General features: G+C 42.8%; 1 protein-coding gene across 2 annotated transcripts; it reads right to left on the reverse strand.

Moving 5' to 3' along the window:
- Window positions 1-7226: 7226 nt before the first annotated feature.
- LOC134602423 (lateral signaling target protein 2 homolog) lies at window positions 7227-36650 on the reverse strand. Of its 2 annotated transcripts, XM_063447298.1 has the most exons (13): window positions 36551-36650; window positions 26020-26160; window positions 21527-21664; window positions 20515-20717; window positions 17107-17196; window positions 15758-15847; window positions 15237-15338; window positions 13105-13554; window positions 10703-10782; window positions 10498-10596; window positions 9196-9276; window positions 8463-8566; window positions 7227-8368 (listed from the first exon to the last, which is right to left on the reverse strand). In XM_063447298.1, the coding sequence occupies exons 1-13, from the start codon at window positions 36590-36592 to the stop codon at window positions 8225-8227; spliced, it is 1764 nt and encodes a 587-aa protein (XP_063303368.1). In that variant the 5' UTR covers window positions 36593-36650; the 3' UTR covers window positions 7227-8224. The 2 variants fall into 2 exon arrangements, with proteins under 2 accessions (XP_063303368.1, XP_063303369.1); XM_063447299.1 differs by lacking the exons at window positions 21527-21664; window positions 26020-26160; window positions 36551-36650 and adding an exon at window positions 21406-21485.
- Window positions 36651-72089: the final 35439 nt, after the last annotated feature.

Below are 72089 nucleotides of genomic sequence, written 5' to 3' on the forward strand. Positions count from 1 at the left end.
TTAGAGAACGGATAAACTTTTTGAGATCAATATAAAGTTCAAAATCATTGGCCCTTCTGTTTGGGGCGAATTTCAAACCTCTTGATAACAAAGTAATCTCCTCATCTGAAAGTGGAGTTGGAGTTAGATTAAAAATCCCCCTGCTCAGTTCTTTCTCATTTAGCAAACCCCCATTTAACCCCTTAAGGACCAAACTTTTGGAATAAAAGGGAATCATGACATGTCACACACGTCATGTGTCCTTAAGGGGTTAAAGAAGTTATTCCTAGTCCTCCGTCCGGATTCTCTTTACTGGGGAATCCTGGCACAGAGTTGCAAAACGGTTGGGGTGTTCCCAGGTCTCTGCCCTGGGCCGAAAATAGTTGGTTATGGTTTTTTCTTTGGGATCTCGGTTTCCCCTGAAAATTTACAATGGGATCATTATATTGGGATACAAAATTGTCTGAATTATCTCTGCCTCTAGATGTTGACATATGGGGTCTATTCACTTCCCTTCTCACAGGTGATAGACTATTGTTTCTATTTCTAACCCTTTGTGCCTCAGGTCTCCTCATTTCACCTCTCAAAGGTAATGGGCCCTTACGGTTCTTTGGGGATCTTCCATTATTCGATATCCTATGTGTATTTCCACCAAAATTGTTACGTGTCTCCCATAGGTCTGGAGACCTGGGGGGATCTTCCCTACTGGGCATTTTGTATGACTCATTCACAGGATATTGTCGGCCTCTTTGTGTATCTCTAGAGCGAGAATTAGTCCTAACCTTCCCCCTTGGGGATCCAGGTGCAGCTCTCCTATAAATGGAGGGGCGTCTTTTTCTACGGGTCAATCTGTTTTTTGTGCCAAAAGTATTAAGTGATTTGTCTTCCTTATCTATGCTATATTTTCTGTTCTTAGTGTCAGCAATTTTTTCATCCAATCTTTTTATATTATCATGTAAAGACTCTTCTCTCTCTTTATATTCCTTACTATTTACATCAATAGTGGGGTTAGAATCAAGAGTAGTTAATTCAGCCTCCAATTCATTCTGTATTTTTTTTTTTGAGTGTCTAATAATTAATTGGATCAACTGAAAAGAACAATTAGAGAGAATGGCATCCCACTCCTCTAAAAATAAATCATCCTCTAACCCAAAGGCAGGTGTTTTATTAATTCTAAGTCCTCGTGGTATGAGGCCTTCCTTTAAATAGTTCTCTAGATATGCTGCCTCCCACCGCTTGTTTGAAAGATTTATATAAGGAACACTAATAAGATGTGACATACTGGAGATCAATTAATGATGGTGATCGATTAACCAGTGATGTCCATTTTTCACTAATTATATAAAGTTATATATTGAGAAGAAAAAAAAATATCACCTTTCAATGATTTATAGGAGGTACTTAAGCACTTTATAATATTAAGCCTTTTTGACTTACAACATATTGAGGGATTATGATTATTGGGTAAATATATAAGGATCAATATTATTATTATCATTATTATTACTATTATTACTTAATGATATCATAACAGGATGGTTGAGGAGGATGATACTCTATATACATCAGAAGTGAATAATGGTTAATTGCATTGCACGTGTCTAATAATCTTTTCTTTAGCAGAATGGGGGTTTATTCTTCCCTAGTTCCAGGTGATCTTTGAATAGCTCGATCACGTTTGGTTGCTATGGAGACGTCACGTTTGGAACGCATGTGGAACGCTGAAGTAACCTTGACGTCACTTCCGGTTTCGGCTAAATAGCATTACCCGCGGTATTTGCTGGAAAAAAAAAAGCGAACTACGAAATTATTGAATGGAAAACAGCTGCCACAGTGAGATTACTCCTCCAACCAGGAACAGGAAGGATTTACACACCCACTGAATCCACCAATGGACTCTAGGGATTAGCCCTATTTAAGGACACAGGGAGGGGGGGTTTGTATAGGATATGTTTATTTATGTATTGTATATTGATACATGATAATTGTTTTTAATTGTGGTCCCTGAGGAAGTTCTTACAGAACGAAACACGTAAGACAATTTTATGTTATCTATATCCTATGCTGAATATGGTGACTACATCTCTTATTTAAATACATTTTTTTATTGCTGAACCCTGACCTGTGGATGTCTTTTTGGTGGAACAAGGATCCAGAGGTGACAAGCAATATCAGCTAGCCCCCCCCACTACTCCAGGGGAGGCACCCTAAGAGCGCTTTTACCATCTATATCTTGTGAGTGCAAAAGATTGTTGCGCATGAAATACTGTATCTTTAACAATATCACTGTTTTGTTTTATGTTTCTCCTGTAGATTTACATAGCCATATCCCGAATCTTTTTTGGTTTACAACTCCATTTTAAGGTGGGACTTTGAGACCACTTTTGGTACAACTCTGAGAACCAGCTTATCTTGATAAAAGGAGGTTTCCATGACAGGGCCTGAATCTCAAATCTGCCTAGCAGATGTCAAAACCAGCAAACGTAGTACTTTTTTTTTACAAAAGGGGGAGTAAAGAGATAAGTCCCAGGGAGCAATAAAGAAAGGAAGGGGAGGTTTGTTACAGCCTATAGGAACCTAATATTAAAGTATAAGTTGCCCAGTGCACTCCCATTAGGGCTCATACTTGTACCTGTAGCATGTTATAACTAAAGCCCTTATGTCTGGAGAAAACGGTTGACAAGGAAGGAGGGTTTATTTCAGCATTCTTGGTTGAAGATCATTTTCCAAAATCTTGTAAACAGGTTGATGACTTACGATGTTTCCATGATCTTAAAAAGGGTTTGCATTATGTATTTGGGATTCCTAGATCTACCCGAGACCCCACTCAACCTCCATGCCATTAGTGGACGAGACTTTGGGTCTGAATGCAATGCTGTGACCTGGATCAATAGATCAGATGGGGTTGGAAGTTCCCAAAACATCCATTATGCAATAGGGAACCAGGATCTTAGAGGCCATAAAGTTAAAATTACGATGCTCTATTCTCCTAATGTGCTGGAGCAAAAAAAACTGAACTTGATTGTTGTGAGCATTGGCCATCAAGTTTATCAGGGAGTAACCCCATAATCTCATTAGAGTGTAGAATACATGTCGGTTGAGTTGGTGTGTTTCTGCATTGTGACTCTGCTGAGGAAGTTTGAAACTTTGTTCTGCTTCCCTGCTAGATGGATTGCCAACAGACCTAGAATCCATCTCTGAGCCCACTTCATTAATTTCCTTCAACAGAAGCTGGCTGCGGATACCACGATGGTTGTTTATGTAAGATACTGCTGCCTGGTTGTCTGAGCGGTTTATGCCTATGTGCCAGACAGAACACTTGAAACTCCGGAGAGCTTTGGTAATAGCTCCAAATTCTAGGATATTGCAAGGGAGATTGGCTTCCTGATAAGTCAATCATGTTTCCTAGGCTGGGTGATGTAGATAATTAGGTCCCCAGTCTCTTAAACTTGGGTAACAATTTGCCACTTGGGTTCTGTAACGGACCGTTTCACTTACAAGAGGATAGAAACCGTTTAGGCGATAATCCCCTTTTCCATAGACCAGCAGCTACTGCAAGCACCAATCTCCCGAACTTCAAACTGTACGATTTCACCAACTCCCGAACTGGAAACACACGAACCCTGGAATCAGCCGAACAGGAAAAGCATACAATCTGCTTACACTCCTGGCAGTCAGCATACAATCCAATTCCCCCAAAAACGAGACAACACATCGGTTTGAGGGTCAAGCAGAATCTGAGGTGCTGGCACACCCAGCCTGGTTTTTATTGCAGTTGTTAAAAATACAGGTCCGCCCACAGGGAGGTATAAAACAACCACTCACACATCAGTTACATCCCACATGTTCCCTCCCCTTATCCTGAGAGGAAACTCAATTATACATACAGTTAAAACATACTTTCTGCCCAACTTTCATAACTCTAAAACCATACATCACATTCACATACAAATACATATCCACAATCAATCCATGCAGGGGAACAACATATTAAAAAATGGCATGAATCAGACCAGGGGTTCAAAAGTTAGTAAAGTATCTTTTAAAACCCCGGCCAGCATGGCTTTCCGGCTCAGACCGGTTTTACAGAGCCCTCTCTCCTGGAGACAATGGAAAAGTAATCCAATTACCTCCCAGGACAGAGACAGACTCCATTGAGCACATGGGGACAAAGACCGTAAAACACTTTAAAATACATAAAGTCACCTTTTACACATAACACACAGACATTTCAAATATCCCAGATAGCTGGGATCTGAGCGCACAAAACTACCGAATAGCGCGCAGATCCTATGGCATAGCTATCTGGGTTAACACATTCACATAAAGTCGGGTCCAAAGGCACGAGGCAGGCAAGCAGCCCCCTCCAAGGACACGTGGCGAGGTCGGTTTCGCCACAGGTTCCATCAACTGAAATCTGTTTAGGTTCATTGGCTGTAACCATCATAGAAGGTGATATCGGAGCGTGTCCGAATTAAGGCAATGTGACCAACCCTTACAGTTTAATTCAATCAGGAAGGAGCGTTTTAGTATTCACAAGTGCCGCTATGCTCATTGCACCAGATTTATTGTAGAGACTAGCATTCCCAGTACGCGCATGTATCTTCTTGCCAATATAATAGTTTCGGATCTGAACCTGGTAACACAGGTTTTCACTCAGAGGACTCTTTCCTGTGAAAGTGAGATTCTGTTGGTATAAAGTGTTGAAGGACACTCCTAGAAAATCTGTTTCGAGTTAAACTTCTCTTCTTGTGGTATATTAGCCATCCAAACTGTTGCGAATCCTTCAAAATCAGGTCTCTTTGACATAAGGCGGTCTAAAATTTCTGTCAAGTAGAACATCATCCAAATTGTGAAAAATAATTAATCCTTCCACAGCTCCCTTGTTAGATTCTTCTAAGACTTTACTCCTAATAGACTTGGAGGAAGTATCAGCTCCCCAATAACAGCCACAATGCCTTTTTATGCCAACTGAAAGTACCATTGTGTTTGAGAAGATCCTTACAATAGTCAAGGATGCTAAATATCTAGCATCATTAGATGCCATAAGTAGGTCTAATATTTTGACACCTTTCTCTAGATCCGCTTCCAGTTCCTGTACCCATATCTTCATAGCCCTGGAGACGACAGTCAAGTATATTTGCTGGATGCCGCTATTGCAGTTGCACCAGCTGCTGCATACATTTTAGGTTCTCTTAATGAGACAGAACTATCCTGTGGTAAAGCAGATTCTCTAGCAACTCTTGAAACTGGAGCATCGGTCCAGAGTTTAGACGCATCATCTACTAGTGGATAGTGCAAGTTTTCCTTGGAGAGATTTTATTTCCATTCAGTCAATAAGATTTCTTTAATGGCATGATGTAGTGGAAATGTTTCTCAGCTTTTGTTTGTGAAGATCAGAAGATGTCCGAGGCTTCTTCTTTGGTTAACTCTGGAATCTCCAAAGGTTTGCGGACCATATGAATTAATTTGTCCACCCTCTTCCCATCCATCAATACAGGAACTATTCAGCTTCACTGGAATTTATCTGATTAACTCAAATTCTGATTGTTCCAGAATAATCAGCCTCTGAAGATCCTGCTCTGTCTAGATAATTTCTTCACTTTCTTACTCTCATTCATGGCTCTGAAATGATTTGTGCAACTTACTTCCTTATGCAAGCCAAAATCTCAGAAGTAGAGTTTGATAGTGCCATCTGGAGGCAATCTGAATAATAATTTGCCCTTTTCTACCTTTCCATTATATACAGTAAATGAGGCAGATCTTTCTTCTTTTGTGGCGAGGAAAGCAAAGATTCATTACTAAAATAGAATAAGAAATAGATCCATTCATTATAAAGTTATAGTTCAATATACACCTAGAGGTAGAGTGATATTTATGGGACCTTGAAGAGGATTCTGAGTTACTAAAAATGTGAAGCACAAATGTGAATCAATATACATTCTGTAACTAGCTTAACCACAGTTAAGAATAGTGGTAAGTGGTAGTCCATCACCTGTGGCAGTGGAATCTAAAATTTTGCTGGCAATCCGATGCAGGTAGCAGCAAGGATATGGCATTTTAAAACTGGCGTCAAAAGTTTACATAATTTAAAACTTAATTGGACACCTAAGGAGTGAGAACAGCATTTTCACACTTCAAACATGGCCACCATGGCTCTCCTTGCCCAAAGTCATTGTGTCTTTATATAAGAGCAGTACTGTGCATGAATATGCCTTACAACTTGAAATCAACGTGTACAACCTAACATAGCAGAAGTACACAAAAAAAAAAAAACCACAGGATAAAACTACTGCCAAACCCAGGTATGAAGGAAAACATGGCTTGAAACACTGCACATTTACAGATATTTGCACTTGTGTACTGGGTGCTAGTTACACCCATGACACACGTGACTTGGGCAGCCCAGAACTATGCTGGAGTGCCGAATGTCAATTCTGTGCATATTGTACATCGTCCGCTTGGCCTCTGAGCCAGTGAAACAGTCCAATCAAGGTATTTTCTATGAGAAGCCTGTGATTGGACCGCTACACCTGCCATGGTGTACGATGCAGGACAGAGGTCTACTCTGGGAATGTCGGCATGTAAAACTTTTAGTTAGGGGACCTACCCCCAAAACCTTACTTTTAAAAAAGTACAGTAACCCTTTAATTCATAACCAAAGACAGGTGCCCAATTTCCCTTCTATATTCAGTACAGGGGCAGAGCAGAAAGGGGGAAATTACTGTCCTATTAACCTTTATGTTCTTACTTCCTTATAGATTGAAGTTAGTGATAAAATAATTTTCCTGACTTAATATGCATGGCTGAAGAGGTGTAGATTCTTTGAGTTTTAGTTAATCGTGATTACTTCCATTTCATGCAAATCAATTGAAGCTGCCTTTAAGTGATCTGCAAAGGAAGGCACTAGCCTACAGTTTTTCCATAGGCAAGTGTAGGACCTGGAAGCAGTACCAAGATCACGATAGATTTTAATATAGACCTGTATCATCACAACGTCAAGAAGAAGAAAGGAGGAAAAAAAAAATTATATATAAAAATCAGTCAATATCAAAGAATACACAAAAAAGGAAAACATTTTATTCTACTATACAAAAAAATAAAATTATATACAAAACAAAGTGAGTTGGAAAACAATGCACATGGAAATAAAATTCAGAAGTTAGAATTACAGGACACGTCATGCCACCAGATGTGAAGTAGATGCACGTGATTATAATCTAGTTTAGATACAAAGTATTAAAAAAAACTCATGGATATTTTCTATATATTCCCCTTCTGCAAAGATTACCAATTATGATTATTAGTCACTAAGGAAATATCTTCAGGTAGTTTCTATTTTAATATTAAAAGATATACAAGATAAAATGTAAACTCAAACCATGTTGTTATTTGAAATTTCACAAGTAAGCGTCTCAGAAATTAAGTCTGATTTTTGGCAACTATTACATGAATACCCAGAAAAAGAAAATGTTTAAAAAAAAAAAAAAAAAAATAACCCGCTGCCAATTTAATGTCAAATTATTTTGTCCCTGTGGTGGCGGGGTGGTGTAGTTGTCAATGTATATAAAATAAAAAAAAATAAAGTGTAAAATTTAATATTACGGTAACATATTGGTGAGAATATACTCTATGGCAAAAATATTGAATGTGCATTAATGACCAGAATATGTAAAATGTGTCCCAGAAAAACCAAAAGACCCATGTAAACATTTACATTTTGCCAGTCGAAAAGCAGCAATTAAATAAATTTGTCTCAAAGATACCCACCTTTGACTGAAAATGCAGTTTTTATAGCAGTACAAAGTTTAAAATGCCTGCATGTTAACACATCATCACATTCTTGGCTACAATTTAGTGCATAGGTCACCACCTCCCTCCACCCCAAAAAGAACATTTAAAAAAAAAAACAAAACATACAACTGGACATTAGCAGTTAAATTGTTAAAAAAATAAGTATGTTCAATTTCAAATAAACATTAGTAAGGATCAGGTGTATAAAACAATAAAATTCAAGTTTAGAGATGCAAGAATAACCAGTTTAAAAAATGATGCAGCATATTGAGGGCACCTATATTCAGATAAGGTAGAAACGGTTTAAAAGAAACGTTAAAAAAAAAAATATCCAAGTCTTTTTCCTGTAAAATCAACGGGAATTGCTTTTTTGGCAATTTTTGCTGGTTGTAGAGGTTTTAAGTGAGGCAGACACCAGTTCTGTCCCAGATTATCGCAGTACGTAAAAATATCAGTCCTGGAACCATGCCCCCTCTACATGTCTGCTTTGAAATCGACAGTGCACATGGAAGCAATGGGAGCACACTCGAACAGGCTGTGAGTTTGGTAGGTGTGGCAGAGAAGTAGTGTATGCAGAGCAGCGTGAACAAAAAATCTGCAGAAGATGGAAAAACAAGATATTAACAATTCAAGATTAGAGAGACTGCCCCACTTATAAAAATAAACACAAATAGATCTACACAACTTGCCTTTCCACAGCTGCGACAGTGATGTCTCCTCCGCAGCAGAGTGAAAGGCGCGCAGCACGTTGTACATTGGTTGCAGGCACTATCTGGGACCCACTCTGGAGAGGCTAAGAAAAAAAATTCAGTGTATCAATCAGGGGCAGACTGCACATCAAATCAAGCTACTTTCTAATGCTTTCATTTTTTTTTCCTCCTCAGAGAATTTGGATTAGGCCTCAATAACGAGATGGGCTACTAATTAAAATAAACTACTTCAGGTTTTTATGTAGGACAGCTACATTCAGTCTATTGAACAAGGCAAAACTCAGGATTTTTAAAACCTTATAGCTGAGAGGGGGAGGGAAAAAAAACACAAAAACCCACAACTATTTAGGGGCAGCCAGCATGGCTCGTAGCACATTCATGGCAGCCATTTTATGAAAAGCACCCATCATCCAGCTTCCTGCACCCCAGTCATGTTACATCTCCTGAAAACATGAACATGCAATGTATGCCTAGATTAAATGGGCACAGGGCTTTAAATGATAAGCTATTTGCAGCGCTTTTTCTACCTCTAGTAAGTTAAACTAGTGTTTCAATTACTTGCATGTTTCATACACCAAATAAATATATCTCCATGATAATCATCTTGCCAGAAGGCCCAGATTATGTTCAGTGTGCACCCTGCCACATATGAATCTAGGGCACAATGATTCATTTCTGGGACATTGTTTATGTTGACACAAATAAAACATACCAGGATCCACTCCTCTGTTGGGATGTTCCGGATTCTGACAAAGGGCACAGCTGGGTAAACGGAATGCATCTTCTGCAGTTTCTATGAAAAAATAAAAGATTTCTATATAATAAAGAATAATATACATTTATATTGGACTGTTATCCATTATCTAGCACTTCAAAATCTTGAATACCTCCCATTACCAAGAATAAATCGGTTTCCCAAAAGAACAGCCTTTATTGACAAATTACATCCAAATAGGAAATTCGGTCATATGCCAACACATCTGCTGCTATAATCCATCTAAGCTGGGAGAACCAGAGTTCTGCAAAACCCTCTTCAGCACATGTTTTCCCCATGAAAACCAGATTAACCCCCAGTCATACATCAATAACAAGAGAAAAAAATAGCTCAGCCACCTGAACTACATGGCAGATTATGCTACCCTACATGAATTTATTATTTAATTTTTTTAAATATGTATTTATTTTACACATCCTGATCAGTTACACATCTTTTGCAACATTGACAAAAGCAATTTTATCTTACTGTAAAACAATAATTGATCACTTTTTCAACTGAGCTCATGTAACTCCATTTGGACTATTCCATAAGTGTCACAGAGCGCAAAAATGTATATTTTGCATCTCTTGTTAAATTAGTGATCTACATTTTATTTTACAAATACTATTTTCTCTGGGTGCACACACTAATGCTCTATTCCCATATGTACAAAATCCAAAGCTTAACTCAGTCACTAGAAATACTCTTCATAGGACTGAGCATTCTAGGACTTCTCTACATAACTTAAACCAGGATCACAAGTCACCCTAAGTAGCACTAGTCTCCACTGCACATTCTATATTTTATATATGATGGCTCACCATATGCAGCACACTATACTTTGTACAAAGTGCTCAAATAAAATCCCACTAGGCAGATTACCAGTCTTTGACCCCTTTCCACTCCTGTATGGAAGTATGTGACTGTGAGGGTTATGGTAGGTGATACGATACCAAACTAGATGGATGATGAACCATGGTGGTGTGCATGATTGCATGTGCAAATGTGACTGGTTGGAAGGTGTATATGACCAAGTGGGTTGGTGAAGGAGTGGATATGAAGCAGGGGGAGGGGATGTGATAGGAGGATATAGGACAGTTGGCAGAAAATAGGACAATGGGTTTGTAGGGGAGTAACAGTTTATTGGTTAGTACTACATTCACCATTTACACCCACTGTCACTACTTAGATCTGGTAAGTCAGTTCTATATTCCGCTTGTTATTACGTAGGTTATCAAACAAAAACACAGAACTCACTTTCTTGATCCTCTTGTTTGGAGCGTACAGCGTCAAACACACTCTTGAGAATATTACGAAGGTCATTTGCAAAGTTGGTCTGTAATTGGTCAGCGACACCTGTCGGGAAGATTGTATAAGTCACACTGAAGCAGAACTTTCAAGGAGCTTGTTGGAAGGGGGGGGAGAGGGGAGCAGTGGGAGACATACAAACAGGATTTCTCACCTGAAATACAGACAAACAGACGATGCAGCATATCGCCATCACTGCGATAACGGGACCGTACATCATGATATCGTGATTTCCTGGGTTATCAAATCGGAACACAGCATAAATTTCACATACAAAATGAATCAAGTAATGACTAAGCTAGCAGAATTTTAAACGGGAACGGTTATTCCCATAATGAAATAGGCAAATGTCCAGATTCTGAACAAAAAGAAATCTAAAAAAAGGACTACTCCACACACAGCAAATATAAAATTACCATTTAGTAGATATCCCCCAATTAATACATGCATGCATCTTACGAGAGCTGCAGTTCTTATGAAATGCAGAATTTGCAAGCCCTCACTTCCCCTCCCCCAGAAGAGATGGTCAGTCTCTTCACAGGGAAATAAGCAATCATTGAGAAGCCACTGACTCCATGCACACAGTTCTGAGTTTTGTGAGCAGCCTGTAGAGCGCATGTGCCTCTTCAGTTAGTCAGTGGACACAACGGAATAAGGAAGCAAACCTCCCTGGCAGTTTGACAGCTAAGGAAGTGTTCCATAATTTTGTTATAAAAGCAGAGTGCTCTATAGCTGTGGAGTAGTCACCAGACCAGCAATGCGCATGGTTTTAAACACAGCTGTTTCCCCCCTCTGCAAATTAAGTCTGCAATCCAGTTCTAACTAGTCAATTCCAGGGCAAACATTGCAAATTAAAAAAAGGTTTAAAAGTTTCATCTTTTCTATATTTCTAAAAAAAAAATTTGTATGATTTCTGTGACAGAAGCGCCCATATCACGGCCTTTTGGAGAAGCCTGAAGGCCAGCCTCTAGCCAACAAACTATGGACCTGGTCCCAAGAGCCCCTGAAAGGGGCTTGTGATGGTAGCAATTGAAAAACCAACTATTCTTCATTGTTTTTTGATAACTCTGCAGTGCCCTCTGCTGACTGAACAGAAGGAAGTGCGTTCAATGCTGGTATGCAAATGAGGGCAACCAAATAAGTGTAAATACATGTATATAATGTATATATTGCTTTTTAGAAAATGTTGCTTGCATTATATAGTTCATGAATTATAATTATATTTAGTTCATGTATTAATATAATTCTAATTGCTTGTTCACCAATGTTCTATATATTGGAATTTTAAATGTCGGTCACCACGTGCTGAAGAACTAGTCACCAATGGCTAGTCCTTGTCCACAATAAAGAATGTATGTTAGTTACATTTGGTGTGTTCTGTGTTGATTTGTTCAAGGACCCTAGTAACAGTGTTCACATCCTGCTGGCTGGCTGCATTTAGCCCAGGACAAGTGAAAAAAAATTAAAAAAAGCTAGGCCTGAGGACAGCAGGTGCCTTTGTAAAGGCAGTAGGCAATCACATTACAGGTGAATACCTGCCTGTAAGGAGAGCTGCAGCCTGATCGGGTGGACATGCTCTGGAGAGACCCCAGTCAAGCTTCAGTGACTGGGGCCAAAGCGCTCTACAGTCCCAAACTATGGAAGCAGACTATGCTGAGGTACTCTGTAGGAGTACAGGAGATCAGTCACAATTTCTACATTTAAATTTACCTCACAAATACATATTTGCTAAAAAGGTTTACCCAAGTCTCATAACCACGTACAGCCCACTTTAGGTGTACCCTGGCGCCATTTCCCAGTAACAAGACAAACTGTTTTGCAATAGTTTGTCCTCTTACCTGCTCCCATTAGGCCCCGGCATCTAATAGTGGCAGCTAAACTTCCAGCTTCTACAAAGCTGCAGAAACCAGATGCGGTTGCTCCTTTATTGGCTGTTCGTGCAAGTGCTCTTCTTGCCAATGAATAGAAGTTGGCACAGAATTGAATTTAGCCGTTTTGTACTGAAGCGCTGCACATGCAGATTCCAAGCATCATGACCACTGTAAATCACTGAAGTGGTTATGGTACTTTGAGTAACACTTTAAATAAGTGACAGTCCTGCTTTAATTCCAAACACCAAAATGATGTATTCTGGTGAAGAATGGCACCAAATGCTTGTGTCAGACATCAAAGATGCTAGTTAAGGTGGTGAAGATTTTTGGAGAAACTTAACCAAAGAAAGCTGAAGTAGTTTAGGTGTTTACAGTAACCCTTAAATCCCGTTCTTTCTCCACAATATCCAGTTAATGTAAATAATCTTGTTAGTAAACTCAGTGAATGTATGCATATAGTTTGAAGGGTAGGAGTAAAAATCTGCAAAATGTACAGAGAAGGTTACATTTGGAATCTATAGAAGTCCGTGAAAATCCCACATGTATCTAATGGCCAATTGCAAGACTTTATAATGGAAAAAAAAAAAATCTAAATGTAAAGTGTAACTGTACAATAGATCAGGAAAGTTGTCACCTCACACATCCCACTCATTACATCTGTACTCTTATTCATAAGTTTGCTCACCGGGCATGTAGTCTGTGGCGTTCTGAGGTTCTCTTCATGACACACTGTACTATTGTAGTTGGCTTCAGGACACATGTTCGATTTTCAGAGGATGATTTATCCTGGTCACTGGGGTTGCATGTATCGGTGCTTATTTGTGTGTCGTCAAGTGGTGCTACCAACACAGAGCTGGCTTGCGGAATTCTGTCTGTAGAAGAGCATTTGTTCGTTTCACTTGCTAAAGCACCAGAACACTCTTGCAAAGATTCTTCCTTGCTTTCAGGTTGGGGCGAAAGATCTACAGAACAAAGTTTAGGTTCTGGTTGTTTCTTGCTTTGGCTTGGGATGTCCAACGCATCAGGAGATTCCGAGTGATTAGATAATTGTATGGAGGTGTCTTTAGAGGAAGAAGAGCACAGAGCTCTTTCTAGAGAAAAAAGTTCATCCTCTGTAAGGGTTAAAAGGAGTTCCCTAGAAAAGAAACAAAAGTTTCAAACTGGCACCTTGATGCCACAACTTATACATTATGTCCTACAGAAACAGAAGTCTACAAAAAGGTACATAGGAGTTATGACAAAGGGACATGGATCTTTTGTTGAACTTGCTGTGTGACACGGATAATGCTTTCCTAACACACACACACACACACACACCTTTAATTTACATATGACCAAGTACGCTTTTTTTTTTTACATAAACAGTTTATAGGAGGAGCACTTAGTCGTTAGTCAGGGTCCCTGCTCCAAGGGATCCAAAATATATCTAAAGCAACATTTCAACATGGAAGTAGGGCTTTATTAAGCCAACAAATGGCTTGATAAAGACATACATAGTGTCAAAATGTTGCCGGTTTATTTGGATGCCTGAATAAACCCAAATTGCACCCGAATTACCAAATGATGCAGTCTTATTGCTTTGGATAGGTTCTTACAGTTATGCCCCTGCACTGAGGAGAAACCTATAAGAGCCCTGTTGGAACCCTCTGGAATTCAGCACTTCTTGCTTCCCGTCTTTTGCTGTATAGTCCCAATTGTTGGAAAAGTATACACTGGGAGAGGCCAACCTTATTGGAGGCTTTGCAGAAAGGAATAGCAATGTAGTTCGAGAGTTGGTTATGGATTTTAATGCTGCCTTAACCCCTTAAGGACACATGACATGTGTGACATGTCATGATTCCCTTTTATTCCAGAACTTTGGTCCTTAAGGGGTTAAAGTAACACTATAGTCACCTAAATTAGTTTAGCTAAATAAATCAGTTTTAGTGTATAGATCATTCCCCTGCAATTTCACTGCTCAATTCACTGCCATTTAGGAGTTAAAGCACTTTGTTTCGGTTTATGCAGCCCTAGCCACACCTCCCCTGGCTATGATTGACAGAGACTGCATGAAAAAAAAAAAAACCTGGTTTCACTTTCAAACAGATTTAATTTACCTTAACCCCTTAAGGACACATGACGGAAATCTTCCGTCAGGATTCCCTTTTATTCCAAAAGGTGTGTCCTTAAGTGGTTAAATAATTGTATCTCAATCTCTAAATTGAACTTTAATCACATACAGGAGGCTCTTGCAGGGTCTAGCAAGCTATTAACATGGCAGGGGATAAGAAAATCTTAATTAAACAGAACTTGCAATTAAGAAAGCCTAAATAGGGCTCTCTTTACAGGAAGTGTTTATGGAAGGCTGTGCAAGTCACATGCAGGGAGGTGTGACTAGGGTTCATAAACAAAGGGATTTAACTCCTAAATGGCAGAGGATTGAGCAGTGAGGCATGTTCTATACACCAAAACTGCTCCATTAAGCTAAAGTTGTTCAGGTGACTATAGTGTCCCTTTAATATGGATGATTGGATGTAAAGCACACATTTTTAATATATATACACAAACAATATATAGTTTGTTTAGTATGCTAGGGGTATTTTCTAGACAAGTGTGTAGGTTAGTGGATAGAACGTACTTTGGTTGGGTGAGTGGTCTCCAAATCAGACATATTAAAGAGGGCTGTCTAATAAATCTAATCAACTGTTCTAGACACCAAGGTCAGTCATATACTTTTACTTACATTCATCTATAAGTGTAGACATTTTAAACATTTGTTTTCCTAAATACAGACCAAAAGGTATTGCTCACTAAATATCCAGTATAAGGGCAACTTACTTTATTTTTTTCAACAAGGTGTAAAATGGGCTGAACAACTCACACATCTCTTCTGGATGTTTCTGGAGACTCAAGGGACCATCTGGATAAATCAGCAGGCCACTGCGGGAATGAAGACACAGAGACTCCATTGATTTTACTATATTGCTGTGGGTTTTGAATAGCTTAGTAGATTTGCCAATGCAGTGCTAGATGGAGAGCAGAAAGACTACCTGTATGGCATAGAGTCTACGCCGAAGGAGTGATTGACAGGTAAAAAAAAAAAAAATGGAAAAACTGCTAGCACAATGTATAGATGGAATTTTAGGCTCTCTAAAAAAAAAAAAAAAAAAAAAAAAAAAAAGCAAAATGTAGTGGGCACTACAATTGCTCATCAGATCAAGGCAAACTGAACAAAACTGCAAAAAGCTTAACTGGAGTTGCCCCATTAGTGCAACAAATCAGTAATTAACCTATTTGTATCCAATTATAGATTGAGTGACAGAGAAAAGGAAGTGAATTAAGTAACGGATTTCACATACCTAATAATAGCCAAGCGTGGGATAGAAATCATTAGCTCAGGTTCATAGTCATCAATCATTTCCTGGGTTATGTATCCCTTTTGCAAAGCTCTGTAATAAAAAATAAAAACGCATAAAGATATAAAAACACATGCACTGCTTCATTTATCTTGCATATTGAGAGTGTTTCCATACAGATTATGGATTATATGCTTTCATTATAATGATCCAATTATCCTGGCAATTTCAATTTGCTTGGGCTGAATGATATAGGATAGAGATGGGGTTTTAGACGCCAGGCAAATGTGCAGTCAATGCTTTTTGTGCCACTTGTGCTGAACACAAGATGTGCGAATAGTTCTCTAATCAGTCTACAAATGCTTGAAAACAGATGATTCAAGGCTTACATACATCCCGAAATGAAATTGCCAAAAAAATAAAATAGATTCTTTTGTCTTTATTCTCAGCATAAATACAAGATTCTAGAGTCCAAACCAATGTTTTTTTTTTTTGTTTTTTTTTTTAACACCCCTTAAGGACCAAACTTCTGGAATAAAAGGCAATCATGACATGTCACACATGCCATGTGTCCTTAAGGGGGTAAAAGGCTCCATTGTTAAAGGGACACTATAGCCACCAGAGCACTTCATCTCATTAATTTATTTTATACCTACATGGATCCCAGGCTTACTTGGTCTCTGGAAAGTGTCTAAGTGTGCAGCTCCATACTCATTATGCTGCAGTAACCTGCTTCTCCATACTCCTTGGCAAATACTAACTGGACTATCACAACTATCACACGAAGCCAATGGGTTGAAAACTCGCACTAGACAGTCATTTGAGTTCTATGCTACTCTATGCTTTTGTAGTCTTCCCATGCAAAGTTTTGTTTAGCCTAAAAAAAATATTGTCGTAGCTTACCATACAAAGCCTGTTTGTTATAAAAAATGTTTTAAAAAAAATGTGTCATATCCTGAAATGCTCATGCACCCCCTTAGGTTTCACTTCAACCTATGGATAGGTCTATATAAGCTTGTTTGTTAATCTCTACACAAAAACAGAGATTAATGTCATGATTTCTGTATATCCATACAGATTTCAATAAATCACTGCAATGTGCAAAACAGAACAAAAAACTTTAAGAAGGCAAAGCTGGCTCTCAATAGAATTCCTTTCGATTCTAGTTTGATAATGCAAGCCTGAGCAAAGCTTTGCATTAGAGCAAATTCCCGTATTGTTGTTCAGCCATTACTAAAAAGGAGTGAGAAAACATAGGAAATAAAGTTTAATTTTTTTTTTTAAACTGGACGAAATCAAGTATTGCACCAGGAGTGCCCAGTTTCTAAATAGGTTAGGGATGTGGTGCTTACCTAGAAACGGTCTCACAGAAAAGCACAGCAACTTCTTGCTGCTCGTAGATTTCTTCAGGAGTCTTTACGTTTGACACCAGTGACATATAGCTGTGTAATGGTAAAAAAAAAGTCAAGATAGTCAATGCTGAACACATGTGCATGGCAGTTTTTAAGAAGTCTTCTCTGATGTTAAAAATTCAAGAAAAAAAAAAAAACCCACACAACATTAATGCCTCTTCATCATTTCAAAAAAGCCTTAAAGGGACACCCTAAGCATCAAAACATTAACTTAATGAAGCAGTTTTTGTGTATAGATCATGCCCTGCAGTCACACTGTTCAATCTTCTGCAATTTTGGAGGTAAAGGGTGACTGCAAGCACCATGCCCACTTCAGCCTGTATGTGCAACATTTTGCTATGAAATGCTGCACATACAGATTATCCCATGTACTGCCAGAGGAGTAATTACCTCCAGCAGCATCATTGCCCAGACCAGAATAAAGTTCAGGGCTAGCTAGTGTCAATTATGTTCAAAATTTGTGTTTTCTGTACCTGCTGGCACCAGACAACCAATGGCAGCACCGCCCCCCCACCACCTGTGTCCACACGGTCCTCCTTCTCACTCAGGCGAGTGTGACATCATTGTTGGAAGATCAGGCGGAGGGAGAATTTTAGATTTATTTTGGAGATGCGGACCACCCCCAAAATGGTGTAAAACACTGGTTCTTGGTTGAAGTAACCCTAGCACCCCCTTGCAGTTACATTTTTACAGCGCAGGGTTTACTTTCAAATGTATCTCCTGTACAGTTAAACTTTAATCACACAAGGGAACCTTCAGCACGCTCTAGTAATTAACCCCTTCAGGACGGAGTCAATAGTACACGTTCTGATCAAAACAAAACGTAAACAAAAACTGGAATTTGCGCTATATGTCTGTTCACCCGTAGTTCCCCTCTTTCATATTAAATGCACCCACACTTATTATATATCATTTTGTTCAGGAGAAACAGGGCTTTCATTTCATATAAAATATTTGTATATGAAACAATTTATTATGAATAAAATAAAAAAAAACGGAGAAATTTTAATTTTTTTTTAAAATTTGTAGTTCCGCCTCACATTTTAGCTGTAAATGTCATAATACTGTTAGGTTTTACGGCAACAAAATGCACATATTTGTAATCAGCGATGTCTCACGAGTACAACAGTATCCCCCATTAACAGGTTTTATGGTGTTTTGGAAAGTTACAGGGTCAAATATAGAACGTTCCATTTTCAAATTGAAATTTGCCAGATTAGTAATGTTACCTTTGAGACGGTGTGGTAGCCCAGGAATGAGAATTACCCCCATAATGGCATACCATTTGAAAAAGTAGACAACCCAAGGTATTGAACGTGGGGTAGGTTTAGTTTTTTTTTAGTAGCCACTTAGTCACAAACACTGGCCAAAGTTAGCGTTCATATTTGTTTTTGTGTGAAAAAAGCAAAAAACTAATATTTGGCCAGTGTTTGTGACTAAGTGGCTACTAAAAATTACTGGACATACCCCATTTGCAATACCTTGGGTTGTCTACTTTTGCAAATGGTATGCCATCATGGGGGTAATTCTTATTCCTGGGCTACCATACGGTCTCAAAGGCAACATAACTAATCTGGCAAATTTCAATGTCAAAAAAATGAAATGCAAGCCTTATATGTGACTCTCTAACTTTCCAAAACACCATAAAACCTGTACATGCGGGGTACTGTTATTCTCGGGAGATTTCACTAAACACAAATATTAGTGTTTTAAAACAGTAAAACATATTACAACAATAATATAGTCCATAAAAGTGCCGTTTGTTTGTAAAAAATGCAAAAAACGTCACTTTTACTTAAAATATCATCGTTGTAATACAATTTACCAGTTTTAAACACTAATATTTGAGTTCAGCGAAGTCTCCCGAGTAAAACAGTACCCCCTATGTACAGGTTTTATGGTGTCTTGGAGAGTTACAGGGTCTAATATAGTGCTTGCGAATTAAATTCTCTGCACTTTCTCCCTGTGTTGTCAGGCATGTCAATCAAATTTTAATTAATCAAATGACATAATTATGTTAAAAAATTACTTAAATACACACGTAGAATTTTAATATATATGCATTTATAGGTATATAAATTCTACGTGTATACTAATGTAATCTTTTATGTAATTATATGTATTTATCTATATATATATATATATATATATATATATATATATATATATATATATATATATATTTGCGGTTATTTGTATTTTATATATAGATATATATAGAATGTCATTCTAAGTGTATTCTGTTTCCAATATATATATATATATTAATAACAAAATACAGTTAGAATGAAATTACATATGAATATATAATTTATTTTATATTTTGTTTCAATATTTTATTTATTTATTTAATTATTTTATTTATTTATTATTGTAATTATGCGTATATATATAATATATATATGTAGATCTATTATATATATAATATATATACATATTATATATATGTAACGTCATTCTAAGTGTATTTTAATATTAATATGTATACTAATATTAATATTAAAATACATTACGTATGACGTTACATATATATAATATGTATATATATTATATATATATAATATATATACATATTATATATATATAAAAAGGCATTTAATTTATTTTATAACATTTTAATATTTTTTTTTTACACTACCTACCAGCAGGGGGACTCTCTAATATTTTAGACAGTCCCCCTGCTGGCAGATCCATAGCCAGCTATAGGGGGCCATGTGATCGCTCTTTGAGAGCTATCACATGGCCCCCGGGGGCCTCATTTGCCGGAGGGGGGCTGCCTGGGCTCTCAGACAGCCCCCCAGAAGAGGATCGCGGCGGAGGTGAGTACACCTCTGCTCCTGGGGCTGCAAGCCGTTACGGCGTTCTATGCCGCCGCAACGGCTTTAAAGCCCATTAAAGCCGGGACGGCATAGAACGCCGTAACGGCGTTAAGGGGTTAAAGCAGAAGATACATTCCAAACACACGGATTTGGAGGGAAGCGAACAATCTAAATTTTAGGCAGTGTTTAGGGAGACTGAGTCTCAGCCAGGGGAGGTGTGGCTAGTGCTGCATACGCAAAGTGGTCTAACTTCTAAATGGCACAGAATTGAGCAGTGAGACTACAGGGACATGAAAAAATAAATATATACACACACACACACACACACCAAAACCATTTAATTAAGCCAATGTTTTGGTGTGTAGAAAGTGTCTCTTTAACCCCTTAAGGACCAATCTTCTGGAATAAAAGGGAATCATGACAGGTCACATGTCATGTGTCCTTAAGGGGTTAAAAAGATAATGTATGCCTGACAAAAAAAAAAAAAAAACAGACTTTAGCAGTACAATAATATAGAAAAAGCACAGACCGTAACTCGAACTCTGCACACAGGTAGTCATATCGCAGGAGTGCCCTTTGTGCTTGCTCTGGGTATATGCTAGGATCCTCAAGGCTTTGTTCTCTCAATATGCTCCGCAAGTTCACAACACTGCGCAGCAGTTCTTGTGCTAAAGGACGTATTGTTTCTCCATCTGTTTCTTCTACCTCAACATATGTACCACCAACCATGAGCTAGAAAAGTATACAAAAATGTTAATCGATCGGAAATAAGTTAAACACACACAAACACAAACTTAAGAATGTTACAGTGGGGTTTTTTTTTTTTTTTTTTAAAGTGATTGGGACGGGGTGGGGGGGGGGGGGGGGGGGAGGGGGAGGAGAGAACTAATGGCTGCACTCGCATTAGGATTTTCCTATAGAAAAGCATTAACCACAGTTTTCCTGTGGGGATTCTGGTGACGCTGGAAGTCCTTCTGCAAAGCAGAGGACTTTCAGCGTCATTTAGATTACCAAAAGTTGTCTGAGCACAACCTGTCAACCTGACAGTCACTAGATGTGGAGTGAACTCTGCAGGGTAATTAATGTAGTTTCTCAGAAACTGCAATAATTACCACTGTAGGGTTAAGGGACATTGCACCCAGACCACTTAAATGAGCTGAAGTGGACTGGGTGCCTACAGTGTCCCTTTAAACACAGATCTGCACACACCAGTCAGGCACGCCATTTGCAAAGATATTACTACTGCAAGGGATTCTGGGTGGGCATATACAAATAAGTTCAACAAAGAATCCCTTTTTGCCTCATTATTGCATTATAAATATGGATTCCGTGGAGTTTGTTTGCTGTATACATGTATAAAATGGAATATGATGGGGGGAAAAAAAAGGGGGATTCTTTGAACCAATTTGCATGTGCTCACCCAGGCTCCCTTGCAGTAGTAACATCAATGGAAATGTGCGATTTCTGTGGGAAAAGCAAGCCTTATGGCTTGACTGGTGTGAGACAGAGTGTCCTCATTAAGTTTAAAGAGTGCATTATACCTCTGCTGCAAACAGGAGATGAGTGGTCATGTAACCAGGCATATTATCATCTGGGAATTTCCAATAGTAATCTCGCGGTCGCCGCTTTTTCGGTACAACTTGTTCCAACATTTGCTCAAAGAGAAGTAACATGCGATCCTATAACAGAAGAAAAAGAGGAGAAGAAAAATTATACACACATATACACACACACACACCCCATTGTACTTAAGGAAGAGGAAAACCGTTACAACCTGTTGCTTAAAATTGTGAAGTCACAGTATGAAGCAATTATATGTATGGTTAAAAATGTACTGACTAAGAACTCAAATATACAATCTTTACAATAAAGTATAAAAATAAACTGCCAAACACATACACACTAATTTATACTGAAATTTAAAAAAATAAATAAAAATAAAAAAATATTCCTATCAAGCATATAAACATTCTAAAATTTTATTGCGAAAAAGAAGAAATATAACAAAAAAGTAAAAAAAAAAAATAAACCACACACACTTTTTAACTAAACTATGTTTTGTGTGACTCAGTTTAGTTTACAGTAGGTGAATCGGAATGTCTCAACTTGACTCTTTACAGTTCACATTTTATGGGCTAAAAGCAGAATTGTTTCAATACCATACATTGTAACTCTTAAAGCGGCACTGTCATGCCGAACTTACCTTTCCTCAATCTCTTCCTCTTCTCCCCCTCTCTCAGGATCTGTTATTCTTTTCTTCCTGTCTTCTTTAGTTTTCTTTAAAATCATAAGACAAAGTAGGGACTCTTTGTCTTATGGAGGATTCCTCCGCTTGACCAGCTCAGACCAGCGGAGGAGCAAAGTGTGCTTCATTTCCGCTGGTCAGAGCAATTTTCCCATGATCCCTAGCTTTCCTCCCTGTTCCCACAATGCTTCCTGTCAGTATTGCTTAGACAGAACGCAATACTTAGTATTGTCAGTATTGCTTAGACAGAATTGCATCCTAACAGAATGAGCACTGTTTCTCCATTGGTGTTAGGATGCAATTCGGTACTTTGATCGTATCGGAATTTCATTCTAATGAATGAAACTCCGATCCTATTCATTGCCGTGGCTGCATCTTGCAGCCGCTTAGTAGATAACTCCCTAATTCCCACGGTATCAGGGAGCCATCTACTAAAAGGCTGAAAGACCTAAATTGGTCTTTCAGCCAAATGTACCAATACTAAGTAAAGATTACCTAGTATTAGTAAATAATATGCCCCTACTCGCTATACCGCGAGTAGGGGCATGTCTAGTAAGCAGTGAGCAGCCTGCTCACTGTAAAAAAAAAAAAAAAAAAAAAAACCTAATAAACACCCCCCCCACGCGGGGGTTAAAGATGGGGGGGGACCTACTGTCCTCCCCCCTGGCCCCCACCCCTGCGCGGTGGGTGGGGGCCCTAATAAAACAATAAGGGGGGGAAACCTATTGTCCTCCCCCCCCCCCCCCCTGCGCGGTGGGTGGGGGCCCTAATAAAACAATAAGGGGGGGGAAACCTATTGTCCTCCCCCCCCCCTGCGCGGTGGGTGGGGGCCCTAATAAATCAATAAGGGGGGGGAACCTACTGTCCTCCCCCCCTGACCCCCACCCCTGCGCGGTGGGTGGGGGCCCTAATAAAACAATAAGGGGGAAACCTATTGTCCTCTCCCCCCCCCCCTGCGCGGTGGGTGGGGGCCCTAATAAAACAATAAGGGGGGGGACCTATTGTCCTCCCCCCCGGCCCCCACCCCTGCGCGGTGGGTGGGGGCCCTAATAAAACAATAAGGGGGGGGACCTATTGTCCTCCCCCCCGGCCCCCACCCCTGCGCGGTGGGTGGGGGCCCTAATAAAACAATAAGGGGGAAACCTACTGTCCTCCCCCCCGGACCCCCACCCCTGCGTGGGGGCCCGAATAAAACAATAAGGGGGGGGACCTATTGTCCTCCCCCCCAGCGCGGTGGGTGCCCTAATAAAACAATAAGGGGGAAACCTACTGTCCTCCCCCCCTGACCCCCACCCCTGCACGGTGGGTGGGGGCCCTAATAAAACAATAAGGGGGGGGGACCTACTGTCCTCCCCCCCGGCCCCCACCCGTGCGCGGTGGGTGGGGGCCCTAATAAAACAATAAGGGGGAAACCTACTGTCCTCCCCCCCTGACCCCCACCCCTGCACGGTGGGTGGGGGCCCTAATAAAACAATAAGGGGGGGGGACCTACTGTCCTCCCCCCCTGGCCCCCACCCGTGCGCGGTGGGTGGGGGCCCTAATAAAACAATAAGGGGGAAACCTACTGTCCTCCCCCCCTGACCCCCACCCCTGCACGGTGGGTGGGGGGCCTAATAAAACAATAAGGGGGGGGGACCTACTGTCCTCCCCCCCTGGCCCCCACCCGTGCGCGGTGGGTGGGGGCCCTAATAAAACAATAAGGGGGAAACCTACTGTCCTCCCCCCCTGACCCCCACCCCTGCACGGTGGGTGGGGGCCCTAATAAAACAATAAGGGGGGGGACCTACTGTCCTCCCCCCCTGGCCCCCACCCGTGCGCGGTGGGTGGGGGCCCTAATAAAACAATAAGGGGGAAACCTACTGTCCTCCCCCCCTGACCCCCACCCCTGCACGGTGGGTGGGGGCCCTAATAAAACAATAAGGGGGGGGACCTACTGTCCTCCCCCCCTGGCCCCCACCCGTGCGCGGTGGGTGGGGGCCCTAATAAAACAATAAGGGGGAAACCTACTGTCCTCCCCCCCTGACCCCCACCCCTGCACGGTGGGTGGGGGCCCTAATAAAACAATAAGGGGGGGGACCTACTGTCCTCCCCCCCTGGCCCCCACCCGTGCGCGGTGGGTGGGGGCCCTAATAAAACAATAAGGGGGAAACCTACTGTCCTCCCCCCCTGACCCCCACCCCTGCACGGTGGGTGGGGGCCCTAATAAAACAATAAGGGGGGGGACCTACTGTCCTCCCCCCCTGGCCCCCACCCGTGCGCAGTGGGTGGGGGCCCTAAATGACCCCCCCCCCCCCCATCAAGGTGACTAGGGGTCCCAAGCCCCTAATCACCCCCCCCACCCAAAACATTCTATCCCCTACCTACCCCCCTCACCCAAAAAATAGTGAGGGGGGAATAAAATAACTAACCTGTAAAAAAAAAAAAATTAAACTTACCATTTGACGTCTTCTTTTTTCTAAATTCTTCTTTCTTCAGCCCCCCAAAAGGCCAAATTAAAATCCATCATACCCCTCGCACTTTATAAAAAAAAAAAAATAAATACGAGCGCAAACAAAAATTAATCCATGTTCACCCATGGAGGGCAATAAGGGGGAAACCTACTGAGTACTGCGTACTGAGCTCCGCAGGGCGGGGCAAGGCTTTATAAGAACTTTCCCACGCTGTGTAAAATGAAACAGCACTCTGATTGGCTTAAACCAACCAATTAGTGTGTTCTAAGCCTAATTGCAGGGCGGGGCAAGGCTTTTAAGCCTTGACCCGCCCTGCGGAGCTCAGTATGCGGCATGCCCTCCATGGGTGAACATGGATTAATTTTTGTTTGCGCTAGTTTTTTTTTTTAGTTTTTTAAAGTGCGACGGGTATGATGGATTTTTATTTGGCCTTTTGGGGGGCTGAAGAAAGAAGAATTTAGAAAAAAGAAGACGTCAAATGGTAAGTTTAATTTTTATTTTTTTTACAGGTTAGTTATTTTATTCCCCCCTCACTATTTTTAGGGTGAGGGGGGTAGGTAGGGGATAGAATGTTTTTGGGGGGGGGGGGGGGGGGTGACTATGGGCTTGGGACCCCTAGTCACCTTGATGGGGGGGGGTTCATTTAGGGTCCACCCACCCACCGCGCAGGGGTGGGGGCCAGGACAATAGGTGCCCCCCCCCTCTTATTGTTTTATCAGGGCCCCCACCCACCGCTCAGGGGTGGGGGACAGGGGGGGAGGACATTATAAGTATATATAATGTATAGCGAGTAGGGGCATTGGGGAGATTTTAATCTCCATTGTGCCATTATGGGGGTCATATTGACCCCCATAGAGTGAGGGGGGAGGATATGGGGGGCTTATGAAGTGGTGGGGAGCTCTGCTCCCTGTCGCTTCTGTCTTTACATATTACAAGGAGGGAGCTGCACGCCGGTAGCTCCCTCCTTGTAATAAACTGAACGAACTAACACTGATACTCAGTGTTAGTTTGTTCGTCTGATTTTTTCTATTCATTCGTCTGTCTGATGAATGAATAGGTGAAATTCCCGTTCGCATGTGCGGGAATCTCACAGTCTGTGTAGTGTGGGCAGATGACGTGTCCCACAGGGACTTCACCTACCCACACAAAGATGGCGGCGCCCTGAATAAAGATCGGGGCAGAAGATAAAGAATAAAAAATAGGTAATGTGGGGGCTTAGGGGCATTTGGGGGTGACTAGGGGGTCGATTGGATGTAGTGGAGGGGGGTTAAAAAAAAAAAAAAAAAAAAAAAAAGGGATTCGGCATGACAGTGCCGCTTTAATGACAAATCACAAATACCTGGGTGTTATGCAGCTGTGTGAGTACTATGAGGTAACTTGCAGGCTCCTTCTCTATATCCAAACATCGCAAGTCATGCATAACCGCATTAACGTCTTCATCTACGTAGAAAAACCTCGCCAACAGTCGTGGATCAGACTTCTAGAAAAATGAAAATTTTAAAAGAAAGTCACTAACAATTGTACACCAGTTAAGCCCTACAAAATAAGCTTGCAGCACATGCTGCCTTTCTATTCCACCCTTTTTGGCTCAGAAGAGTGAACATTTGTACAAAATATGAACAGTTAGGTTTATTTTATATAAACTACGCACACACGTCAATGAAGAATTATGCTATTCTTGTAGGCGAATTGGTGGGTGGCAAAAAGACCAAGAGACCATGAGTTCCAAAGAAAGATACATCTCACAGTCTGTCCTACATACATCAAATTAAGCCCCTCCCCAAACATGAACTATGGATTACATAGGGACTCCAAAAGATTTATTTTAATGTCTTCACAGGTTAGCAAGATGTAAACAGTTTAAAGAACACAGTATGAATAACAAATACAATGGGGGAAAAAAAAAGTCCATACAAATAATTGATTGTGCATTTTTGTGTATATGTGTGGCAGTTTGTGTATGTATTTTCAAAGCTATATGACTTCTTGGTTATTTAGGTTTATAGGTAAATGTGTGCTAGTAGCCAATTAGGAGTGTGATTTAAATTATGGTTATAAGGAAGGTGCAGGAGTGAATAGATTTAGTTACTCCTACAGCAGCATAAAATACAAATATATTACTATGCATGTATGGCGATTTGTGTATGAATCAATGTCTCCATATGCAAGTGATTTTCTAATTACGGTAGTTTTTTTTGTCAATCATTGTTTTTATGGAGGCATAGATTTAACATGTATTACACTGGTACTAGTATGAGTTCCAGTACAAGCAATAAATGTGACATCTGAGCAAGGATGTGTCCACAAGGAGTCATAGCTAGCACAACATTAAGGCAACATTAATCAACAGTGTACGAGGACAATGCAAGATTTGACAAGCCTCTTTTGCAATAAAACAATAAGAAATAAGAACAATGCTGATTAAATAAGTCATGCAAACCGTGAATAAAACAAGCTCTGTGCTCTAAAGCAGTGGTTCCCAACCCAGTCCTCAAGTACCCCCTAACAGTCCAGGACTTTGGGATTAGAGCCCAGTAGCAAACAGGCTGGTGTCTTGATACAACCTTGAGTCAGACACATCCCTAGCTTCAGCCCTGGACCAGAACAATTACGGTCTCAATATAATTTTGTGCACACTCTGCCCCCATTTTGGGGCCATCTGAGCCGCCTGCGTCAAAGCCGTGCTTGATGGGAGTGTAGAGGTGGTTTTCAGAGTAAGATCACCCAACTTTAGTGAGGTAGGTTGGTGCAGCTTGTGCTCCAGAATGCATCAAGGAATCTGTGAAGACATACAAGTGGAGAGTCACAGGGACCTTCGACACATGCAGTGTCTGCATGCTCTTTGCCCAAGCATTTTCACCCCAACAGTTTCATCCTAGTGATGCAGACTGCCTACACTGAATTAAATGGTTTAAAAAAAATAAAAAATAAAAAATAATAAACCATAAAAAAGTGAGTGGGTGAGTTCCTGTGCCAACTATTTAAGAATCAATAATTCTTGGATGTCAGGTTGCAGGCAATGACATTGTTACACTATTCACCGGGTTCTGAGAACTTGTGTGGCCTTACTTTACAGCAGAATGTTTTTATTCCTTGACTTTCCATTTTCACAATAACATCACCACAGTTCGAATGAGCAGCTCAGATTTTTGGCAAGCTGACTTGGTTGCTGTGTACTTGTCACGAAATTAGACAGGGAAGAACAAATAGTGAAACATGCAGCCAACAGAAGGTGTGAAAATGTAAATCTTTGTTTGGGCATATTGCGCAATAAAAGTGATGTTTTAGCCACAAATCATGATTGGTGTATAACAAAATGCATAAATCTATACAGTGTCCAATAAAATCACAAGATACAATCAAAGTCAGGGCTCAAAATTTCCACATGCTTAGTTGCCCACTTGCCATTGGCATGCGAACATTTAGCCCTAGCGACTTGAAATTCACACCTGGTTAGTATGTGATGGACCCTCCAAATTTGCAGTGGCAAGAAACTGAAATCCTGGCTACTAGAGGACTTTGAATGAATCCCTTGATCAGGGCTCAAAATTGAAAATTGTGATGTGGTCATGTGATGTAAATTAACCAATTTATAACCCAAGTAAATGTATGGTTAAAACCCAACAGTGAAATACTGAAAATGGCACGAATAGAATAGAGCACATCAAAACAGCTGTGTATAAATAAAGTGGTCTGGGTGCCATGCTCTTGTCTTTTTAATTCTGTGACGAAAAACATTGTCATGTAGTAGTTTTGGCAAGGTTTACACTGCGGGGTCAACAGCCACTAGAGGCACTTCCGCCCCAATTGCCAAGTTAAACTTCGCTATTCAAAATGAGAAAGCGACCATATATTTGGTGCAGAATGGAGATTTGCCTTGCATGCGTACTAGCCTCCCAGTTTTAATATATGGGGAAACATGGAACGGACACAGTTCATCATGGAGACCATTCAGCATGGCGAGGCTAAAAAGTAAGCAATATTCACATGGCAGGGGTAACAAAAATAGGTAAATTAAAACTATAGCGTTAAGAATAATTTTTATATAATTACACTAAATGCAAATGACTACAACCTACACCTGTTTCGAAATATGTGTCGCAGGCTTGATTTAATGCAAGTTAGCACTAGAGTGCTGGAAATTTTCCCTTTCAGTTACTGCAACTATCGTAGCATAAAGTGACAAATTAAAGGAACACTATAGTGCTAGAAATATCATGTATTCCGAACGGTAAATAGTTAGGTCTCTGGCCTCGCAGCATGGTGTTAAAGGTAGCTTTACTTACCTGTTGTCCATCGCCACTGTTGGCCCCGTCTCCACGGTCGAGATCAACAATCTTGATTATCGCAGCCAATCCAAAGCATTGGGAGGATATTGCGAATGTGGGCAAAACGCCAGACAACAATTCCACAAAGATGGATTGAGTCAATGCAATCATTTATCTATGGGAAGCGTTCTGCGTTTCCATGCAGAGCGTGGAGACACTGAACGTTGATGCTGTACACAGTGCAGCACTGAAAATGAAAAGCACCTCTAGTGGCCGTTGGAGTGAGAAGTGTTACTAGGCAGCAATGGAAACACGACCTTTTCTTTGAAAATGCAGCATCTACAATGAAAAGCCTGCAGAGACAGGCTGTAGACATTAGAACCACTACATCAAGACGTATTGGTTCTGGTGATTTTAACTACTTTTTTTAAAGGAACAGCTTGATGTAGTTGCTCTGGTTTCTATATAGTCTGTCAGGCTTTTCGATGTAAGAAAAGGCAGTCTTTACATTGAGTGACTGCTACTATAGGTGTCACTAGGCAGCAAATGGCCACTAAAGTGTCTCCAGTCTCAGCGCAGCATCTACTTTCAGCTTCTCCACTCCCTGCATGGAGGCGCTGGACGTCCCCATAGAGATGCATTGATTTAGTGCATCTCTGAGGAAATGCTGATTGGTGCTTCCTAAGGGGAAGCATTGGATTGGCTCTTATCATCAAGACTGATCATCTCAGCTATTCAGGCGGGCTAGCCGCAGCGAGACCAGCACTGTGTTGGGAATAAGGTGAGCTAAAAACACCATTCCCATGTGAAAGGTGGGGGTCTGGTGACCTAAACATACACATTCACAGACAGACGCTCTGAGTGACAAACACACGCATATATTTATATTTGATACTCAGATACACCTGCTCGCACACACAGAAATAAAAAAACAACCACCCTCTTGTTTCCTACCTTTGGGCGCAAGAGGGTGGCTTCCCTGGTGTCCAGTGGGACTGGACAGCAGCAGGTGGCAGTTGGGCTTGCTGCTGCTGATAGGAGTGAGCTGCGGCTGGCCCAGACTGCCCCTCATGTCTCTCTATCCTCGTGTGCCGGGAGGAATTGAAGGGAGCGATAATTACTACTTCCGGTGCTGAGACCTCGAAGGGGAATGGGCAGGCTCCTGGCTTTGTAGAATGGGGTGAGCAAAGCCGTCTTTACCTGGTGTCCTGCCAGCTTGCCATTCCCCTGCATGGCCTCAGTGCCGGAACGAAGTAATTACAGTTCCCTTCGCTTCCAGTACACAGAGAGCAACACGGGATAGAAACACAGAAGTAGTAGTGGACAGGCTCACAAAGCCCAGACGTCAGGTCAAAATTCTTAGTCGTCATGGTGGCCTGGCGCCTGCCATTTGTCGAGCCCTGATGTAAGACGTTGGTTAAAGGGATAATCTAGACGCCAAAACCATTACATCTTAATATAGTGGGTTTGGTTTATAAATGATCTCCTTTTACTCTCAATGTAAACGTTTGCTATTTCTGAATAGCAACAATTCTGTTTTGCCTAAAGCATGTCTCTTTCGGCTGTTGGAGAGCAGCTACTTGCACGTCTCCCCCTCCCCCATGTGGTGTTCAATTTGCTTTTAAAATAAAATATATTAAAGATTTGGTAGAAGACATCATAATCCTGTTCAGACAAGACAAACATTGCAAATGAGGTGAAAGAGAAACAGGGAGCTGCAGGAGAGGTAAGTGCTTTCTGCCAGCCCCCTCCACTGAACTGCCAATGCCAGTGAGAGCCCCCCTCCCTGCCATGTATCAAGCAGGGAGGGGGGGGGGGGGGGGGGGACGAAAAATAAATGAATAAATAATAAAATAAATATTTTGAAAATACATTTTTTTTTTAAATAATTGTTAAAAAAAAATTAAAAATGCCCCCCCCACCACCACGGCTCTGCAACACACACAGCAAATAAATATTCAATTAATATAATTTTTTTAGGATCTAATTTTATTTAGAAATTTACCAGTAGCTGCTGCATTTCCCACCCTAGTCTTATACTCGAGTCAATAAGTTTTCCCAGTTTTTTGGGGTAAAATTAGGGGCTTATATTTGAGCATATACGGTATATGTATTTATCACTCACCTGTAACGGAGTGCTTAAGTGTGCTCCCTGTCATTTGAAAGGCAGCCCCTTGGTAGCTATTGGTCAGCAGGAGAAAAAGCATTCAGTGTCTCCACCCTCTGCATGCAGACACTGAACTTCCCTCATGGAGATTTATTGATTCAATTCATCTCTACGAGGAGATGCTGATTGGCCAGGGCTGTGTTTGAATCATGCTGGCTCTGCCTCTGATCTTCTCCTCCTTGTCAGTCAGCCAATCCTATGGGGAAGCATTGTGATTGGATCAGGCTATTACTTCTGATAATGTCAGCAGACTGCTCGTTTTTCTGAGTCTAACAGCATGCAGAGTTACAGCTTCAGACTTTAATACAGTAAGATTTTTGCTATATTTATGGGGGCATGAGAGGTCCAGGGGGACTAGATGGTGGTTTTAACACTATAGGGTCAGGAATATAGGTTTAATTGCTATTCCTCCAATAAAAGTACTCTAATGACTTGTTTTTCAGAAGAATTGCCTAGCTCTGTCAATCCAGTGCTTCTCACTGGAAAGCTCTCCAACAACCAAAAGAGACATGCTTTAGGCAAAACAGAATTGTTGCTATTCAGAAATAGCAAACGTTTACATTGAGAGTAAAAGGAGATCATTTATAAACCAAACCCACTATATTAAGATGTAATGGTTTTGGCATCTAGATTATCCCTTTAACCAACGTCTTACATCAGGGCTCGACAAATGCCAGGCCACCATGACGACTAATAATTTTGACCTGACGTCTGGGCTTTGTGAGCCTGTCCACTACTACTTCTGTGTTTCTATCCCGTGTTGCTCTCGGTGTACTGGAAGAGAAGGGAACTGTAATTACTTTGTTCCGGCACTGAGGCCATGCAGGGGAATGGCAAGCTGGCAGGACACCAGGTAAAGACGGCTTTGCTCCCCCATTCTACAAAGCCAGGAGCCTGCCCATTCCCCTTCGAGGTCTCAGCACCGGAAGTAGTAATTACCGCTCCCTTCAATTCCTGCCGGCACACGAGGATAGAGAGACATGAGGGGCAGTCTGGGCCGCAGCCCACTCCCATCAGCAGCAAGCCCAACTGCCACCTGCTGCTGTCCAGTCCCACTGGACAACAGGGAAGCCACCCTCTTGCGCCCAAAGGTAGGAAACAAGAGGGTGGTTATATGTTTTTTTATTTCTGTGTGTGCGAGCAGGTGTATCTGAGTATCAAATATAAATATATGCGTGTGTTTGTCACTCAGAGCGTCTGTCTGTGAATGTGTATGTTTAGGTCACCAGACCCCCACCTTTCACATGGGAATGGTGTTTTTAGCTCACCTTATTCCCAACACAGTGCTGGTCTCGCTGCGGCTAGCCCGCCTGAATAGCTGAGATGATCTTCCTAAGGGGATGATCTTCCCCTTAGGAAGCACCAATCAGCATTTCCTCAGAGATTCACTAAATCAATGCATCTCTACGGGGACGTTCAGCGCCTCCATGCAGGGAGTGGATGCTGCGCTGAGACTGGAGACACTTTAGTGGCCATTTGCTGCCTAGTGACACCTATAGTAGCAGTCACTCAATGTAAAGACCGCCTTTTCTTACATCGAAAAGCCTGACAGACTATATAGAAACCAGAGCAACTACATCAAGCTGTTCCTTTAAAAAAAAAATATATATATATTTTAAAACTAAAAAAAAAAAAAAAAAGTCGCTGGAAAAAAGCTGACTCCTAGATTCAAAGCAAATTTGTTAAGCCCTGTCTTACATTATATCCATTTTCTTCCTTTTTGACAGGATACTTTCCAATAGTGTGCAATTAATGTAAGCTCGTCTGAGCAGGGTCCCCATAAACCTATTCTTTCGGTAACATTTAGCAACGGTCTCATTTATTGTTAAATTTCCCCCTCTATAATATTATAAAGCATTGCAGAATGAGTTGGGCTATATAAATGATGAGGGTTGATAATAATGTATTATTCATCATTTCACCTTCCTAATTACCGTATATGTTCTATTAGGATGTGCTGCATAATTGAACCCTACACAGGATTCCTAGCCAGCAATACTAAAGAGGGAACAGTACATATACTGTGAAGTCATACAATGTTTTTTTCTTATTACCAGTCAACTTGTTGCTCTTGGTGGTAAACAAAGCTAGAGCAATGGGCTAAGGGATGGTTTACAATTGTTACTGCCTTGTGCCAAGGTGTATGCTCTGCTCTGATTGATACAGAAATCTGTAAAAGGCCAGTTATGGCTTCATAAAAGGCTGAAGAACATTAAAGTTTTTTTTTTTTTAGTGTAGGTTTTTAATTGATGTATCCAGGAATAATGGTGGTGGTTGTTATGCCATCTCAGAGGCTTCTGCATGCCCGTGATATCATAGGTCTGCTGACATTTGCATATGGTGTCATATTTCAATGACTCTTAAAGAAAATACAAAATGGTATTAAAAACCAATGACACCCCATCGGGTTTTGTTTTTCTTAAAGGAAAAATACAATATGCCTGTAGTTTTTTTGTTTTAATGTTTTATGTTGCAGAAGGTCCCGTAGCAGGAAACTCTATTAGCTCTCCAGGGTGAAGAGTGCTAGCAACTGACACTCCGCTCTTCTTCAGAACTTCCCGTCCTCTGGCATTAGATGGGGAGGTGTGAAGTAGTGCCAGTGGACCCCAGGTAAGAAGTCAAGCGGTTTGACCGCTTGCATTTGGGGAGCACCAAGGCATTCTGAAACCATAAATGCTACAGAAATCTGTAATGGTTATGGTGCCTGGATTTTTACTTTTAAGCTGTAATCTATTCACCATTTCATAAACTAACAAATAGGAGTAGAAATAAACAATATCTACTGCCGGCACTCATTTGAAACATGTGGAGGAAGTGCCACTTCAAGTATGAAACTCCTCGACTATTTTTAAAGGAAGACGCACACCATACCCAGTGGATATGGTGCCAATAGTGCCCTGGCACCCTCGCAGGGTAAACAGTGTTTGATAACTTACCTGGGTGCCACCAGGTACCCTTCTCCATCCCCCCATGCTAGCAGAAGGTCCTTCAAGGAGGTTTGTTAGGTCCACTAAGATAAGCCACGTAACATAACACTGCATGGCCAAGCTTATCTCAGTGGCAGGAGCAATCAGCAAAAATACATTTAGATATTTTTACTCTAATCCGACTGTAAGCTCGTTTGAGCAGTTTCCTCTTCAACCTATTGTTCTTGTAATTTTCCTATTTATAGTTACATCCCCCTCTCATAATATTGTAAAGCGCTACGGAATTAATAATAATAATAATAATAGTAATATCATTATCATCCCAAAGCAAATGAAAACCCACAACCAGAAAAATTTTCCTCGACAAGTTGATTTCGTTAATCAGTGCTCCTCCTTAGCATTACCTTTTTGACATTTAAGCCCCAGGCTTCCATCATATTTGTGACGTGAACGTCTGAATGCAAGGTTTACTGCAAGACCCAACCCATTCACCCCATACATTTGTGAGCTGTATAGAATGAGCAATTCTGGCACAAAACTTTAAAAACTAAGAAGACAGTGGGAGCATTCTCTACATGTGCAATCACTTCAGTTTTTACAACTTTGATCCAGAAGTGCTCTTTATACAGAATTCCAATAGATCTGCCATTTAACAAAACAAATATTGATACAGCGAGCGTGTTTTAAAAGGCAATCTATTTACATAGAGGGCAAACAAAAACAGTGCACTTTCGGGCTGGCTAGTTAATAAATCAGGCATGCTAATAGTCAAAGAAGGGAGAAATGTAAAAATCAAGTATTCATCTTATCCTATATGAATCATACATTGCACGACAGAATTTGTTAACAGAAGTTGCGCCTGTGATTTAAGGACTACCCCCATCCACCTACCCACTTGGTGACTGGGGGTGATCAAAAAACACTTGATAATTAGTCAGTCCAGAGAACTTCAATCTTGAGATGATCATGCTCTAGAAATCTTTTACAATACATACATACCACTTTTTACATGATGAGCTCCAAAAATATTTTACCTTTTAAACTGCAACGACTTTTTTTCCCCAATAATACTCTAACAATCTAATAGATTGATTGCCTATACAATAGTAGCTTATTTATTATAATGTATTGATATGTAGATTACTCTTAACCCTTGTGGACCAATGATTAGGACAATTAGGATTGTCACAATACAAGATAAAGAATTGTAACAATAACAAGGCATTCACCTCACCTATGTACTAAAGGGTTAAAGCAGAGGTGGGGAACCTTAGACCCTCCAAATGTTTTGGACTACATCTTGCAAAGCATCAAGGGAGATGTAGTCTAAAACATCTGGAGGGCTGAAAGTTCCCCACCCCTGGGTTGATGGAACACTTCAGACCTCTAAAGCATTTTAGCTTGCTGAAAAATTTTGGGAGCCCCCCTAATTTTTCAAAAAGTGCAGATTTCAATAGAAAGTAACACTTTTATAAAATAAAGCTTGTTACACCCATCTGGCTTTGAAACACACATGTTTTGTTACTTCCTGGTTTGGTTAGCTCAGTGGAGCTAAACTGAAAGGGCATAAATTGCAAAGGTCACCTGCCTTGCACTGATTTCCCATTGAGCTGCATTGGGAAGTCTGATTGGACAGTCACAGAGGGAGGTTTGTAAAGGCTGTAGACAAGAGATCGGCAGGTTTTGCAAGCCATTTCTAGTTATAATCCCAATTTTAGAAAACAAAAAAACACTTAAACGTAAGGCTTCATTTTGGGTAAATCTATTAAACAGTGACTATTTTGTATGCTCACTGCAACCTCTGGGTAAAAAAAAAAAAGTAATATTTTTTTTTTTAAAACACAAATATAAGAGTACAGTTAGATGGGCACCAATAATCAACCCCTATAACACTTGGAATGAGAAAAATAAATACAGCCAGTTATTTAATATTAGGGTAATGTAACCTCTGATCAGGAAATAATCATTTTTAAAACACAAGTATAAAAGGAAGTAAATATAGAATGACAATCTAGCCCTATAACACTTGGAATGAGGAAAGAACACAGCACAAGTTACCAAATTGCAGTGAAATTTGAACTTCAAAATATGGGCTACTGATGCCAAATTGGCAAAAAATAAATAAAAAAAAAACATTTGGGTGTTTAGTTAGCAATGGCCAAAATTAGCTCATTACAACTTGAAACTGCTTTCCAGGGGATTATTCACTATGGGAAGTGATCATGTGAATTCCCATCATGATTGAGCCAAGTGGATCTAGCACTCCCCTGCTGTGCTAAAACTACAACTCCCGTGATTCCTTGCCACACAAAGCTAGCACATGAAAAGTTAACTAGAGCTACGCTAGAAATAAAATTGGACATGTGGTAATGTTTCCCACTCCCATTCTACTCAGGCAGACCCATGACATCACAGGGAAAGCAGTTTTACTACTTTAGAGTAAACTTTTTATAAAGTTTTCAGTACTGAGAATCCAAGCTTCCAGCCAGCTCAGAGCACCCTGCTCACCTTGGGTCTGTTCAGCCACCTTCTCACCACTGAGGGTAACATGTTACAACCCCGACCACACCGCCTGTCAACCTCCAGTTTTCCGTGTGCGAGCTGCCCGGCTGCCTCTGAGAGTATGAGACACTTCCTTCCCAGCCCAACCTCTCCCCCTCCTCCTCCTTACTGACTCCGCCCTCACCTGTCTTTACAGCCAGCGGACCAGTGACGTAACCGCCACAGCCAAAGGTGTGTGTGTGTGAGAGGGGGCGGGGCCTTGTCTGTGTGGGGGATGGGGAGGAGCCAGGTGTTCTGCTGAGCTGAGCATTTACCTGAGGAAATGGAACGTGACGTCAAGCATTCACTGAGCACGTGACAGGTCCCTGGTAAATCCAAGCCATTAACCCCTCAGGCACCACATTTCACACTAACAGCTGAGCAGTGTTTTATATATAAATTAGTTTTATTAATAATAATAATAATAATATCTCTCACGTTAATCATATCCCCTCTTTAATTTAAAGGGAAGCTGGCTCCAGGCTGGAGATAAAAGAGCACGCCAGGCACCAAAACAACTTCATCTAAATTAAGTTGTTATGGTACTAGGAGCCCCCCCTCCCCCAGGCGCATTCTTAACGTAAGGGGTTTAGACCATTTTCTAATGGTTTAGCCCTGAAGTTTCCAGTAGAGTTGAAATTTCAGATTCAGGAAGCGCAGAGTGGCCGAGAGCGGTCAGTTAAGAACGCGCCCGGGGCGTCCTGTCACCATAACTACTTAATTTCGATTAAGTTGTTATAGTGCTATATGATGCTTAAACTGTCCCTTTAATTAACCTGAATTTTAAACGAGTCACACAGGAAGTCCAGGCTCCCACACATTTGAGGTGTGATGTGTAGGCTTGGTTTATAGCTTGGTGTGCTTGATATTTATTCACTTTACAAACAATTATTCGTTCATTGCTTCATCCACACATATTTCTTTCAATGACTGAAATGTTTTCCTTATTGCTCCAAATATCATACTTTATATCAATTGTTTCCAACAATTTTTGGACCGCAGCACACTTAACCCTTTAAGGACCAAACTTCTGGAATAAAAGGGAATCATGACATGTCACACATGTCATGTGTCCTTAAGGGGTTAAAGGAGCACTCCAAGCACCATAACCGCTACAGTGAACTGTAGCGGTTATGGTGTCAGGAGTATCGTGGTGGTGCCCCGCAAACTGTCTTACCTGGGGTCAATCGGATGCCGTTCCTTGTCTCTAGTACAGCTGTTATTTCTCTGCTCTCAGCCATTGAGCAAGGCCTTGTACCACTGGACATAGCTCAGTGAAAAGAGCTTCTAGCTCTCATCGAGCTGTAGTAGAGGTGGCGAGCAGTACCCGGAGAACCCGAGGTTGAAAAGTCAATCCATTCTTAAATTTACTGTAGTGGTAATGGTGCCTGGAGTGTTCCTTTAAATGAGAGAAACATTTCCAAGGCACACCTATTTTTCTTCTTTTTTTTATCTACATCAGTAGCTTATAAATGTCACAAGCACTTGAGGCCTCAGAGAAGGCTGGATATTTCTAGTAAAATTTAAAAAGCATCCTAACTTTTTTTTTTATAACTATAATGTTTTATTTTTCTGTAAGGTAAAGAATGGGATACAGAAAGGAAACAGGGGGGGGAACACAATATGATCAATCGCTTTACATGGTGCAGTTTACATTGTACAATCAATCAATGTTAGTATCAATTCGAGTCTGAAGCTCGTTACATCAACCTGCAAAGTGCACTATAACTCTGTGTATAGGATCAATTTATCTATTTGACCAAGGAGAGGGGGGGGGGGGGGGGAAGAGGAAAGAAGGGGAGACCACAACTCTGATCTTTATCACCATCTTCGCAAGGTAGTTTGCAGCCACAGCTTGGCGTGGAGTATTAAGAGGGTAAGGTCTTGAGACAAATGGTTTTGGCGTCTGCGTTGTGTTCCTTTAGATGGTTCTAGCTGGGTGTTCTGAAGTGTCTCGACGTGTCCTTAGGGACGCCATCTGTACCTGCCGGGCTTGTTTTCCTTTCGGGGTTAGAAAGCATCCTAACTTTTAAAGCTCACTGTAGAGGTCTTGGTGCCAGGATTGTTCTGGAGCCCCCCTATTGTAATGAGTCAAACTGTGTTGAAAAATATCAACTTCTTACCTCGGGTCCCCCAAATGCCACTCCCTGGCTCCACTACAATCTTCTGAGATTCAGAAGTTCCTTCGTAGGAGCTTATGTTACCAATACAGGGCTTATATCATTGACAAAAGCATGATAAAGTCTACAGCCTGTTGTGATGGTTATGGTGCTAGTAGGCTATGGGCTCAGTCTTGCAATTTTGTATTCTCTATCCATATTTTGTTTGTATTTATAGGCTAAGCACATCAGCAGATGCTCTCAGATCCCCACTGAAGTTAAAACATGGACAATGGTAAATTCATTTTTGTAAAAAAAAAAAAATGGACAGCATACTAATACCATAACCACTACAAAGTACTTCAACTGCCTTAATAAATGCATTCCTTCAAGCAGTCCCAGTTTTGGCAATACCAGTGGTGACTCATCCATAGGGGAATTTAGTGTAACGCCCTACCAGATAATTGTCATTATAAAAATAAAGTCTATTGCCAAAAGTAAAAGAGTGAAATTGTGGACGTTGGAAGGAGAATACTTGAGATTCCATGAGGAAGTCCAGTACGAGGGTGTCCCATGTTTGTTCCCTGGGGTCCCGCATCTGGGGACACCAAGGAAATGTCCCCATCACACTTAACATGAGAGTGAAACACTAGAGTTTGCACAGTGCTAAATGATGTCAGGAGCCTGGGACCATGTACAGAGCATTTCAGCAGCCCCAAATACTTAGTACCAGGTTTCTTAGTTTAATTTTGTCTATTTTGTTTGTCTGGTGTACGAACACCACACAAACAATAGGGAAGAAGGCTCTCTGTCCTCCCTGCAGGACGCCAGAGCCTAGTATTAGACTGTGCAAGCTGGGTGTGCAGCCCAACCCATGCTAAAACACAGCCTGATTCTCTAAATGGTGAACACTCATCAACATTATACCAATATTAGTGTTGATTAGCACTGAAGAAGACTTCGTTAGGAGTTGAAACACGTTTAGGGATGCTGGTTAGCAGTGAAGAAGATTCCTTATGGAGCTGAAACGCATTTACGGATGCTGGTTAGCACTGAAGAAGACTCCTTATGAAGTTGAAACACATTTGCACTATACACTTTGGGACTATACTGTGGACTACTTACATGGTGACTTATGTCTGAGCATTTGGGCCGGTATTTTACACTGCTTATTAGTACTTTTGTTTCCTACATATTTTATTTGTTTGTAATTTGTTTTATACACTAAAGTTTGGAATCGATTGCTGCACCTTGAGATCTTGTGGTCCTGATCTGGGTAATCATCCAAACTTGTAGAGGCACCTTTGGAATCTGCTATATAGAGCCTAATATTTCTCTACTCTTGTGAATTATATTCCACACATATACTTTGGAATATTGTGATTTGCAGAAAACACTATGTGTGTTTGTTCCTTTCTTTTGTAGATTGGATCATCATTTTTACTCCATTTCTGTGTATAAATTTATTGTGTACAATGTACTCACTTTTATTTGTATACTCATAAACATTATGGCTGCCATCAATTTAAAACGCAGTTTAAATCATTCTAGGCTGAAAGAGAATTAAGGTAGATCTGTGACCAGATTGAAATACTCCTGATTGGAGCTTTTCATTCGGGAGCTGGAGTGGTCTGCTTGCAGCAAGAGGGTAACCCACTAAACAACTCCGCGGAACAGATAAAAAGGATAGTAACTTTTAAAATTATTGGGTCAAATGTACCAAGACAAACCCTAGATAAACCAATTAACCCCTTAAGGATACATGACATGTGTGACATGTCATGATTCCCTTTTATTCCAGAAGTTTGGTCCTTAAGGGGTTAAAGGTTGAATTTTAATAGAGTAATTGGCTTGGCTTGTCTCATAAATTCTTTGCTTTTTCACATACATGTTGCAGTTTTTTCTAGTATTTTCTAAAACTGATGCATGCCAACCTCAACAATTGGACTTCGCTTTATCTTCTGTGTAAATCTATACCCCCTTTGTATACCATAGCCAGGTATAACTATATATGGATGTTGAAGGAACAAGTTTGAGATAAACCCATTTTAGTTTTTTAAACCGTATTTTGATTCTTGGCGTATGTCTCAATTTAGAATATTTTAGCTGTTCTTTATTTTTAATTACCCGTCTCAAATCATATATTTTCAACATTCTTGTGCTTTAATTCTTGTGCGTAGTGGTTATAAACTTTTTTCATTACTTTTTTATACACACATTTATTATTTGATTTGTATTTTGTAACATTTGTGCTGATTACTGCAGTATAATATTTAATATGTTGCTTAGCTACTTATTCTAGGTACAGCAATACCCCCAGGTGTACTTCTATCAGGTATGTGAAATTTAAAGAGAAAGTCAATTTAGATTTTTTTTTTTTTTTTTTTTTTTAAACTAGAAGGCTAGACTCATTTTAAAGCATTACAGCAGCTCATCATATCAAAATATGAACTAGGGCAGGCATAGGCAACCTTCGGCACTGTTTTGGACTACACCTCCCATGATTTTTTTTTTTAAAAATCTTTATTTTTCAATGCATTATTAGAGATACATACTTGCATACAACAGCATATGCATAAAATATAGCAAGAAAACCATCCTCCAAACATTTTGCAATTTAAGCTAAAACAAACAATCCACATTTTGGTTAACGGGCTGGTTGGTTGTAACGAGTCGACCGCCTGTACCATGGGTGTGTGTGGAGACTAAGGAGAGCGGTGCCATGGTTCAGCACCTGGATGATAGTGTGTCACTGGTACAGGGTTTGGGCTTGTAAGCCACCTGTCCCTTTGAGTGGTCAAGTCGATTAGGTTGTGTCGTGGTGTAAGGGCTGGGTGTCATGAAGTTGTCTATTTGTAGATGGAGTGTAATGTGGAGCTTGGGCGTCTATGTATATACAAGGTTTAGCCCGATATAGCTGCTTTGCGTGGCTATGTGACTTCCATAAGCTAGTGGTATTGGGAGCGGTGCTCCATCGTTTACTATGCCCTGGGGGGGGGGGGGTGATCGAAGCGTGGGATAGCTGTTGATTTGGATTCAAGTTGCGGGGTTTCTCATTTCCCCTGGCTCAGAGGTGTGGGTCTCCTCGGAGGTTCCTCGGTGTGAGTTGGATAGTCCCTGTGTGGGTAGTCCCTGTGATGTGAGGCCCAATGCTGTCAAAAAGGCTGGGCCGTCTGTCAGGTCCGAGACATTGTATGTCTTCCCGTCTTTAGTGACCAGCAGCGTTCTGGGGGTCGACCATCTGTAGGCCAGTCCTGCGGTTTGGAGGGGTATGGTGATGTGTCGCATTTCTTTTTGCCACAGTAGGGTGGCTCTGCTCAGATCTTGAAAGATTGAGATATGGCTGGATTCGAACTGGTACGGTGTCTTTCCTTTTAAGGCGGTCAGTAGGCCCATTTTGTCCGTTAGCTTGTGGCATCGCAAAATGATGTCACGTGGCGCTGTTGTGGGGGTCTTCAAGGATTTGGTTATTCAGTAGTACCCGTTAAAAGAGAAGTGTTTAGCCTGCCGTGCCGGGATGAGGGTGGAGACCAGTCTTCTGATAAAGTGTGGGAGTTCGTCTAGGGAGACAGTCTCAGGGACTCCCCTTAGTTTAATATTTTTTCTTCTGCCTCTGTCGTCAAGAATATTAACTTGGGTGAGGATGGTGCTCTGTGATGCTTGTAGCTATTGCACTTGCTCGGTCAGGGTTGTCAGGCCTTGTTTTAAGGTAAGTATGTCCTCTTTGTTGGTGTGGGTGCGTGCCGTCACAGTTTTTACCTCTATTTTGAGGGTGTGTAGGTCTGTTTCCCACATCTGCCTAAGATTGTGTTGAAGAGTGGCCGGGCATTTTTTGTATGTCCTCTTTGGTAGCAGGTGCTGTTGCCTCTAATCTGTTTGGGCTGGAGCACTCTGCTTCAGTGAGGGTTTGGTCGTGGGAAGCTTCTCCATCCTCTGCTTGTCGGGCTCTGGCCGTGGCTGCCAGTGGTGTTTGCAGCATCTGGCCTATGTCCCTTTGCGTCTTGGGAGTGTTTGCCGTCGGTTTGCAAGATTTGCTCCCAATCTCTTCAGTCCGAGGTCGGATCTGTCAGGCCCTGGTCGCTCCACACTTGGGAAGCCCAGTCCGCCTCGAGTTGGCAGCCTCCCACACGGTAGGCCTTAGGACCGCGGCTGCGTTTTTGTTTGCGGCTTGAAAGAAAGGCATCGGCTGATGCAGTACGATGCCCTCTGTTGCATTCCGGTCCGTCCGCGGGTGGTACTGGCTCGGTTCGCCTGTTATTTGGTGTTTTGCGTCCCAGTTTGTCAGAGCTGAGAAATATGGTGACTGCCTCTCCTCCCATGATGCTTTTCCAGCATTATGGGTGTAAGAGCATTATGGGGGATGTAGTCCACAACATCTGGAGTGCCGAAGGTTGCCTATCCCTGAACTAGGGCATAATATATGAAAAAGTAGATGGTAATTGTAAGCAATATCATGGGGAATATTTTTTAGTATTTCCATTCATTTTTTTTATTTTTTTTTAAATTGTAGTGGTAATATTTTTTCTGTGTTTTATGCTTCAGATTTTTACTCTTAATATCTTTTTGTGATTTTTTAAGGGGGAAGTAATATACTCATCCCCTTAAGGCCTTTTTTTTTTTTGCTTTAAATACTTTCTTTTTATTGGGAATATTTTTTTCCCACTATATTTTCTTTTTTCCTTTTTTTTTTTTTAATGTTTCATTTTTATTATTAGATGCAAATATCACACATTGTCACAGGTACAATTTTTTTTATTTTTTTTGGCAAAGCTAAACATGTAGTTACACATAGTACTGGTAGTCACATATAATACTGGCGTCGATCAACAAATAATTTCTGAGCATACAATTGCACCCTTCGTGTTTCGCAAGTTGGGAAGCAGAGTTATCCCCGTATGTAAGGTGTGCACATCCGCAGGGTCTTAGTACTTGGGATGGGGGGTCTTAGGGGTGTGGCAGCTTTGGTGGTTATTAGCCATGTAGTCTACCGGGGGGTATTGGGGACCTTGCTGTAGCCGCAATTAGTTCACAGGTGTTCGCACAGAAAGGAAGTGCAGTGGAAACTTGTATATCATGCATAAAGCATGTAATCTGGGGGTGCGACCATGTGGGGTCTCTGGTGCACAGTAGTGCTTTGGATCCAGCCAAATCATGGGCATGCTCAGGGTTTGTTAGGGAAACCGCCAGTTCTGTGGTGAGGAAATCATGCTGCTTGGGGCAGTATGTCACTAGGAGTGGACACGCGCCCAGGGGGTTAGGTTCTATAGTGGCATGATGTGGTGTCGTCTGTGTGCCCTTGGCCACTTCCTATATTAGCGGTGGGTATACACCTATGGCAGGGATAGGCAACCTTCGTCTCTCCAGATGTTGTGGACTACATCCCGTATGTAAACACATAATGCTGGCAAAGCATCATGGGAGGTGTAGTCCAAAACATCTGGATAGCCGAAGGTTGCCTATCCCTGACCTATGGGGTTAGGTAGCCAGTTGGCCTTACTCAGTTTCATCGCAATCTTCCTGGATTTTCTAGGTGGTCTCGGTGTGTACTCTTGTGTCGGTAACTACCAATATCTAAGTGCTTGGCTTGAACATGAGAGAACTGTGGGGGGGGGGGTTAACAGGAAGGCAGGAAGAGAATGAGACTGACTCTGCCGCTTCCTTTTGTCCTGTTGCGCTTCTCGCAGGCTTGGTGCATTTATCCGCTGTCCCAGTCCCAGTTGGACCCAGGGAGATAACCGTCAGGGCCTCCAGTCAGCGGAACCTGTATGGACTGTTGTCTGGGGGGCAATTTAGGGTAACGTGCCCGGCCTGTTTGCCCATTTGGACCAGATGCGGTCAAACCTCTCCGGGGTAACAGCTATTCTGTGTGAGATTTGCTCATATTGTTGAGTGCATTGCAGCTTTTCATTAACTAGCGCTATATCTGGTTGTTTGGTCGATTTCCAAAGGTGGCTATGCAGTTTTTTGCAGTGAGTGTGATGTGGATGGCTAGTGCCGCTTTATGTTTGTGAGTGTGTTTGGTAGAAGATGGAGTAGATAACTCTCTGGTTGGAGTGGTAAGGGCTCCCCTATGGTCTGTTCTATGAGTTTTTGGACCTGTTGCCAGAAACCAGTGAGTTCCAGGCAGTGCCAAAAAATATGGCTTAGGGTGCCTATGTGTTGGCTACATCGCCAGCACATTTGTTGTGCCCCCGGGTAAATATGGGCAAGCCTCTAGGGTGTGAGGTACCATCTCATTCACAATTGGTAAGCAGCTTCTATGTGGTCTAAGCAGTATGTAGTCTTTTTCACTTGTTGCATTGCTGCTAGCCACCTGCTTGGGTCGATACAGTTCCCTAATTCTTTTTCCCATTGGACCATGTATCCCAATTTTTCAGGTTTATCTATTTCTAGTAGCCGTCTATAGCTGAGGGAGAGTGGCTTGTTAAGGGTGGGGCGGCCTAGGCACATTGTGTCGAATGGGCCCATCGGTTGGGTGTTCCCTGAACTCAGGTTGGTGGTCCTCGGGATGTGTTTGATACGGAGATATGTGAATAGTTCACTGTTAGGCAGTTGGTAGAGCTTTTAGAGGTCAGGAAAGTGTTCGATGTCTCCATCCCTCAACAGGTGTATCACCTTGCTACATAGTATTTAGAGATGATAGAGACACACACACCTCCTCCTCTGATGACCAATCCCATGCTGGAAAGGGATACCCTAGGTGGTTTCTTCTTCCATACGTTGAAATTGCACTAGAGTTTTGGAATTTCGATGGGCAGGGCTCTGAATAAGAAAAGCAGCTGTGGAAGGATAATAGTTTTTATAGCATTAATACGACCCAGCCACAAGGAATGTTTTTCCTCCCATCCCTCCAGTACCAATTTAGTCTTTGTCAGTGTTTTGTCGTGGTTATGTTTTAGTAGGTGATGTGTCGATAGCGCCAGTTGTCTACCCAGGTAGGAGATGGTATTTTTTCTCCACTCGAATGGGTAGAGTGCCTTCAGGTCAGTAAGAGTGGTACTTGCTAGGTGCACTGGCAACACCAGTGTTTTAGCTACATTGTTTTTGCAGTAAGATACCCGTCCGTAGTCAGAGAGAAGCGTTAAGAGACTCTGGAGGGAGACTGTCGGGTTGGTGAGGAATAAAAGTACTTCGTCGGCAAAGAGGGCTATTTTTTGGATACCTCGTCCCTGGTTATTTCACTTTTTTGCGCTGCCAGCTTTTCTTTTGTTTGTTTGTTTTTTTAATTCTTTATTTTAGCTGTGCAGGAAAATACAATAATGCATGTAATGCTACGACAGCATATACAAGCTAAATCACAACATATATGTTTAATCAAGACAATCACATGCAAGGGGGCTACTGGGTCCCTGCTTGTTATACTTCTATTATACTAGAGGTATGGATGGCTAGTAAGTTAGCTAGTGAAAATGAAGAAGGAAACAGTTGCCTATAGTCATGTGACAGAGGATAAATGTGAAAAGGATGTTAGATGCTGTGTGTGAATAAGGATTAAGACAGCAGCTGGGGAGATGACCCCAATGCTCTCTATAGCTCAAACTCAGTGTCTCCGTTCACCCTATGCCCACCACGGGCAGAGCATTGTCCATGGTTGTGGATTGATGCTTCATGCTCTCAAGCGTAGTTGGTAGGGGTTGGCATTTCATAGAACCCTCAGCTCTCTCGATGTCACAAGCTCTTCAGGAGGCCTCTCCATTTGTTGCAGAGTAAGACCAGCGATAGCCAGGAAAGTCCCATTGCACCAGAACAGCTCATCACCTTGAACCCAGGCCTTGATGAGGGTCATAGCCCTGTGTCCAAGGATTCGCTCACTCCTGGTTGCGGAATCATGAGTCCGCACGAACTCTTAGCATGAAGAGCCCTCCGGGCAGGTGGACTTCGGGAAGGATGCAACTCCCCATGGTTCCCCAGCCCAGAAGAGGTGCCGGCTCAGCCACCTGTACCTCCAATGTGTCTCTTAGAGTAGATGAGGGAGGTCTGCTGCTTAGAACTAGAACCTTTCACAGACTTCATCAAATCTCACCTCAAAGCGTTTTCCACCAATCCCAGCTCTCCATTATGGACTCACCACGTGGTCCCTGGATCTTCAGGCTGGAAGATAGATGTAGCAGGAAGGGAAGATGCACCAACGGGGACTGGGATAACCCCCACCAGTCCAGAGGGGGGTGGGTGACAGGGCTTCTGTAGTTTCATCTTCAGGCTTGTGTCCCAGCAGAGGGTCAGCCGTCTCCTCTGCCTCAGAGTTTCCTGTAGGCCGCAAAACTGTCCAGTGTTGTTTGCAGCTACTAAACTCAGCAACACACCCAAGTTTAACATTCGACTGAGGGTTCTCTCAGACATATAGCAACTGTTCATGAGTTTGCAGGCAAATCAGCAGTTTTTCAGTTATTGCTGAGGGCCTCAAGTTGTGTGCAACCTACTCGGATGGCTGTCAGGCCCCGCCCCTTGTCCCAGGGTGCTTCCCCTTCCGTATTGCGCAAATGGAACTCTAGTCCCTTTGTCCCTTATTTCCGCCACCCAAATATAGGGTCCTCATCCCATGAGCCTCTGCATCTGAGAGTCACAAAGTGGGAAAGCTTCCCATCTTCTTGACACTCAGTTACAGAAAGCCTGCCAAACCAGCCATTGCCCCCAAAGGATGCCCACACTAATCCCAGGGACCCCCATAATGGTACCTGCCTCAAACCGCCTCCGTTCGCGGGGTCCCTGTGTGAAACCAGGCAAGAAAAGCGTCTCCTTTTGGGCTACGAATGCTCTCCCTGGGTGGCGCTCGCTTATATGAACGGCAGCAACCCAGGGAAGCACTTGTGGTTTCACACTTATGTTGCGAGCTGTTAACGTTCTAATTGATTGGCGTGAACATTCCAATGGGTACTGGGAAGGTCCTCGTTCGGGGACAGAACAAGGTGAGACACCATCCGCTAATGCTCCCCTTGATTGGCGTTCGTCTATACGAAATGGCGGCCACCCAGGGGGGGCACGCGCCGATGTCTTCTCTGGCAGTTTGTGGTTTGACACCTTGCTGTGAAGTGTGAACGTTCTATTTAACATTCTAAGTGGTTCATTGAGGTGGTCCCCGTTCAGGAGGCGAATGGATTCCCTTCGTGGAAGCACTCCCGAACAGGGAGCAGGCACGGCACACGAATATACAGGCAACACACATACTAAAGAAGGGCAAAAGCCACAAATAGCGGCCACACAGCTCCCCCTTAACCACAAGCAAGCATACACAGTAAGATCCCAACGGATCGGCTTGGGGATGTCCAGGGGAGTGCTCATGGATCACTTCTCTAGGGCAGTCTGTCTGGACAACCTGTTGGCATTCATGTTTTCCTTACCGGGTCTGTAGTGGATAGTGAAGTCATAGGGCTGTAGGGCCAGGCTCCAGCGCAGCAGCCGGGCATTGTCTCCCGAGACCCGGTTAAGTCACACCAATGGCTTCTTATCCGTGAGAAAGGTAAATTGCTGTCCATAAAGGTAGGCCTGCAGCTCTTTGAGTGCCCACACCACCGCCAGGCATTCCTTTTCGATTGCGGCGTAGCTCACCTCCCGGGGTAATAGCTTCCTGCTGAGGTAAGCTACGGGGTGTTCTCCGCCATCGTCCCCGACCTGGCTCAGCACAGCTCCTAATACAAATATGGAGGCATCTGTGTGAACGAGAATACGTTTTTTTGGATTAGGAGCAGCCAGGACAGGGGCATTTACCAAGGCGTCCTTAAGGGCTTGGAAAGCCTGCTCACACTCTGGGGTCCAGGCTACCTGTCTGGTTAAGTTTTAGGCTAGGGCGCTGTAATTAGGGACAAACTTTCTATAGTAGCCCACAGTCCCTAGGAAAGCAAGCACCTGGGTCTTACTGCGGGGACCGGGCCAACTTGCTACTGCCTAACCTTAGCTGGTTCAGGCTTTTATTTCCCACACCCCACCCAGTGTCCCAGGTACTGTACCTCTGCTATCCCTATATGGCACTTGCTGGGTTTGAGGGTCAATCCTGCCTCCCTATTCTGTCTAGTACAGATCCTACATGGTCCAGATGTGTTGCTGTATATAGCGATGTCATATGGTATGCAATGGCATATTTCTGGAGACCCTCCAACAGCCGATCCACCATCCGTTGTAAGGTGGCTGGGGCATTCTTTATCCCAAATTGCATTACCTTAAGCTGGCACAGGCCAAATAGGGTGACGAAGGTCGACTTGGGAACAGCCTCGGCCACTAGTGGGATCTGCCAGTATCCCTTACACAGATCTATCGTGGTGAGGTACCGGCCCCTAGCCATCCTATCCAGCAGCTCATCTATACGAAGCATGGGGTAGGCATCGGATACAGTCTTGTCATTGAGCCTCCGGTAGTCTATTTAGAACCTCGTGGCCTCGTTTCGGGACTAGCACTATCGGGGAAGCCCAAGGACTTTTGGATGGCTTGATGACCCCCAGCCGGAGCATCTCCTGGATCTCTCGGCTCCTACCTTCCCGCACTGCCTTAGGTACCCTGTATGGGTTTGCCTCAGAGAGGTTTGGTCGGGGGTCTCCACCTGGTGGGTGGCCAGTGTGGTATACCTGGGCAGATTGAAGAATGTCTCCCTCTTTGCAGACAGCATCTGCTGTGCCTGTCTGCGCTCCTCCTCAGTTAGGTGATCCCCTAGGTGGACCTCGTCTATGAGCCGGGCCTGAGTTCCATCCTCCAGGATGTCAGGCAGGGGAAGATTATCTAAATCTTCTGAGGCTGGCATGCATATAGCATGCCTCCGTCCGCTCGTGGTAGGGCTTCAGCATGTTGACATGCAACAGGTGTCGGACTCCAGAACCCAAGCACGGACCAATCACATAGGTAGTGTCACACTTTCGTTCCACTACCCGGCATCGGCCCTGCCAGGCAGCCTGTAGCTTATCATGTCGGACGGGTTTCAAAACCAAAACCTTCTGGCCAACTTGAAAGCTACGGCTCTGGGCTGCCCGATCATACCAGGTGCACTGGCGCCGCTGAGCCACCTGGAGGTTCCCACGCACCAGGTGAGTGAGTTCTTCCAGCTGGTTCCTAAACTCCAGCACATATGGGACGATGGGGGTCCCTTCCTGTTCTCCTGCACCCTCCCAGTGTTCCCGGACAACGTCCAGGGGCCCTCTAACCCTCCGTCGGAACATGAGTTTGAATAGGGAGAGTCCTGTGGGTTCCTGTGGCACCTCCCGATATGCGAACAGGAGATGTGAGACTCTCCCAGTCTCTGTGAGTCTCTGGTATGGAGCATTTTCTTCAATGTGCCATTGAAGCCAGGAGGCCTATGATATCGACAGATACTCTGCCGAAGGGGTCTTGGATGATGAGGAGATGCTGGAGCCCCGCTTTCCCTCTCGCTGGCAGACCTCACAGGTCTGGCAATACTGCCTCAAATCCTTCAAGATGCTCGGCCAGAAAAAGCTTTGGGTGAGCCGATGCTCAGTACGGCTCCTTCCCAAATGTCCTGCCAGGAGAATATCATGAGCTATCTTCAGCAGCTCATACCGATATTTCCCGGGTGCTATTAACTGCTTGGTGGTAGTAGGAGCTGTCCCTGACTCTCCCTTTTCCGTTATGCTGTATAGTAAGCCCCCCTCCCATATAAATGTTTCCCTGTCCTTCCCTACCTGGTCAGTGACGGCCATATCTCGCCTGGAGGGTCGGGACAGAGGCTACCTCCCTCTCAAACTTAGCGGGGTTGTCCCATGGCAAGGAGACCGAGGCAAGGGGAAGGTCAATTGACTTCCTGCCGGGAAGTCTTTGGCTATGGGGAATGGGTGTGTGAGGACTGGCACGGGGAGCCTCTCTGTGGGTTGGCTACCGGGAAGGGGTTTCTGGGGACTAGCTCGGGGGCCTGACCTACCGGGGCGGCTGCGGGGAGTTGGAGTAGTGGAAGGGGTCGGTAGCTGGGGAAAGTAGCAGGGTGTTGGGACCGCCGGGTATCGGCATACTCATCAGCCCACTGGGCTGCTTCTGTAAGAGTCTTGGGCTGCTTGTCTCGCACCCATTCCTGTATCTCGGTAGGGAGCCCGTTATAAAAGTGTTCCAGCATGAACAGTGGAGTATCTCCTCGGGTGACTTTGCCTCGGCCGCCTTCCCTGCTAGTTTGCGGGCCAAGATGGTGATCCAATCGGTTGGGGCCTACTTCTTGCAGGAGGCACTGCCGTTCAAAATCCTACAGGAAGTCATCAATGCCCTTCTCTGCATCCTTGAAATCCTTGAAGGTGTCGAAGGGTAACTTGTGCTTCTTTACCGGGGCTGCAGGGCTTCCCAGGGGTCTCTCTCCCTCACATCGTTCATCGGATTGCATGGGGTTTGCTCCATTCTTTTGCGCCAGTACATATGCTTGTGCCTCGGAGAGAATCTTAGTTATGGTTTCTCCTGAGAGAGTCTCTTTGAACAGCTCCAGGCGCCAAGCCACTTCTTGGCGCAGAGCATCCCTTTTCACTCTCAGATTGTGGTGCAGCTGCCTCATTGTTTAGCTGGTCGTCCTCCATGAGGGTGGCAATCAACTCAGCCTTGTTGCGAGCGCCGGCCGATTGCCCTCTGGCTACTACTAAATCTTGTAAGGCTTGCTTCCTTAACGTTGTATAGTCCGTGGGCCTGTTCGGTGCACGAACACTGGCTCTGTTCGGCTGGGAAGTGCAATCCCACCACTTGCCACCAGTTGTCACGGACCGCCTGGTATCCCGATAGGTTATCTGAAAACCCCTTCAGTCACTTACCTGAGGCAGCGACGATGTCCCTCGTCGCTGTCTCCTCCTCCGCACCGCTCCTCCTACTGTCTCCGTCGGCCGGTGGGCAAGACTGATCTCGCCCACCGGCCGAGGAGACCTAATGCATTAGAGCTCCCATAGGAAAGCATTGAAAAAGAATTTCAATGCTTTCCTATGGGGAAATGAGCGACGCTGGAGGTCCTCACACAGCGTGAGGACGTCCAGCGACGCTCTAGCAAAGGAAATCTTTGCTATAATCCAGGAAGTTCCCTCTAGTAGACAGCCACTAGAGATGGAGTTAACCCTGCAATAATTACACTTGCAGGGTTAGGAGTAGTGGGAGTTGGCACCCAGACCACTCCAATGGGCAGAAGTGGTCTGGGTGCCTGGAGTGTACCTTTAAGTGTTCCCTTTATTTTTTTGAGCAATGTATATATATTTGCTGAAATTATACAATTGATACACTGATGCCAATATGCTGATATCGGCAAGGAGGATTGCATTGCTTAAAGAATTGTCCCCAAGCAGAGCCAATCACAACAGACAGGGGGCGACCTGGAGGGTGGGTGTTACAGCACTATAACACCCATGGATCATCTGGAGCGAAGAGCTGCAGGTAAGACAAAATTCTTCCAAAGCACCTACATATATAAAATACAAGCATACAATGTGACCAGGGGTCAAGTCCTGGGGAAAAAAGTGTGGGAACTCACCCAAGATTCCCGCCCCTCCCCCTTAAAAAAAAATTTTTTTACACTCCTATGCATATAGTGCAGTGTGTGTATAATTAATGTAGTGTGTTTGTAGTGAATGCAGAGTATGAATAATAAATGCAGTGTGTTTGTAGTGAGTGCTGTGTGTAATAAATGTAGTGTGTTTGTAGTGAGTGCAGAGTGTGTATAATGAATGTAGTGTTTGTGTTGTGAGTGCAGTGTGTGTATAATGAATGCAGTGTGTTTGTAGTGAGTGCAGATTGTGTATAATGAATGCAGTGTGTTTGTAGTGCGTGCAGATTGTGTATAATAAATGTAGTGTGTTTGTAGTGAGTGCAGAGTGTGTATAATGAATGTAGTGTATTTGTAGTGAGTGCAGTGTGTTTGTAGTGAGTGCATAATGTGTATAATGAATGTAGTGTGTGTAGTAAGTGCAGTGTGTATAATGAATGTAGTGTGTTTGCAGTGAGTGCAAAGTGTGTATAGTGAATGTAGTGTGTTTGTAGTGAGTGCAGAGTGTGTATAATGAATGTGGTGCGTTTGTAGTGAGTGCAGAGTGTGTATAATGAATGCAGTGTGTTTGTAGTGAGTGCATAGTGTGTATAATTAATGTAGTGTGTTTGTAGTGAGTGCATAATGTGTATAATGAATGTAGTGTGTGTAGTAAGTGCAGTGTGTATAATGAATGTAGTGTGTTTGCAGTGAGTGCAAAGTGTGTATAGTGAATGTAGTGTGTGTGTGTGTGTAGTGAGTGCAGTGTGAATAGTGAATCTAGTGTGTTTGTGGTGAGTGCAGAGTGTGTATAATGAATGTAGTGTGTTTGTAATTAGTGCAGATTGTGTATAATGAATGCAGTGTGTGTGTGCTGGATGATGTGTGTGTGCGTGTGCTGGATGATGTGTGTGTGCGTGTGCTGGATGGTGTGTGTGCGTGTGCTGGATGGTGTGTGTGCGTGTGTGCTGGATGGTGTCTGTGCGTGTGCTGGATGGTGTGTGTGCGTGTGTGCTGGATGGTGTGTGTGTGTGTTGGATTATTTGTGTGTGTGTGTTGGATTATGTGTGTGTGTGCTGGATGATGTGTGTGTGTGTGTGTGTGTGTGCTGGATGATGTGTGTGTGTGTGCGCGCTGGATGATGTGTGTGCGCGCTGGATGATGTGTGTGTGTGTGCTGGATGATGTGTGTGTGTGCTGGATGATATGTGTGTGTGTGTATGTGCTTGATGATGTGTGTGTGTGTGCTGGATGATGTGTGTGTGTGTGTGCTGGATGATGTGTGTGTGTGTGCTGGATGATGTGTGGGTGTGTGGGTGTGTGCTGGATGATGTGTGTGTGTGTGTGCTGGATGATGTGTGTGTGTGTGTGCTGGATGATGTGTGTGTGTGTGTGCTGGATGATGTGTTGTGTGTGTGTGGGTGTTCTGGATGATGTGTGTGTGTGTGTGCTGGATGATGTGTGTGTGTGTGTGCTGGATGATGTGTGTGTGTGTGTGTGCGTGTGTGTGTGCTGGATGATGTGTGTGTGTGTGTGTGCTGGATGGTGTGTGTGTGTGTGTGCTGGATGATGTGTGTGTGTGTGTGCTGGATGATGTGTGTGTGTGTGTGTGCTGGATGATGTGTGTGTGTGTGTGTGCTGGATGATGTGTGTGTGTGTGTGCTGGATGATGTGTGTGTGTGTGTGCAGGATGATGTGTGTGTGTGTGTGTGCAGGATGATAGGGAGGGGAGCATTTTTTTTTTTTAAACTTTACGTGTGTATTTTTTTAGTTTATTCCCCCCTCCTTGCTTCTTACCTTGTCAGGGAGGGGGGAGATCGCCTGGTGGTCCGGTGGGGGAGCCATCCGCTGCACACAGGTCCCATCACACGCTGTGTTTCCTCTCCAGCGCTAACTCTCGCGAGACTCGCCTGTGCGGAGCGTTGCCATGATAACCCGTGGCAACGCTCTCACAGCCGCGGGTCTCGCGAGAGTTAGAGCTGGAGAGGAAACACAGCGTGTGATGGGACCTGTGTGCAGGTAGCAGGGCAGATCCTGCAGGACTGGGAACGGGAACGGCGTTCCTGCTTTGGAAAAAGTGCAGGAACGCCGTTCCCATGCGTTCCTGCAGGACTCGAGCCCTGAATGTGACACAATGAATTAGAGGGCTGGATATATTTTTTTCCAGGGCTGCTTTCTGTTCCCAGTCTGGCCCTGCATAGTAGAGGAGCAGTTCCCCTGACTGTTTGAAGAAGCAGCTTTCTCCAGCACAACCACACCTGAGCAGGCAAATCTGGGGTGTACAACAGCAGGACTGGCAACACCCTTCCTCTTCTCCAGATCTCCAATCTGAGCTTCAAGAGGAGACACTCGCTCACCACAGAAGTATATACCCTGATAAGACTCTTCCAGACATGCATATATACAGCAGACTGTAACTGAGTCAAATTTCCAATCTTGCTAACACTCATACTTGCCCATCTAAAACATTTGCAATAATGTTGGAGCTGAAGTGGACACATCGGAACAAAATGGCAGCACCCACTAGGAACAGGTTCAGGTAAGTAAATCTTTAATTCACCAAAATCCCCAGACGGTGACAGTGCCGCTTTAAGAGTTTAACATGAAAAGTTAAGCATGCCATGTCTTATTGCTATCTGAAGAATTTTTGCATACACTTTTTGTATGAGCCATATTTTCACATACATAGCAGGCGCTTTACTTAAACTTGCAGGTATTTGCTTGTGACTTTTGTAGACACATCTATAACACGTTGTTTGAGGTACTTGTCGCGTTGTCGGTGTTGCTTATTTAGGCACATTCTGGTACAAAAAATATCCACTTCTTCCTTATCACATGCTGCTTTAACAGAGCCATGATGCATTTGTGAATTTTTAGTAGCAAATGTCATTACTGTAGCTATATTTATAACTTACTTTGATGTCAAATCATCCTCTGTTAACAGTCTCTTATGTACTGTAGATTCCAGTATTCCAATCGCAAATCTATCACACAAGGCAGTATTCAAATAATCTCCATATCTGTAGAACTTGCTACTTTCTTTAAAACATTGACATAAGTTTTGATGTTCTCATTCTGCAGTTACCGTATATACTCGAGTATAAGCCGACCCGAATATAAGCCGAGGCCCCTAATTTTACCCCCAAAAATTGGGAAAACTTATTGACTCGAGTATAAGACTAGGGTGGGAAATGAAGCAGCTACTGGTAAATTTCTAAATAAAATTAGATCCTAAAAAAATTATATTAACTGAATATGTATTTACAGCGTGTGTATATAATGAATGCAGTGTGTATATGAATGCAGTGTGTGTGTATGCAGTGTGTATGAGTGCAGTGTGTATATAATGAATGGAGTGCAGTGTGTGTATAATGAATGCAGTGCAGTGTGTGTATGAGTGCAGTGTGTGTATGAATGCAGTGTGTGTGTATGAGTGCAGTGTGTGTGTATGAGTGCAGTGTGTGTATGAGTGCAGTGTGTGTATGAGTGCAGTGTGTGTATATGAGTGCAGTGTGTGTGTGTATGAATGCAGTGTGTGTATGAATGCAGTGTGTATATAATGAATGCAGTGTGTATGCAGTGTGTGTATGAGTGTAGTGTGTGTATATGAGTGCAGTGTATAGGAGTGTGTATAATGAATGCAGTGCAGTGTGTGTATATGAGTGCAGTGTGTATATAATGAATGATGAATGCAGTGCAGTGTGTGTATATGAGTGCAGTGTGTGTGTATGAGTGCAGTGTGTGTATAATGAATGCAGTGCAGTGTGTGTATGAGTGCAGTGTGTATGAATGCAGTGTGTATATAATGAATGCAGTGCAGTGTGTGTATGAATGCAGTGTGTGTATGTGTGAGTGCAGTGTGTGTGTGTGTGTGTGCAGAGCATTGGTGGGGGTTGGGCATTTTATTAATTATTATTTAATTATTATCTTAATATTTTTTTTTTTTTTTTTTAGGTAATTATTTTTTTATTTTATTATTAATTGTATTAATTTTTTTGTTATTATTATTGTAATATTTTTTTTCTTATTATTTGTTTTATTCATATTTTTATTTTTTCGTCCCCCCTCCCTGCCTGTTAGCTGGCCAGGGAGGGGGGCTCTCACTCCCTGGTGGTCCAGTGGATGGGCTGTAGGAGGGGGGCTGGCAGGAAGCTGTAACTTACCTTCACCGCAGCTCCTGTCAGCTCCCTTCTCTCTCCTCCGTCCGTGCAGCTCCCAGGTCAGCTTCCTCTGCAACTCTCGCGGCCGCGCGGAGCGTTGCCACGGTAACCCGTGTCAACGCTCTGACCCCGCGGCTCTCGCGAGAGTTGCAGAGGAAGCCGACCTGGGAGCTGCACGGACGGAGGAGAGAGAAGGGAGCTGACAGGAGCTGCGGTGAAGGTAAGTTACAGCTTCCTGCCAGCCCCCCTCTCCCCCAGTCTGTATTATGGCAATGAAAATTGCCATAATACAGACCTTGACTCGAGTATAAGCCGAGTTGGGGTTTTTCAGCCCAAAAAATGGGCTGAAAAACTCGGCTTATACTCGAGTATATACGGTATTTGCATGTGCAAAATTTGAACCGTTCTGCTGTCTCTAGTGGTTTAGGCTAGTAGTTTTTCAGATAATACAGAGATTGGTTCAGCCAGGGGTTTAACAATAGGTTTGTCTGTTGAGAGAATATCCCTTAATGTGTTGTTAGTCATTGGACCTATAGTTGTCAGGAAAACGGTCACTTGTTTATTAGCACCCGTGCTATTGCTGTACAATATAACTCATAATTTAACCCGTGTCCCATTTTTCGGTGTGTCTGGCAAGGTGCTAATGACTGTAAGCTCATTTGAGCAGGATCCTCTTCAACCTATCTTTCCTGTAAGTTTTCTTGCAATTGTCCTATTTGTAGTTAAATCCAAGTAGGTAACTGTCTCTAAATATTACTTAGACTCTGAAACTTGGCTTTCAGTTAACTTTTTATTCAGCATCCAGTACATACCTACATCTATAGCTCATTGCATAGTAACCACTCACACAGAGACCTATACGGTCCAGGGAGGCATGTCTTGCTGGAATCCTTGAACCGTTGATACCGGAGAAACTGACGGAAGCCAAGCACAGAGAGATGGACACAGGTTTCTTCAGGAAGGAAGAGATTCTTTATTCGGATCACCGATCGGGACTCAGAGGGACTAATGTCACCAAAATACAACAGGTTCTGAGCCCCGGACAATAGTGCAGGCTCCTTATATAGGCACATAACTCCTCCCATATTAAGCTCCACCCGCACATTCTCTTGACCAATAAAAACAAATAAGAATTAACTTCCTGCTTGACCGCATGGCTTGTCCAGCACAATGGAGGAGGGGAATACTACATCCGGTATTCTTGCACATGCTCCGTACACTACTGATCGTATCTTGCCACGTGCAACCAACCGACCGATACGTCAGCATATGCACGTACATATGCCACGTGGTAATCTCGGCCTACTAAATTTATTTTTACCGAGATTCCACCACATTCCCCCCTTTGATGCCTCTTGATATTTCACAATTACATGAGGCATCACTTAACCTTGGTTTGCATACACCTCAGGTTACCATGAACCAGACCAGACTTTTCCTATGATGTGAATCCCTCAACACTCCTCTTCCTGCATTGGTTCTCCCTGATCTAGAGCCTTATATTTATATATAGCCATTATCTGTGCTGCAGCCTTTCTTTCTGCTATATTTTCTATCAGGCTTTGCACAGACCTAACTACTAAGGGAATAAGACATGGCAGGAGTAGACACAACATTAAAATCAGTATGACTCCGCCTACCAATGCCTTAAACCCTCCAAACTGCTCATACCAGTTACCAAACCAACTACTTGGATTGTACCCTTTCCATACCTGAGTAGGCACATGCGCTAGTTTAACCATATGGCTAGTAAGCTCAGCTATTGCTTGCCCTTCGTCATCTATTTGAAGACAGCAATTGCTCAGGTTAAACTTCCCACATACACCTCCCTCTACTGCCAATAGGTAATCCAAGGCTAATCTATTTTGGTACACTGCTGTCCTCATCCTGGTATTATGCTTTGCTAGCAGATTGAGCGCTTGTGAGGTCTCGTTAGTAATTATCTCAACCACCGCCTGTAATCTTATAATGCGGTTGAGCATATAAATTGGGGTTCTATATCCAAAAGTACCATCCTCTGCCCACGTGGCTGGCCCATAGTAATCTATAATACGCTGGGGAGCCCATTCATCATCTTCCCAGGCACCTATCTCTATGGGTCCCCTATTCTTCCTATGATTCACATCATACACTTTAAAACCCAAAGTCTCACCTGTTTCAATAGGTAACAAGAAGAAGGATGGTTTGAGCATACCCAACACACATGCCCTTCCCAGTCCTGTGGCAACTCCGAATAGGCCTTCTTACCACAGATCCAGTACAAATTTGCTGGGGCTCTCCAACTAGATGTGATGGATAAATCAAACCACACGTCCTTTAAATTGGCATATCTTGCAAACGGGTTAGATGGTTCTAAGACATTTGAAGCCGACCACCAAGTTGTATTCCTTGTATCATCATCATAAGCTTTTTGCCCTAGACAAGTTAATTCTCCTACAGAAGTATTATACATCATTCCTTTCCTTGCTATGCAAACATAACCTATGATGGAGTTCTTTAATCTCCACTCAGATTTACCTCTAACACTCATCTGATAATCGGCTTGTGAAGATATTAATTGTTCAACTGCCTCAGAACCGGACATTACCTCCTTTGCTTCCCAAGGCCATTGGTCTCCCATGTTAGTACCTCCACACACATAGCAGTTGGTAACATTAAGACTACCGGCAATACTTTCAGCTAAATCAATGAACAGGTTTTTAGCGTTATGGGGGATCTTATTATCTATACTCATCTCTTCATAAAAGGAATGATATACCTGATGAGTTTGGGAGGTTACCGTATCGGTCTCTATCCCTATAAACAATACTGTCCCAGGGTCTAAACCCGTCCTGTATATTTGAAACCCAAATAAATTACCATATCTATCTAAGAATTGGTCAGGATTGTTTATAAGAATATGGACTGGATTACATTCCATAGACTTACAGTATGGATTGGTAGGCAACTTAGTCACAATCATGTCCTTGTCTGCTGTCTGTCCCCAAGTTGCCCACCCCACACAAGACCAATATGGGCAAAAATTATATTCTCTATTTGGGCATCTAAGACTCACATACTTATTTTTACTGCTGGGACAAATATATTTATCATTAGACCCATACGTTCTCTCCCATCTAAGATCCCCACATACATTCCATGGCTTCCTACCACTTGATATTGCTTTACATGCATCAAATAGTAGAACACCCGAAGAATGTACGGATTCTAACACCGTTTTGTTTATTAGGGTCCCCTGAGTATCTCCATTCCTGAGAGTCAACCAAATTGTACGGGGTTGATACTCCGGATTGAAGCACTTAGGTTCTCCTATCCCTAAATGGCATACACTATACTCTACATTTAAGTATCTACACCTAGACACATCACCTTTACACTCATATTGTGAATGCCAAATTAGGGTCTGGGAAATATGGTTACCTGTTCTTGTAGTCTTAATGCATACCTCACAGCTAGGAGTGTCGGTACCTCTACCTTCCTGAATATAAAAATACATATAAATAAACATTATCATAAGCACATCTTTCGTCGGCATCCTCAGTCTTCGTCCGTGCGATGGCACCTCAGCTTCCAGGATGTAAGGGCTGCAGGGAATGGAGTTCTGCTCGTCTTCACAGGGGTCTCTTCGAGACTTTTCCTGGCTTTTAAATCACTCGTTGGTGAGCGGACAGGCTTTATTATGGCCGTCTCAACACTCACTTACCAATCTTTGAAACAATAAAATTTTTAATCCACAAGTTTCCTCGTCACTCCGACTGAGTCGTGCGCTTTAACCGGATCTTGCAGGGATTCTCTGGATCTGCTGTAGCTTGCCAAGAATCGACTGCTGCTGGTTTAACCCTCGAGTGATGAATCCACGGAGTCACTTCAGCCACTTTTATCGCTGTAGGGGTAGACAAAAGAACAACATAAGGCACTCTCCACTTGGGCCCTAACGGTACATTATTCCACTCTTTTATCCATACTTGATCTCCTGGATGATAACTATGAACAGGGGGATAAATATTCACAGGTAATCTATCTTGTACCCATTTCTGTACCTCCTCCATAGTCTTACCCAACTCTACAACCTGCTGCCGGGTAATTCCTTCTCCCAACTAACTCAAATCCCCCCTTAAGTTACCAAGTACGGGAGGTGGACGCCCATACATGATTTCAAAAGGAGAGAGACCCATCCTTCTGGTAGGTGTACTGCGGATTCGCAACAGAGCTATAGGCAAAAGAACATTCCACTTAAGTTGGGTTTCCTGACACATTTTTGCCAACTGGTTCTTAATAGTTCTATTCATTCTCTCTACTTTACCAGAACTCTGAAGTCTATATGCCGTATGAAGTCTCCACTTTATACCAAGCATATGCGTCAGTTGTTGTAAGCACTGATGAACAAAAGCTGGACCATTGTCCGATCCTATAGAGCAGGGTAGTCCATATCGGGGTATTATTTCTCGTAGCAGGAATCTCACAACTTCTCCTGCTTTCTCTGTACGAGTAGGACATGCTTCTACCCAACCTGAATAGGTGCACACAACTACTAGTAGGTAGCGATGTCCACCAGATTTAGGCATTACTGTATAGTCAATTTGTAGATCGGACATAGGGAGTCCCCCCATAAACTGAACTCCTGGTGGCTTTACTGGTCCTTTCCTTGCATTATTTTTAGCACACGTTACACATCTTCGTACAATGGCTTGAGTTAAGTTGGACAATCTTGGTATGTAGAAATGTTTTCTGAAAGATTCTTCTGTACTATCTCTTCCAGAATGCGTCCCGTTATGATAGTTTTGGACGATTTCTACCGCTAGTGATGCTGGAATAACTATTCTCCCATCTTCTAACTGATACCATTTGTTCTCCAAATACTTTCCAGGTTCAGTCTTTAACCACTCTTCTTCTTGAGCTGTATAAACTGGAGTCCATTGAGACAGTGGGGTTGGTATAAGAGCAGCTATATGTTCCACATATTCCTGTCTTCCTGATTCAGCGGCACGCTTAGCTGCACTATCTGCCATCCGATTTCCTTTGGTTACATCACCATCTCCTCTCAGATGCGCTCGACAATGTATAATACCGACTTCTTTCGGTTCCCATACTGCTTCCAATAGTTGTAGTATTTCAGCTGCGTACTTGATTTCTTTTCCCTCTGAATTCAATAGTCCTCTTTCTTTATACAAAGCTCCGTGGGCATGAGTGGTTAAAAACGCATACTTGGAGTCCGTGTAGATGTTCACTCTTAAACCTTCAGCCAATTGTAACGCTCGTGTCAGTGCTATCAATTCTGCCTTTTGTGCTGATGTTCCTTTTGACAGTGGCCGAGCTTCTATCACCTTATCTATCGTTGTTACTGCGTATCCTGCATAGCGAATCCCTTCTTTCACATAACTACTGCCGTCTGTATAATATTGGACATCGGGGTTCTGGATGGGAAAATCACGAAGATCTGGTCTACTTGAAAATACTTCATCCATTACTTCCAAACAATCGTGTTGACTTTCAGTAGGTTGCGGCAGAAGGGTAGCTGGATTTAAGGTATTTACAGTCTCTAAATGCACTCTTGGGTTTTCACACAACATTGCTTGATACTTGGTCATACGGCTGTTACTAAACCAATGATTTCCTTTGTAATCCAACAACGTCTGTACTGCATGTGGAACTCGTACATAAAGTTCTTGACCTAGAGTGAGTTTATCGGCTTCAGCTACCAGCAGTGCGGCTGCAGCTACGGCTCTTAAACAAGGTGGAAGTCCGCTGGCCACTGCGTCCAGTTGCTTAGACATATAGGCAACAGGGGACCAGGTTTGCCCCCAGTTATGCCAATTTGTTTATGGCTGACTGGGAAAATGAAGCCATCTGGGGTAATCATACCTGGCGGGCAAACCTGGTCTCCTATTTTAAATACATAGACGACCTTTTTTTTATCTGGGATGGACCAGAAAAACATCTTATTGATTTTATCAATCATTTAAATACCAACAATAGAGGCATTATTCTTACACATGAATTCAGCAAACAATCCATCAATTTTTTAGATCTTAATATTTTTATTAAAGAAGGCCAACTCCAGACAAAAACTTTCTTCAAAAAAGTATGTGTAAACACAGTGATAGACAAATCCAGTTGCCACTATAAGCCTTGGTTAGAGAGTGCTCCTAAGAGTCAGTTTTTACGCCTCCGTAGAAACTGTTCTGAACTCATAGATTTTAATGAACAAGCAGAGGTTTTAAAAAACAAATTTATGGAAAAAAAATATTCAGAATCAGATCTAAATACCACAATTAATACAGTAAAACAAAAGGAACGAAATGAACTTTTGATATACAAAAACAAAGAAAATAATGAAAATATATCACTTCCAGTTATTTTTAATTTTAATAATAAAAGTAACGATGTCAAAAAAATAATAAAAAAACACTGGCACATACTAAAACACGATGAGGTACTCAATCCCATTATACCCGCTCACCCAAATATTGTTTTTAGAGGAGCACCCAATTTTAAAATCAATTTTAACTACAAATTTTACTAAAAAATCTCCTCCCAAAAATTTATCCTTTTTCCCTCAGACTAAAGGTTTTTACAGATGCAAATTATGTATTGTGTGTAAAACTGTGGATCATGTTATTTCATCTAAAGTTACAAAATTCATGTCTAATCAAACCAAAAAAGTGTATGATATTTATGATTTTATATGCTGCAATACTAAAAATGTTATCTATCTGCTCGAGTGCCCATGTGGCCTCCAATATGTGGGGATGACCACAAGGTGCCTAAAGATAAGACTGAGCGAACATTGCAGAAATATTAAAAATGGATACCTAAACCATACAGTATCCAAACATTTCATTATGCACAATAAAGACCCACGCCTATTAAAATGTGTTGGTATAAAAAAATGCTCTACCTCCTGGCGTGGAGGTGATATAAAAAAGTTACTTGGAAAAACAGAGATGGAATGGGTGTATAAACTTCAGACTCTTATACCCCATGGCCTCAATGCAGATTTTGACTTACATAATTTTTTATAAATATTTATATAATTTGATGCCTGTACCTTTAAAGCAAGATTTCATTGTTATTCATTTTATTTACATATTTTATTTACATATATCCTGGTCTTATTGTTACCTGCAAATTACCCAACCTTTTATTTAACCTGCCCATTTTATCAGTATTGGCCCTTTTTAATATAAGGTGTATTTGTTCCTTTTATTTAAATGTACTTATGTTTTCTTTCTATATTATTCCCCTTATTTTACTAGTCCCCTTTGGGTATTTAACTACATTCCCCATAATCCATTTCGGCCTCTATTGCCGATAATCACGTGACCATTTTTTACTGTTCAAAAATAATATTTGGCATTTTCGTTTTTTACAATTTATCTCTGAATTAGCAACAAATGAATATGGGTAAATACATGTTTAAATTTTAATGTAATGGGAAACGGCCGTTGCTCGCGGCCAAATTGTACTACATTTCCCACAGAGCATTGCGGCTATGCTTCCGAAAAACGGAAGTGACGCCGGTCATGTGACCATTTTAAAACTTTTAAACTTTTAAATTCACACTTTCCTACCCTCGTTTTTGATTTATATGAACCAGAACTATGTTGCTAGATTATAAACAGAGCTCCCATTAAGTTATTTAATGTATTTTAAATTTTAACGCTCACGGCCAAATTGAACTACATTTCCCATTGAGCATTGCGGCTACACTTCCGAAATGCGGAAGTGATGCCGGTCATGTGACCATTTTGAAACGTTTAAATCTATACTTTTTCACCCTCGTTTTTGATTTATATTAATTAGAATCATGTTGCTATATTATAAACTAAGCTTTTATTAAGTTATTAACGTATTTTAAGTTTTAAACGTGCTTTTAATTCTGATTGGATGGACCAAGTTTTGGCGCCAAAATTCAAATAATTATGTTCCTATATAATATCTACCTGCCAGGTTAAACATGTTATTCCATTTGAAAAAGTCCTTGAGTGACGAAACGCGTTATGGATATTTAAAATATTGTGTTTTATATATTAAAGTATTATTTGGTCATTTGTTTGTGCCAATTATCTCTTTTTTATAGACACATAACTTCTATTTTACCCTGGCTTTTTATTGTTATTTTTATCATTTTTTACTCATTTTTTACTGGTTTTAAAGAAAACCTTGAATACTCCTGGAAGCTTCCTGTACTCAAAGAAATCCTTAGGTGGGGATCAATCCACCCAAGCTGTCATCAAAGAGCAGTGTGTCTGCTCTTATTTTGTAAGTACAAATTTTTTTTTTATTATTCTTATTCATATTGCCATACAGTGAGCACTATTGGCTGTTTCTTCTTTTTATCCCGAGAATTGAAAACCACTCACGGAGAGGAACCTGCCTTATATCCCATAAGCGGGGATTAAACCGCTGTACGCACTTCACTCCAGAGCTGGACATTAGCTCTGGTAAATGTGAGTTTTATACTATTACTTTTCACACCTATACCTGAATTTTACGTACTACACCATTGGTTGTTCCTTGTTCCTTTTTATCTTTCATATCAAGTGATACCACTATACAAGTAGAAGACCTCAACATCCAAGGACACTTGTAAGGACACAATAGCTGGACTAATTCTCTCCTTTTTTGTTTAACCATTGGATTTTATATTTGTGCGCAGCCTTTTTTATTGTATTTATTTATATAGGCAACAGGTCTTTGCCATGATCCCAAGTACTGTGTCAATACTCCCACAGCCATTCTTCTTTGTTCGTGTATATACAGGTAGAATGGTCGTGTGTGATCAGGTAGAACTAATGCTGGGGCACTCATCAAAGCCTTCTTCACATCTTCAAATGCCGTTTGCTGTTCTTGAGTCCATAAGAAGGGGTCGTGTTCTGTACCCTTGATAGCTGCATACAGAGGTTTTGCCAATATCGCATAACTGGGAATCCATATCCTACAGAAGCCTGCTGCCCCCAAGAATTCTCGCACTTGTCTTCTATTCTTGGGTATTGGTATTTGGCACACAGCTTCTTTTCTCTCTGGCCCCATTATTCTTTGACCTTCAGAGATATGGAATCCCAGATATTTGACAGTTGGCAGACACAACTGAGCCTTCTTCCTAGACACCTTGTATCCTGCCTTCCAGAGAATGTGTAGTAGATCGTGCGTTGCTTGCTGACATATTTCCCTTGTGACTGCGGCTATCAACAAGTCATCTACATATTGTAACAATACACACTCTCCTGGGATGGACTCGAAATCCAGTAGATCTTGACTTAGAGCTGAACCAAATAGGGTAGGTGAATTTTTAAACCCTTGGGGCAGTCTTGTCCAAGTCATCTGGCGTTTTGAGCCCGTTACAGCATTTTCCCATTGAAAAGCAAAGATACATTGGCTTTCTGCGGCAATTCGGAGGCAAAAGAAGGCATCTTTGAGGTCTAAGACTGTAAAATAGGTAGCCCCGCCCGGAATTAAAGCAAGCAGGTTATACGGATTGGGCACGACTGGGTGTATACTAACAACCGCATCATTGACTGCTCTCAAGTCCTGCACAGGGCGATACTCATCTGTACCAGGCTTTTGGACAGGCAGCAATGGGGTGTTCCAGGGGGAAGTACAGAATTTTAGGATACCATACCGTATGAACTTATCCAGATAAGATTGAATGTTCTTCTTAGCCTTCTGCGGGATGTGATATTGTCGTAGGCTTACTGGATAAACCCCAAGTTTTAGTTCGATTTTAATAGGTGGAATATTGCGGGCCAGTCCTGGTGGGTTGTTCTCTGCCCAAACTCCTGGTATGTTGAATAAGGATTCATCACTCCTAGGGTTTTGGCTAGTCAACGCTGTATAAAGTCGCCACTCTTCTTCCTTTGGTACAGATAATGTCATAATACCTGAAGGTCCATTAAACTTTAAGGATGTTGTTCCGTTTGGTAGGAACGTAATCTGCGCTTGTAATTTGGATAGCATATCACGTCCCAACAATTGGACTGGACATTCAGGCATGTAAAGGAATTGATGTTTTACTACGTGGCCTCCCAATGTACAGAGTCGACTTTTAAGAACCGGTTTTGCAGCACTCCTTCCAGTTGCTCCTATTACGGTTATAGTTCTTCCAGATGGAGGAGCAACTAGGTCAGTCACCACCGAATGTTCAGCACCAGTGTTGATCATGAATGCACTCCTTTTTCCCCCTATTGATACATCGACCATAGGCTCCGCTCGACCAAGGGGGATGGAGCCCGGTCGGTATCTATAGCTCTCCATGACCGTGTCAGCCAATCCTACAAAGTCCCTATCTTCTCTATCGCGGGACCTTTGCGCTGCGGGATAGTATCTATCTTCTTTTACACTTCCTCTGTTACCACTATTACTCCCTCCGGGACCTCCTCTACCTCTCGCTCTGCCTCTAAAGTTTCCATAACCTGCCCTGGGTGGGTCTCTCTCGTATTGCTCTCTTTTTGGACACTCGCTTCTCCAATGCCCTTCTTCTCTACAATACGCGCACTGATTCCTACTCAGGGGCTCCCTATTCCACCTACTATCGCCTCTATCTGGGCCCCGTCTATCTACGCCTGCGATCGCTACCGCTAGCATATCCGCCTTTTTACGCATCTTGCGCTCTTCCTCTTTCTTACTTTCTGATTCCCTATTCATGTACACCTTATTTGCTACCTCCATTAGTTGGGTGATGGACATTCCTGCAAACCCTTCTAACTTCTGTAGCTTGCGCTTAATATCTCCATAAGCTTGGCTGACAAAGGCAGAGTTTACCATTCGGGAATTATTAGTGTCTTCCGGATTAAAGGGGGTATACAAGCGGTATGCCTCCAATAATCGGTCATAAAAGACACTAGGTGCTTCATCACTTTTCTGAATCACCTCAACTGTCTTCGACATATTTATGGCTTTCTTCCCTCCGGCTTTCATGCCAGCAATTATAGCGTCTCTATAGGCTTTTAGTCGAACCATATCTGCGCCATTAACATTCCAGTCGGGATCGGTATTAGGATAATGAGTTGCGGCCCATGCTGCTGGATTTGCTTGGTTTAAAGTACGGGCTTCTTCCTCCAGCGCTTTAATGGCCGTTTGGTTTATCCTAGTCCTCTCCTCGTTATTAAACAATGTCATTAATAATTGCTGGCAATCAGCCCAAGTTGGATTATGCGTCTGGACTATCGAGGTGAACAGGTCAGTCATGGCTTGTGGCTTTTCAGTATACGAGGAATTGTGGGTCTTCCAATTCAAGAGATCGGTAGTCGTGAACGGGACATATACGAAGACTGGGTCAGCATACACCATTTGTCCTAAAGCATTAAGATAGGCTGACCCAGGATTCAAACGAAGAGGCATCTGGTAATGTTTGGGTTGTTGGGTACCGTCAGTTGTCGGGTTAGTATAGGGCTTCGTGGAGGGGCGTCGGTTAGAGGTTCCGGTCGGGGGGTAATAAGGCGTGGGGATAGAGAAGCTTCATCATGGGGAAGGCCGGTGAATAAAATATTCCGGGCCGGGCTAGAGGAAGCCTGACCGGAAGCTTGAAATGGCGCCAAATCGGAATAGATGGACTTAACGGGGGCTGGTGTCGGAAGGGGAGGTTTATTAACGCGTGGGGTGGATTCTGAGCTAGAGGAGGAAGTAGATGGGTGAGGGGGTGTGGAACTTCCTGTACTTGTATCACCTTCCTCTATAGGGAAATAAGGGGGCGGCATAGGGATCTCGGACTCAGGGGGCGTGTCCAAAATGGGCTTAACCGTGGTCCTAGTGGACAAACAAGTCCTGGCCACCATGAGGCGACATTGCTCCTCGTGGCATATTCGGACCCATCTTGGCAAGTCGTTTACGGCCTGCCTCCAACAATCAATGTATGGAAACTGTCCGTAAAGTTCAGGCCTACCTGATACAGCCACGTGTACACGCTGTACCAGATTTGGATCCAAACTGCCACGTGGCGGCCATGCCGCAACCAAAGTAGGCCATTCCCTAGTGCACAAAGTGATCAAACGGGCAGGAGACATTTTAACCACAAAATCACATACTGTGAATCCCTTTTTAAAATTCTTTACCATACATCCTAAGGGATCCAAAATCGTCGACTCCGACGCGCCCATACTTATCAATGGAGCGTCGTTGACAACGAATGCTATACACACGCTCTATTCAACAGTCACACCCGTTTCTTCCGGCAACAGCACCACGTGGTACAGTTACCAAATGAAACGTACACAATAACACAATAAAAACACTCAGGGAATTCCCGTACACACACAGCTGTTACACCAGTCACTAAGTAATCAATATTATGCCCTTTGGCGAAACTATACCGTCACCCACGCTATAATTCTCTATATATGAATTACCCGTCTATAACACACCCCAGTAACATCGTCTTTTACAAATAGCAGTTACAGTACGGTTAGCATAGGTCAAAGTACAATTTAAGGTCACAATACAATCATTAGTGGTTATGGTGTTAGACATGCAATAGACGACAATTATTAGTACTTATATACAGTATCAGTAAATATACAGGGTTATGGTACCGTGCACTATAATACATCAGCACACTATTAACACTCTCGCTAGACGGCAGAGCTCACGCTATCTAACAAGATATACACGTTACTAAACAATCTTTATCACATATACAATCCCAACTAATCTATTGGCCAGTACCTTGATGGACTACCTAAAACTATCTACATCCGTTTTGGTTAGCCACACTGCCCAAGCACCTCATATAGCGAACTAGAGGGCGGAATTTACAACAGAACCCTTTTAGTCTTTCTACTCTATCAATAGTCTAGTGGGTTCCAAATTTACACGCCTTCCCACTTAGCCAAGATAGGTTGAGAGCTAGCGGACCGAATTTACACAGACGCCGCTTAGTCTCCCGGTCCCTCCGACCTAGCGAACAAATTGTACACCCTAGAACGCTAGTCTAGACAAGACACCGGTGTCCGGCTAGGGCTATTTACACAGAACCCTGCCTGACTCCAAACCAAATCAAACGGTCTTACTAAAGAGCGTTCGATTGAGCGGTGCGCCTTCGCTCCTTCCCTCCGACAGAGGGGGCAGATTCCATACACAGATTTAACCCCTTATGGGCCTACCGCACAATCGGTATACCCCTAGTGGGTCCGCCGTCTAAAACAGCGGTCGTCTTACCTCCTCGTTCCTGAACCTGAGTTCACACTCATCGACGGGGACACCCCAGCACTTACTACGTAGAGGCCGATGATCTCCTGGACAACAGACCAGTGGCGCCGAGACGAAGGGAGGTCCACGCAGAAGTTCAGGGGTGCAGCTGTAGAGAACGTGGGCAAAGATAGACCGTCTCACGCCTCTGCTTCTCAGCTACCGTTGAACGATGAGCTTCCCGGCCAATGCACCAAATGATACCGGAGAAACTGACGGAAGCCAAGCACAGAGAGATGGACACAGGTTTCTTCAGGAAGGAAGAGATTCTTTATTCGGATCACCGATCGGGACTCAGAGGGACTAATGTCACCAAAATACAACAGGTTCTGAGCCCCGGACAATAGTGCAGGCTCCTTATATAGGCACATAACTCCTCCCATATTAAGCTCCACCCGCACATTCTCTTGACCAATAAAAACAAATAAGAATTAACTTCCTGCTTGACCGCATGGCTTGTCCAGCACAATGGAGGAGGGGAATACTACATCCGGTATTCTTGCACATGCTCCGTACACTACTGATCGTATCTTGCCACGTGCAACCAACCGACCGATACGTCAGCATATGCACGTACACATGCCACGTGGTAATCTCGGCCTACTAAATTTATTTTTACCGAGATTCCACCACACCGTAATATGAGCAGTTGAGATAGATAGCTAACCACATCACATTGATGGAACGATATTTTCTCTGGGGAGAACCTAAGTGGGATAAAAAATGTAGGGGGCGGAGCCTGCAAGCCTAACGCGCGGACGCCATCTCTAAGAGCTCCCACACTCTTGACTCAATCTACCCAAATATCTTTGCAACTATAGCCCATCTGAACCTCATACCATTTTTAGCTGGGTCCCCAGAACCGAACCGCATCGATAGATGCCTTTTTTTTCACAATCCGAGGCACTCCAAACCGCGGCGAAAAACCGCGGCCTACAGCACTCCCCTAAGCCTGGGACTGGAGGCCCTCCTCTGCGGCAACACCATACTCCCCCCGCTGGGATCGGAGCCACTAACCTCTTTGCCACAACCGGAACACCGGAAGGCAATGGGGAGACGCTCCCAAAAACCCAATGCAGTGGCTGACGGCAGAGATATAGGGGACATGTTGAGACAGCCTGCACAGCCTAAGCAGACTCCTGCCGGAGACCAGAACGAGGAAAACCGGGCACAGGACGGACAGAGGGCTACAACACCCATTCAGGCAAGTCCACTCCATCCAACTGACATCCCAGATGGGACTGCTCCCACAACAAAACAGGACTTAAAACTCCTGCTGCACGACATTCAGCAAGTATGGACAGCCGACCTCAGAGCACTGAGAACTGACAAACAACGCAGGAACAACATAAAAATCCATGGCATCCCTGCTGCAGTGACCGCAGAGGAACTCCCTCATTACACACGCAGATTACTTGCATCCATACTGCCACACACAACCTCCAAAAAGATGGCTGTGGATGGAGTGTTTCGTGTTACAGGCACACCTCAAACTCCAACTGGAGCGTCACGAGACGTCATTCTTCGCTGCCTAACCTCACAAGATAGGAACCAGATCATGATGGCGCTGAAGAACAAAACACCCCTGACCTTCGAAGACTCCACGCTAACATTCTATCAAGACCTCACCAAAAATACTCTAATCTGGCGGAAATCACTGAGCGCAGTTACCTCTCAACTAAGAACTGCAGCCATACCTTTCCGTTGGGGGGCCCCAGGAACTCTTGTAGTAACCCGCAACGGAACTAACCACACACTTATGTCAATAGAAGGAGCACCGGCCTTCCTCCAGGCACTGGGACTAACAAGCAGCCATCAGGACCCACAGTCGACCACCCCAAGGGGGACATGGGACCCTGCTCAATTCACCCCCTTCATCCCGAGAGCCGGAAGCTCACAGGCAAATGACACCTGAGGACAAATGGGGACTGGGTCAATACTTATGGCCACGGCACCTGAACAAACATGACTGGGATGAAACTCAACATGAGTTGTTATACTTGTTTTAATCTAAAGTTGCAACTGTATATTTGTTTTTTTTTGTTTGTTTTTCTTTCCTGATTTTTCTTCTTGCTAGCTCTCTCTTACACACTTCAGACCACCGTCTGGAATCTCGGGGCACATTGACACACTAACCCTCCCCCACCCCGCCACCCCCCTCGGTTAGGGGTACACATAAAAAGGAGGACACACATCTCCCCCAAGACGCCCTGGCAGAGGCCCATACAATACCCAGCCACACGCTCCAACATCTCAGCCACTAGGCAACTGACACCCCATACACCGGGGACTCCTATAAAACACCACAGGCATACACAAGAGATGCCACGGCAACCCTCCATGCAGAACCTCAGTTGACTCTCCCTCACATCACAAGAGCACACCTGAGAGCCTAGCCCCTCGAGACACTACACACACACAAAACTCCTCTCAGAAATGCACACATGGAAGATATTTTTTGTTATTATGCATGCAAAAGAATATGTGATAAAGCCTGTTTTAAATTGTTTGATATCACTCTTGTTAAAAAAAAAAAAAAAAGTGCAGCACATCATGACTATGCCAAGTGAAACACTGTCGACCTCTCTTTAAAACCATGTAAAATTGCTGAAACGTATACTTAACTCAAAAATAAAGAATTGGGGGGGGGGG

The sequence above is a fragment of the Pelobates fuscus genome, chromosome 3 (assembly GCF_036172605.1).
Source record: "Pelobates fuscus isolate aPelFus1 chromosome 3, aPelFus1.pri, whole genome shotgun sequence".
In the NCBI taxonomy this organism is placed as follows: domain Eukaryota; kingdom Metazoa; phylum Chordata; class Amphibia; order Anura; family Pelobatidae; genus Pelobates; species Pelobates fuscus.

Bases quoted from the DNA above. Each gene is read 5' to 3' on its own strand.
- LOC134602423 (XM_063447298.1), bottom strand. From the start codon at position 36,592: ATGTTACCCTCAGTGGTGAGAAGGTGGCTGAACAGACCCAAG. The intron at 21,665-26,019 runs GTATTTGTGATT...CTTCTGTTATAG, and splicing joins CACAGCTGCATAACACCCAG to GATCGCATGTTACTTCTCTT. The intron at 10,783-13,104 runs GTGAGCAAACTT...TTGATAACCCAG, and splicing joins CGCCACAGACTACATGCCCG to GAAATCACGATATCATGATG.